Here is a 72089-nt window from a genome sequence, read left to right on the forward strand (position 1 = left end):
GCTTTTGTAACAAAGCGCCCTCTAAAGTGAAGCAAAAAAATAATGAGGAAATGGAGGGACAACAATAGAGGGCGCGTTTATGAAAGCGCCCTCTAAGGATACCCTTAGAGGGCGCTTCTAAGAAAACGCTCTCTAAGTCCATGTACAACAGCGCACTTTAGAGGGCGCTTTATTACAAAAGCGCCCTCTAAAGTGAAGCGAAAAAATAATGAGGAAATGGAGGGACAACAATAGAGGGCGCGTTTATGAAAGCGCCCTCTAAGGATACCCTTAGAGGGCGCTTCTAAGAAAGCGCTCTCTAAGTCCATGTACAACAGCGCACTTTAGAGGGCGCTTTATTACAAAAGCGCTGTCTAAAGTGAAGCGAAAAAATAAGGAGCAATAGACAGCGCACCTTAGAGGGCGCTTTTTTTCCACAAGCGCCCTCTAAGGTCCCCTTTAGTAAACATTAAAATTATAACATACTTCGCGTTTTGTTATTTCACTCTCTGTTATTTTCGTTCTTTTTCACGTTAGGGTTCTAAGGCGTTCTCCTTCCACCTCTGTTAGATCTACGACGTTTCCTCCTTCTGGCACCAAAGGTACGTTTGTTTCGTTTTAGCTTTGCCCTATTTCTTGCTTTGTTTTAGCTTTGCCCCATTTCAGTTTTATGTTATTGTTGTCTATGCTACGTTTGTTTCAACCTGTAAAGTTTCAATATTCATAGTCATTTTAAATTTGATAGTGCATGCGTTAAATTTCAAGCCCTACGTTTGTTTGGGTTTATTAGGCAATTGACGATTGGTTTTTAGTGACCATGATAGCGCATGCAATGGGACTACATTACCCAGTAGTTAGGGTTATACGACCTATGAATATCTGATTTTGTGTCAACACCAGTATCATTAGAAACCTAGGTCCGAATGTGTTTGAACTCTTCTGAAATTGTTTTTTGTTTATTCTAATTAGTAATGGATAATACATGGATGTCTTCCAATCGATTATCGAGAGAGTACGAGAATGGGGTATTAGAATTCGTTAAGTTTGCTGTTGCGCACGCCGAAGACCCCAGTAGAATGATATGTCCTTGCTTGGGTTGTTGTTATGGGAAACGGGTTGACGCAGTTCAGTTGACATCGCATCTAATGAGGCATGGAATTGATCGAAGTTATACATGTTGGAATTTGCATGGTGAGAAAAGTAACGAGAATGTTGAACCGGGGGATAGTACGACCTATGCCTCAAACTATAGTGGCGCAGATACATACGATTGTGATCGAGTTGAAGAGATTGCAGAAGCACTTGAAGGAGATCTTAAGGATTGTCCCGAAATGTTTGAGAGGTTGGTAAGTGATGCAGAGAAACCTTTGTATGATGGTTGCACTAAATTCACAAGATTGTCTGCGGTATTAAAGTTGTACAACTTAAAGGCAGGCAATGGGTGGTCGGATAAAAGTTTCACAGAGTTATTAACCCTTTTGAAAGATATGCTTCCTGAGGATAATGTTCTTCCCAATCGAACATATGAGACCAAAAAGATGTTGTGCTCTATTGGCATGAGCTATGATAAGATACATGCATGTCCAAACGATTGCGTTTTGTTTCGAAATGAGTATGCATCGTTAAATGAGTGTCCTAAATGCGGTGTCTCGCGATATAAGAACAAGTTGTCTCCAGCAAAGGTCTTGTGGTATTTTCCTGTTATTCCGAGATTTAGACGCATGTTTCGTAGTGAAACCGATTCAAGACACTTGACCTGGCATGGAGATGAAAGAATTATAGATGGAAAGTATCGACATCCGGCAGATTCACCACAGTGGTTGAAAATTGATAATGATTATCCTGAATTTGGAGAAGAATCAAGAAACCTTCGCTTGGCATTATCTACTGATGGAATGAACCCACACGGTATCCAGAGTATCTCACACAGTACATGGCCTGTGATTATTATGATTTATAACCTACCTCCATGGCTATGTATGAAGCGTAAGTACATGATGTTGTCTATGTTGATTTCTGGACCTAAACAACCAGGGAATGACATAGACGTGTACTTGAAGCCCTTAATCGAAGATTTAAAGATTTTGTGGGAGACCGGTGTGGAGGTTTATGATGGATATAGGAAAGAAAGTTTCAACTTGAGGGCGATGTTGTTTGGCACAATTAATGATTTTCCAGCATACGGAAATCTATCAGGGTATAGCATAAAAGGTCAATGTGCGTGTCCTATTTGTGAAGATAAAACAGATTGGAAGCGCTTGGAGTTTGGTCAGAAGAATGTCTTTCTCGGTCATCGGAGATTCTTAAATTCAAATCATCACTACCGTGGATGGAGAAAGGGGTTCAATGGAGAGACAGAACAAGGCAGAGCTCCACCTATATTGACGGGTGATCAAATTTTTGAAAAGGTGAAAGATTTGGATACTCAGTTTGGCAAGCCTTTTGCCCACACACTTGTCAAAAGTGGGTGGAAGAAGAGGTCAGTTTTTTTTGAATTGCCGTATTGGAAGTCCTTGTATGTGAGACATTTTCTTGATGTTATGCATATTGAAAAAAATGTATTTGAAAGTGTTATTGGCACGTTACTCAATATACAAGGAAAGTCTAAGGATGGCCTTAAGGCAAGAAAGGACTTGATAGCGATGGGAATAAGAACTGAATTAGGACCCTTGAAGAAAGGAAAACGAACATATCTACCGCCTGCTGCTTATACTCTATCTAGAAAGGAGAAAAAAACATTGTGTAAGTTTCTAAGTGAAGTTAAAGTTCCAGAAGGGTACTCTTCAGATATTAGAAGACTTGTGTCTATCAAAGACCTCAAGTTAAAGAGTTTAAAGACCCATGATTGCCATGTTATAATGGAACATTTTCTCCCAATAGGTATACGTTCTATTCTTCCAGAAAAAGTAAGAAGCTCTATAACTAAGTTGTGTTCTTTCTTCAAGTCAATTTGCAGTAAGGTGATCAATCCTGCGATCTTACCAATGTTGCAAAAAGAAATCGTTATTACTTTGTGTGAGCTTGAAATGTTTTTTCCTCCATCATTTTTTGACATAATGGTACATCTAGTTGTTCATCTTGTGAAAGTGACACAATTGTGTGGACCAGCTTATATGAGATGGATGTACCCTGTTGAATGTTATATGAAAATATTAAAAGGGTACGTGAAGAACCGAAGTCGACCAGAAGGTTGTATGGTTGAAACATACATTGTTGAAGAAGCGATTGAGTTTTGTACTGAATATTTGTCTAATGTTCAGTCAATCGGACTCCCCAAGTCTCAGCTTGTCGAAAAGAAAGAAGGAAAAAATCTAATTGGAAATAAAATCGTGGCAGTATCAAGGGTCGAACGGGATCAAGTGCCTTTGTATGTTCTGCACAATGAGAATGAGGTTGAGCCGTATGTTGAAATTCACAAGGATGTTCTCCGAGGTTTAAATCCCAATAGAAATGAAAATTGGATAGTACGAGAGCACAATCGATGTTTTATACCTTGGTTTAAGGATCATATTTATTCAAAGTATTATTCAGATCCCGCTTCAATAACAGAAAGGTTGAGATGCTTAGCATATGGTCCAAGTTTCCATGTTTTTTCTTATAGCGCATACGCGATTAATGGATACACATTTTATACCAAAGAACAAGATGATAAAAGTACTATGCAGAATAGTGGTGTCACCGTGGTAGCTGAAGCAATGCACATATCAAGTGTGAAGGACTTAAACCCCAAATTTGCAAATCTGTCGTATTTTGGTGTTATCGAGCGCATTTGGGTGTTTGATTATGAGAAGTTTCAGATTCCTATATTTGGTTGCAAGTGGGTTGAAAATAATAACGGCATTCGAATGGATAAGTCAGGATTTTTGCAAGTGGATCTTAATAGGGTGGGATACAAAGATGAGTCTTTTATTCTAGCCTCTCAAGCTAGACAAGTGTTCTATGTCAATGATCCGAAAAGTACGAAATGGTCTATAGTTCTTTTTTCCAACAAAGTAATTGATGAAAACACTGGAGATCAAGGTGATATTGATGTTGAGATTGAATCGTTTACCAGAAATGATCAAGATGAGAATAATATATCAAATGATTCATATATTAGAAATGATCATAATGAGGGTATTTGGATCAATCCAACCGTCCGTGTTGTTAAGAGACATGTAGAACATATTCCAACCAAGAAAAGAAAGAGAACTTAGTGAAAAAGGTACAGGTCAAATGATTTTAATTGTTTTCTTTATTACAGGTAAAATGACTTTTATGATTTTAATTGTTTTTACATTTGTCATCTGATTTTAATTGTTTTCTTTTTTACAGGTAAAATGGCTATTATGAAGTCAATCATTCGTGCAAGGGGCAAGGGATGCTTGAAAGTATAAATTGATATTTGTTTAGATGGAGATGCTCTATTATCGTCAAGCCTCATTCGCGTAGATGATGATGCTGGATATTTGAAAGTATCCCTCTACGACAATGGAACATGTCCATCTAAACATATATCAATTCTATCTTCAAAAGATAAGGGTTCAATGTTGGCAAGTTACATTGGTTTCCTTGTTCGACAACATATTCCGATTACATGTGATAATTGGAGAAGTCCGGACTTGAAGGTTGGCAAAGAAAAAATATGGTCGGAGATACAGGTACTTACCATATATTGTTATATGTTTTTTGTTGCATCAACTTTGCAGCCCTGTATTGTAGGCAGAATTTAGGACTTCTCAAAGTTGATTTCTTGTTACTTTGTCGTTCATAAAATACACCACTAAATTCTCTGCGTTTAATTTTTAATTTTTTTTCATCAGGCTTGTGTCTCAATAGAGGATGGGTATCTACCTAAAGTTACTTTTGTAGTGGTCCAAAAGAGACATCACACCCGTCTCTTTCCTGTCAACCCCAAAGAGACCGATAGAAGTGGAAAAATTATGCCAGGTTTTTTCAATAAATTTCTCAACGCAGCTGGTATATATTATCATTTGAATTTATCACTTTTTGCTGATTTTGTTGTTCTAAATTGTCAAAGGAACCGTGGTAGACACCGGCATTTGTCACCCTAGGGAATTTGATTTTTACCTTAACAGCCATGCAGGAATTCAGGTAATATTAGCTATGTCATTTAACTTTATGCCATTGTTTACTATTTGTTGCTCAATCGCCTTTTGACAGTTCTGTGTTATTTGCATTTGGACGTGTTCTTTTTGCAGGGGACTACTTATGCTGCCATCTGTTGTTTTGGTTGAGCCTTATTTTGTATGGATGTGCGATAGAACTACTAGATAGCTTTTGGATATACAGAACATGTTTGCCACCATGGGTGGATGGGCGTTTTTGTTTAGTATTGGTTAGAACTACTAGACAGCTTTTGGATACAGTGGTCACTGGGTGTTGGTTGCTATGTTTTATTCTCTTAATTGTAGTACTTTGAGAATATGTTGTTGTATATTGTTGATCAAAGAATCATATATTAATGTTGTATATATGGAGGATTAATGTTGTATATAAATGGATTCATGTTGTATATATCAATGGATTAATGGTGTATAACATTGGATTAAAGGATGAAATCAATATGAATTTTACACTTTTGCAGCATGCGAACAGGTTACCAATTAAATATATATCCACTGTTTTTCAAACAAATTTTTTAAAATAACTAACACTTTAGAGAGCGCTTTGTCCAGAAAGCGCCCTCTAAACACTTTACATTGACAACTTTAGAGGGCGCTTTTTCCTGAAAGCGCCCTCTAAACACTTTACATTGACAACTTTAGAGGGCGTTTTTTCCTGAAAGCGCCCTCTAAACACTTTACAATGACAACTTTAGAGGGCGCTTTTTCCTGAAAGCGCCCTCTAAACACTTTACACTGACAACTTTAGAGGGCGCTTTTTCCAGAAAGCGCCCTCTAAAGTGTCCCTGTATGGACCACTCCAGAGGGCGCTTTTTTCTTAAAGCGCACTATAATGTGGCCACTTTAGACAGCGCTTTCTCCAGGAGAACAAAGCGCTGTCTTTACCTATGCCAACGCCAGATTAGAGGGCGCTTAAAAGCGCTGTTATAGGCCAAAATAAGCGCCCTCTTTTCCCTTATTTGGCGTAGTGTTAGATGCAAAGAGAAATACATAGCACCCAACAAAGTAGGCACAGGATTCCCAATCAAGAAAAGTCTAATGGCGTTAACATCAATAAAACCGTCAATGTTAGGGAACAAAGCTAATCCATAGATGAGAAACACAAAGATAGCTTCAAAAGCATCCACACTAGCAGTTTGAGCAAAAGTGGTAGCTTCCTTGATGAGGAAAACAGATGGCAACCCAAATAAACCTCCTTTCTTCACCCAATGAGCCTCTATCTCAGACTTCTTCAAGTGAAGAGCTTCAACAATAATACTAGACCGAGGAATCTCCTCCAATCCACTAAAAGGCACTCTACTAGAAACAGGTATCCCCAAAAGATGAGAATACTCCTCCAAGGTTAGCAAAAGCTGAAAATCTGGGAAAGTGAAACAATGGTATAGAGGATCATAGAACTACACCAACACACTCAATAGTCCTTCAACCACACCAGCAGACAAGATGGACAGAAGCTTCCCATGACGTTGTTTGAAGTCCAAGGGATCTAATACAAAAGATGCTAGCTTCCTTAAATCTTTCAAGTCGGGACATCTGAAACTGTACTTCTTAGTGTTCCTTCGTCCACAATCCATGGTCTGAAAATATTTGCAAATGATACCTTAGTTCCTTGAAATTTTCGTGTGATGAATGTTATGATGCGCATGAATGCATGAATGCAACAATCACAAATAAGGGATCACACACAAGGCAGACAAAGGTCAAGGGATGAATCAAGTCATTGTCTAGATCAATCATCCATTTTGGTGGATTATGGTTTGCACCTTATCAACACCCAAGTTCCATTGATATTGACAAGACTTGATTGGATCAACCAAGAATCAAGGGTTTGTTGCAAGTCACGAGCATGGGGTCTGGGTAAGAACCATCCCAAAGGAGTGAACTAAGGATAAAAACCTGTAGATCATGTTCTAAAAACTTCCCTGAGTCTTAATCCCATCTATCGGATATTACGGGTTAAGATGATTGACTCATCGACCCATAATATTCTCAAGAGAAACTCGTCTGAGTGTAGTATCGTGTAACAACTGTGATCAAGTCTACACTTGAACAGTTCCCGCACTACGTCCTAAATAGGCCAAGATGGGTTAGGTGTTCTAAGGTCCTCAGCTTCTCAGACCCAATTAGAAATAGTAATGCCTAACCACAAATACTTGTGTGACATTTCCAAATCCAAAGGAGTCTCCAATGAGCAGATGGATCTCAAGCCAACTTGCTAAGGACTACTCCACACAAGTCGAACATGACTATACCATCCTCTTATCTTAATTGCACTCAAGTTCGAGTTAGAACTTATCTCACCACTCAGAGATCACCAAGCACAACAAGCAGATTATATCACACATACATATATACAAACATCACATATATACAAATATATTCACAGAAAAAATAGGCTAAACCCACTGGAGACTACTCCCCAGCAGAGTCGCCACTTAATTTCTGTAACGGGAAATTCATGATCATCAAGCTATTGACAATCTAGAGATCAATTAACAAGAGTCGCCACCGCACTTTTATTGTTTCCAAGGGAAAAGGGAAAAAGTACGAACAAAACCCAATAAATAAGAAGTTTTCAAATAAAAACTAATAAAAGTCAGAGATCACAGGTAAGGGGGTTGGTTACACAGAGGGAAGGTGTTAGCACCCAAAGTGTCCTAGATACTCCTAGGGAGCCCTTTTTGTATGCATATGTACTTGGTATAAAGTGATGTTTTCAAACAAATAGAATAGAGGGATGAGAAAAGAATTCATTAATTATATTTTTGTGTTTGACAAGACCTTTGCTCTTGTGCCTACGTACCAACATAAAAATGAGGGATCAAAACCTCGTAGTTTGTGCTATAAATCTCAAAATGAGTGTGTTGATTATAACAAAATTTTAAGTTTGAAAGGCACAAAGGCCTAAAGTGGTTTGAATGGGTTAGTTCTTTTTGGCTTTTTGAAAGTTTAAGTCAATTATAGTTAAGTTTATTTCCAAGTTTGATTTAAGAAAATAAGTTTGAAAATGCAATGGCATAAGGCCAAAGTTTCTATCTTTTTGCAAAAATGGTCAAAGTTTAGAACAAAAATAGTTCACACAAAGAAGATTTTTAAAAGTGGAGGGAGAGATTTTGAAATTAAAGAAATGGGGAGAAGATGAAGAGACTACCCTATGCACAAAAATTAAAAGTTTAGAGTTGAAAAGATCTGACCAAATGGGTAGCAATCCAATAGACAAGTATGTCAATAGAAACCCAAAATTCCCTTGGACTCTTAGAATTAAGAAACACATAAATACACAATTATATTCTTGAAGAGAAAGGCATCAAATAAGATGGCCTCAACCAAGCTTATCCACTTCATGATCTTCTTCAAAATAGCCCATGTAACAGATGAATTCCACAAGTCACATGTTCAAAATAACAGCTACACCATGATCATGTATCAGATGAATTTCAAATTGCAAGCACTTGGTTCTTCAACAAGTTGGCATTGGCCAAGTCCATTAGCAAAGGAATGTTGCCTAAGTTCTAAGTCCATTTGTCCAAGATCAAGCCAATAGTCCATTCAAAAGTTTTTTAGGGTTTTATGATTGTTAGATGCATTAATGGTCAAAGACCACACAAACAAGCAAAGTAATACAAACAAAATATATCACACAATATGGTCCAAATGGACAAAATTAAATTTACATTAACATAAACAATTAGAATGATATGTATAATGGCAAATGATATAAAGTGCTAAAAGTAAATTGCATTGAAGTAAAGACTTAAAGTTAAAAGTTAGTAGTTAGTAGGTTAGAAGTTAGTTTTCTTTTGCTTTTGATTTTAAGACATTCTTTGGAGAACACTCAACCCACTTATCACAAGCATGGATCCTTGAACCAAAACATCTTCCAAACGAAGGAAAGAAGGCCAAGTTTCCACACAATACCATGAAAGAGGGGAGACTTACAATCTCACTAACTAGAATGCTTATGCCTTTTATGTCACAAATTTAGCGCTATGTTAAGCAATCGTAATTTAACTTATGTAGAAGTCACAACTATTTGAGGTGGGGCAATAGACTTTTGGTGTTAATGCATGTTGGAGACATAGTATTATAAACTATACTCATGAAACATACCACACACAAAAAATATGCAAAAGGTGTGGATGAAGATGTCAATGACCAAATGAAAATGCTAATCTCATCCATACTCATGTTAATCTTTCAATCAACTAGCATTAGGACTTTGAGATGTCAATGACCAAATGAAAATGAATGGATGAAGAAAGGGAATTAGATGAAGTGGGAAGGGGATGAATGAGATCACAAATTGGTTAAAGGAGGACTTTTACCAAATTAATATCATTCATTCATTTTGGGAGATGGAATGTACATTCCATCAATCCCCTAAATCCAATGATATTAACTTAACAAAGTCAAGTCAACCTTGACCAAGGCCCAACAACAAACAAGCAAACTTAATTAAGTCAATACAAATGGTCAACAAAATTTAAATGGCATTTATTCAATTAAAAATAATAAAATAGTACATTAAATTCAAATATGTTTTGTCCAATTCCTAAAATCTCATCAAAACACCAAAGAAATGGCCATGAGATTAATCATAGGTCAAACGAGGTCAAAGGACCTTGGAGAAAAAAATTCATAATTTTTGGACATTTAAAAATATTTTTAAACAATTAAAAACAAATAAAAAATCAATTAATTCATGAAAAATATTAATAATGATCCAAAAAATAATTTTAATTCAGAATATGAAAGAGAAAAATATTTGAAATTTATTGGTAAAAGTCCCATATTTTTTGGATCAATATTGAATTTAATATGAATTATTGAAGAAAATGCAAATAAAACAAAAATTCTAAAATACGTGGACCATCAGATCTCCCTCATTAATTGAGGTGGCAAATCTGATGATCTAAAACACGCGCTCCACATGTTCTCTAGTCAACCGCATGGAAAATGAGGTAATCACAAGGAACGATCAAGATTAGAACATGATACAGGGATCCTATGGTTCAGAGGTTGGCCAAGTCATCGCCGGAGCCAAAGCTCCAGTCATCTTCTCCGGTGAACCTCACCAGACTGGTCAACATAAACCATCACCAAAAAAAGAAACGTGGACATGATCTTAAAGAGAAAATGACACTGAGCTCAAATCTGACCTCCAATTACTCCAATTCCAAATATATTAAGAGATATGTGGAATTGAAATCTGAGGTACATGAACTGAGTTGCTTCGATTTGACCTCAAAGCAACTCAATCTTCTTGCCTACATTGGTAGGACTTCAGACAACCAAAGAATCAATGGAATTGAGCAAGAATTTAAGAGAATCGAAGAGTTTAAAATTTCTGAAAATTACCTTCAATGGAGGTCTGAACACGATGGATCTTGATCTGGCTTATGCTTGGACTCACTCTACTTGTTTGTAGGAAGAGAATGGAAAGGTTTAGAAGCAATGGATTCTTGGAGAATTGAATTCCAAAACAATGGAGATTCAAGCTCAAATTCAAATGAATTTATCAGGTTTATCCTATGAGAATGAAGGGTTTTCAATGGGGGATCAAAGCTGGCGCAATGGTGTTGTGAATTCTGAGCAATTGAAGCTCTATTTATAGATGAACCATGTGATATTTGCACACTCACTCTCACTTTCTAAAATTGGCAAATGATGATGCAATGCTGCATGGGCGCGGATAGGCCCATGAAATGATAGCTTGAAGGTCCAAATTGAAGATCAGATATGTTGAAGTTGGCTTAGATTGCAAGGCACATGTGCATTGATGTTTGAAGTTGGATCCATGCCAAATGATATCAGCCTGTTTAAGCCATACGCATCCTATGCATTTCTCATCCAAAATGAATGAATTTTACCTCTTTGGAAAGGTGAGATCAAGAGGAACAAGTTTGATGTTGAACACTTTTTCAATTGGAGCTTGGAACTTGGAGAAATTTGAGGTGGAAGTTTGGAAAAATTTGACATATCAAAAATTTTCTAAGTGTCAAGCCATATGTCTCAATATTCCACCTTGCTTAACTTTTTATGGGAGCTTCAAATGAGAAACGTGTCTTCATCAAAGTTGTAGCTCTCTAAAAGTCCTTCAAAATGGTAACCATTTTCATGTCATTTGGATTTGAAATAATAGAGTTATGCATTTTTGAGGTTTGGAAAAATCACTTGATCAATGGTATGGGTCAAAAGTGACCTATAACGTAACCTTATATCACATGCTCAAAAAAGTTGACTTAGCTCCCACTCCAAACATAAAGGTTTAATTAGACATATTGAATTTGATTGTTCAACTTGGAAATCTTCCATATCATAAAAATTGAGAAAGTTATGGCCTTGGGAAGTTGACTTTCAAATTAGGGTTTAGACAAAATGACCTATAATGTTTCAACCTAGAAAATGATTTTCCAAGCAAAACTAGCTCTAGGTCTCAACACTAAAATTGTTTGTAATGTCATTTAGAGTAATTTTTCTCTTGGAATCATTTTAATATGATGAAAATTGTAGTAGATAGAGTCTAGGGAGACCCAGTCTTGATCAGATGAATTCATCTGGCCAACCACCATCAACCAACTTGCTAATCTTCAATTCTCTTGACTTTATTGGCTCATGGTAGATCATATATGCATAAGATGATGAAATTTGAAGTTTCACCTTGAAAAATTTGATCAATTGGTGAGGTAGCTTATTGGAGAAGTTACTCAAGATACCTAGTCAAACTAGGGTTTCCAAGGCAAATCACCCTCAAACTCTTGAAGCAAACTTGATCAATATAACATGTAGAGAACATTGGTACTCATATATGATGTTTGTAACCATTCTTGAATCAATTCTTGGTTGTACTCTTTGTTCATGAGGGTCTTAAACTCTAGATGTGATCTTGATGAATCAATGAGATCATGTCCTACCTACAAAAGAGTTAGGAAAATACAAAGACATATTTTTGGTATTTTGGTTAGTGAAATGATAAAATACAAGTATGATATAATCACATAGTGCTTGGTGATCTCTCCCAAACAAACCCAATGAAAGAGGGGGTAAGGAGGATGCCAAGGTATGATCTCAATGCTTATGCTTATGATGGAATTGCATGAGGGATCTTAGGGTCAAAATTGGGGTCTTACATACCCAGTAAAAAGGTAGTTGTAATTCCTATTGTGTTCCCCATAGAGTTAATCCTTGATATGTTTATCTTAACCGATGACTGGTTTTTTTCTCCTTGTGGTTTTCTACCCAGTAACCGGTAGTTGTAAATCCTACTTTGTCCCCTCGCAGAGTCTATCCTTGATATGTTCATCCTAACCGGTGACGGATTTTCTCTCTGATGGTTTTCTATCTAGCTTTCGATAGATGTAATTCCTACCCTTTTTGTTCAGTTGGTATATCCTTGATATGTTCATCCTAACCGATGACGGGTATTCTCCTTGGCATTTTTAGGCAAGTCTATCCTTGATATGTTCATCTTAACCGGTGACTGATTTTCTTCCCTGTTGAGTTTATCCTTCATATGTTCATCCTAACCGATGATGGATACTCTCACCCTTGGTCTTCTTCCCAGTAACTGGTAGTTGTAAATCCTATCTTTTCTGCAGTTTCCCCAGCAAGGTTATTCTTACCCAGTAGCCGGTAATGAATTTCCTCTCCTGGAATCCTCAGCGAGTCATCCTTGATATGTTCATCTTAACCGATGACGGATGTTCTCTCTATCAGATCTTTATTATCTCCTTACCCAATAACAGGTAGTAGATAATAGATTTTTGCTCCTCCTATGTTTAAGTTTATCTTCCCCAGTTGAGTTAAGTGTGCATTTCCTTAGTGAAATCGTTTTTCCCCTGCATGGTTCGTGAACCTCAGTTTTATCCTGACCTACTCATGTCTCCAACAGATGTTGTTATTTCCCTGGCTGAGTCTTTCCATGTTTGTATGGATGTCCTCGAGTCCCCCAACAATTTTTAAGTCGTAGCATGACCTACACGTAACTCCTTTTTACCCCCCCCCCCTAGAGTCTTTGTCTCCCCAGCGAGTTTTCCTTACAGAATGCATTGTGCTCCTGCGGATTTTCGGTCTCTCTAATTCCTTTTTTCCTTTGTGGCAATATTTCCCACAAAGAATTAACTTTTGCATTCATGTCATATGCATCATAAGGTCTCTTAGGGACCAAAATTTGTTTCTCTATGTTGTTATTTAAGCTCATTCTACTGAGTCGAGCCGAAGATTTTAACCTTCACCTCCTCAGTTAGAATGTCCTTAAATAGGGGCAGCTGTAAGACCCCAATTTTGACCGTAAGATCCCTCATGTAATTTCATCATAAGCATTAGCATTGGGATCATACCTTGGCATCCTCCTTACCCCTCTTTCATTGGGTTTATTCTGGGAGAGATCACCAAGCACTTTGTGATTGTATCATACTTGTATTTTATCATTTCACTAACCAAAATATCAAAATATGTCTTTGCATTTGCCTAACTCTTTTGTAGGAAGGGCATGATCTCCATTGATCTATCAAGTTCACATCTAGGGTTTGACACCCTCATGAACAAAGAGCACAACCAATAATTGATCCAAGAATGGTTATAAGCATCATATATAAGTCCCAATTTTCTCTACATGTTATATTGATCAAGTTTTCTTCAAGAGATTGAGGGTGATTTGCCTTGGAAACCCTAGTTTGACTGGGTATCTTGAGTAACTTCTCCAACAAGCTATCTCACCAATTGATCAAATTTATCAAGGGACACTTAAAATTTCATCATCTTATGCATATATGATCTACCATGAGCCAATAAAGCTAAGAGAATTGTAAGTTAGCAAGTTGGTTGATGGTGGTTGGCCAGATGGATTCATCTGATCAAAACTGGGTCTCCCTAGACCCTATCTCCTACAATTTTCACCATATGAAAATTCTTCCAAGAGAAACATTACTCTAAATGACATTAAAAACAACTTTCATGTTGAGACCTAGAGCTAGTTTTTCTTGGAAAATCATTTTCTATGTTTAAACATTATAGGTCATTTTGTCTAAACCCTAATTTAAAAGTCAACTTCCCAAGGCCATAACTTGCTCAATTTTTATGAGATGAAAGATATCCAAGTTGCACAATCAAATTCAATGTGTCTACTTCAACTTTTATGTTTGGAGTGGGAGCTGATTCAAATTTTTTGAGCATCTGATATGAGGTTACATTATAGGTCACTTTTGACCTATACCATTGATAAAGTGATTTTTCCAAACTTCAAAAATGCATAACTCTATCATTTCAAATCCAAATCACATGAAATTGGTGACCACTTTGAAGGTCTTTGAAATAGATAAAACTTTTATGAAAACACTTTCCTCATTTGAAGCTCATATAAAAAGTTAAGCAATGTGGAATATTGAGACATATGACTTGACACTTAGAAAAAAATTGATATGTCAAAAATTTCCAAACTTCCACCTCAAATTTCTTCTAGTTACAAACTCCAAATGGAAAAGTGTTTAACATGAAAGTTAATCCTCTTGATCTCACCTTTCCAAAGAGCTCAAATTCATTCATTTTGGATAAGGAATGCATAGGCTGCGTATGGCATGAACATGGTGTCATCACTTGGCAAGGATCAAACTTCAAATCAAAATGTACACTTGCCTTGCAATCCAAGCTGAATTCAGACTATCTCACACTCCTTTGTGGACTTATGGCAATGATTTTATGGGCCTATGCGCGCCCATGCACCCATGCATCATCAATGACCAAATTTGGAAAGTGAATTCAAGTGTGCAAAAAGCAATGGATTCAACTATAAATAGAGCCTCATATGCTTAGCATTTCACACACATCGGTGCCATCATTGATCCCCTAACTCTAACCCTCACATTGCAAAGGATAAACTTGAGAAATTCACTTGAATTTGAGTTTGAATTTCCACTGTTTTGAAATTCAAATCTCCAGGAATCCACAATCTTTTGAGCATTCAATCCTTCTTCTACAAGCATTTGGAGTGAGATCAAGCACGAGCAAGAGCAAGATCAGTTGAATCCAGACCTCCATTGAAGGTATTTTCCAGAAATTTTGATCTCTTCGATTCTCTCTAATTCTTGCTCAATTCTGTTGATTCTTTGGTTGTCTGAAGTCCTACCAATGTAGGCAAGAAGATTGAGTTTCTTAGAGGCCAAATCGAAGAAACTCAGTTCATGTACCTCAAATTTCAACTCCATGTATCTCTCAATATACTTGGAGTTAGAGTGAATTGAGAACAGATTCGAACTCAGTGCCATTTTTACTTTGAAATCATGTCCTTGTTTTTAATTTTGGTGATGGTTGAAGATGGACCAGTCCGGTGAGGTCCACCGGAGAAGAAGACAGGAGCTACAACTCCGACGATGTGTTGGCATCTCTCACAACCATATGATCCATCTAATTTGTTTTAATCATGAGCGTTCTTTCTGATTACCAAGGTTATGACGCGCTGACTAGAGTCCATCGTGGATAGCGCGTTTGTGACCACTTGATCTGTCACCTCAATTAATGAGGGAGATCAAGTGGTCCACGTTTTTTCTGATATTTTAATTGTATTATTTTCAATAATTAATATTAAATTCAATATTGATCCAAAAAATATGAGACTTGCACCAAAAAATTTCAAATATTTTTCTCTTTTTTTGGGTCATTATTATTATTTTTCATGAATTAATTGATTTTACATTTGTTTTTAATTGTTTAAAAATATTTTTAAATGTCCAAAAATTATGAAATTTTTTCTCCAATGTCCTTTGACCTTGTTTGACCTATGATAAATCTCATGACCATTTCTTTGGTGTTTTGATGAGATTTTAGGAATTGTACAAACCATATTTAATTTAAATGCATTATTTTAGTATTTTAATTTGAATAAATGCCAAATAAATTTGTTGACCAATTGTAATGACTTGTTTATGTTTGACTCTTGTTCTTGGGCCTTGGTCAAGGTTGATTTGACTTTGTCGAATTAATATCATTGGATTTAGGGGATTGATGAAATGTACATTCCATCTCCCAAAATGAATGAATGATATTAATTTGGTAAAAGTCCTCCTTTAACCAATTTGTGATTTGATCCATTCCCCTCCCACTTCATCTTATTCCCTTTCTTCATTCATTCATTCCATTTGGCCTATGATATCTCATAATCCTAAGGCTAGTTGATTGAAAAATTGACATGAGTATGGATGAGATTAGGCCACACCTTTTGCATATTCTTTTTGTGTGTGGTATGTTTCATGAGCATCGTCCATTATACTATGTCTCTAACATGCATTAACACCAAAATTTTATTGTCCGGTCTCAAATAGTTGTGACTTCTACATAAGTCCAATTACGATTGTTTAACATAACGCTAAATTTGTGACATAAAAGGCATAAGCATTCTAGTTAGTGAGATTGTAAGTCTCCCCTGTTTCATGGTATTGTGTGGAAATTTGGCATTTTTTCCTTCCTTTGAAAGATGTTTTAGTTCAAGGATCCATGTTTGTGATAAGTGGGTTGAGTGTTCTCCAAAGAATAACTTCAATTAAAAAGCAAAAGCAAAACAATACTAATTTCTAACCAATTAACTACTAACTTTTAATTTCAAGTCCTTTACTTTAATGTCATTTAATTTTTGTTTCTATTCATTTGCCATTATTCATATCATTCTAATTGTTTATGATAATGCAATTTTTACTTTGTCCATTTGGACCATATTGTGTGATATATTTTGTTTGTGTATACTTTGCTTGTTTGTGTGGTCTTTGACCATTAATGTACATAATAATAACAAAAAACCTAAAAGACTTTTGTGTGGATTGTTGGATTGATCTTGGAAAAATGGACTTAGAATCTAGGCAACCTTCCTATGCTAAAGGACTTGGCCAATGCCAACTTGTTGAGAAACCAAGTGCTTGCAATTTGAAATTCATCTGATACATCTTTGAAGACATTTCTAAGTTCATCTGCAACATGATCATTGTGAAGCTGTTATTTTGAACCTGTGACTTGTGGAATTCATCTGTTACATGGGCTATTTTGGAGAAGATTATGGAATGGGTAAGCTTGGATGTGGCCATATTTATTTGATGCCTTTATCTTCAAGATAATATAATTGTGCATTTGTGTGTTGCTTGATTCTAAAAGTCCAAGGGAATTCTGGGTTTCTATTGACATTCTTGTCTATTGGATAGCTACCGATTTGGTCAGATCTTTTCAACTCTAAACTTTTAATTTTGTACATAGGATAGTCTCTTCATCTTCTCCCCATTTCTTTAATTTCAAAATCTATCCCTCCATTTTTCAAAATCTTCTTTGTGTGAACTACTTTTGTTCTAAACTTTGACCACTTTGCAAAAAAGGATAGAAACTTTGGCCTTATGCCATTGCATTTTCAAACTTCATTTCTTAAATCAAGCTTGTAAATAAATTTAACTATACTTGATCTAAACTTTTAAAAAGCCAAAAAGAGTTAACTCATTCAAACCATTTTTAGGCCTTTGTGCCTTTCAAACTTAAATTTTGTTAAAAGTAATGCATCCACTTTGAAATTTGTATCACGAACTACGAGGTTTTGATCCCTTATTTTTATGTTGGTACGTAGGCACAAGACCGAAGGTCTTGTCAAACACAAAAATATAATTAATGAATTCTTTTCTCATTCCCCCATTCTATTTGTTTGTAAACATCACTTTATACCAAGTACATATGCACACAAAAAGGGCTCCCTAGGAGTACCTAAGACACTTTGGGTGCTAACACCTTCCCTCAATGTAATCAACCCCCTTAGCTGTAATCTCTGACATTTTATTAGTTTTTATTTGAAAACTTCTTACTTTTTAGGTTTTGTTCGTACTTTTTCCCTTTTCCCTTGGAAACAATAAAAGCGCGGTGACGACTCTTGTTATTTGATCTCTAACTTGTCAATAGCTTGATGATCATGAATTTACCGCTACTCACTTGAAACCCAATAATCTCTCCCACAAGTGGGAGTCACCCATATCACTAGCCTTGATCCATAATAGGATCCACTTTCGGCCCCCTTCTATTAAATCATCTAATAAAGTATGTTAAGAGTGGTGTGCGGAAAAGAAAACTAGGATATTATTCAAAGAAAACTAGGATATTATTCAAAGGTGATTCGCCAATGAAGTCAAAGTAGAAATTCAAAATAGTGTGTTATGATGTAAATGGTCCATTGAAGTAAATTCATTGGAAATAATAGTTATTTTCTGACCATTAGAATTGAATATATAGACATATATGGCTCTAACTAATTTAAAAGAAAAGTGACGTATTTACAATATTCAAGAAATTTAATCTGCTTCATGAAAAAAAAAAGTGATTATAATTTAAAGAAATTGAGAAGAAAATGGTGGAGGTGAATATAATCTAAAATTTTCACTTTTTTTTTTGTTGAGAAACAATGAATGAAGATGAAATCACTGCACCATATATATCACAACACAATGATATAGAAAAGAGAAAGAACATAAGCCTATTAATTATGGCCATTAGCATGATAAAAGAAAAGAAGGTGCCACATATGTTTAGGGGTGAGACAATTTAATCAACTGTGCACAATATGAATAGAATTCCAACAAGAAAAGTGATGAATAAGACACCATATGAAATTTGGACGACTCTAAAATATAGCGTTGGGGCTATTTCAATATTTTTGGCTCACTATGCTTTTCACATGTTCTACAGAAAAATAGAAGGCAGTTGGATGATATGAGTCAAGCAATGTTCTTTGATAGGATATCATTCTACAAGTTGGTGGAAATGGTTTGCTGATAACAAGTCAGTTGTTGATAACAAGTCAACAATGACCGTTTGCAACTTGAGTAGTGCATAACTAAGCCATTGAAGAAGGTAGTTAGTTATGGTAGTCATGTTAGTTGCATAACATATGAAACAAGTTATGAAGGTAGTTAGTTAGTTAAACCATTTTGTATATAACAAATGCTTCACTCATCAATAATGATCCATTCCCTTGCCTTGACAACAAAAGGGATTATATTCAACATGAAATGTTTTATATGCAATAATAGTCTTCTTATGAAAGGTTGTATATGTAAGTCTATATAACTAGCCACTCATATTGATAATTATAAATTTTATACATATTAAACATGATATGTTTTATAATGGAATAGTCTTCTAGTCATTTATAGGACGAAGCATCCATGGTGGAAGAAGGGCATTAGATTGAGTTTGGCTTCCTTCATTATCACCTCTATCTTGAGGGGAACATCTACAAAGTTAAGATGAATGAATATAGTTAAGACATTCTCATATGTGCTTGTGTGTGTTTACTCTTATATTCAGTGAGATTAGAATATACTCACCCAATATTCAATGTCTCCAATGGTTGAGGTACAAGTGCAGTAGAATCTAGATCCATATCATCATTGTGTAGCTCAAGTTGGGCTAATGCCTTCTCTTTCTCCTTTATCTAGTTTTCACTCAAACCATTTCAACTGAGATTTAAACCAAAATTTGCTATCTACGAATAATATATATGATTTTAAACTACCATCTAAAACCACAATTATTGTCACAATATTACTGATGAGGTCATCTCTGCAATTTCATCGAATTGCAATTGTAATTATTTAAAATTATTACTACAATCATAGGCAACTTTGCTCAAATCTGCTAAATTAAGTGTCAAAACCCTAAAATTTAATTTTCTACTCACCTAAAGAAAAATATTAACTTTAAGTGTCTCTTAACTATGTATTCGTGCACACCTAAATCAAAATTTATGTTACAACGTCGCATTACAACGTTCACAACCGCGACCGCAACATAAAACCATACTATTGAACCAAAAAAATAACATTAGTATACCTTTTTTGTGAGCAGATTGTTTTTTTCTTGAAGGGCCTTATCCTGCATTGAATACAAACAAATTGCTGATAGACATTAGCAAATTATATTATGGTGTTTGATTGATGATCTAGAGGAATTGATTTACAGTCATACTACATGTATGAATTATAACTTAAATGTATTTATAATTACGGTGAGAGCTACTAGAATTACCTTTTTTTGGAGCTCTGAAATGGATTCATACACAACTTGGTTCTACAAAAGTTACAAATTAAAAAGTCATAGTAATTAATTAGCATACATTACAAAATATATTGGCAAGAATTTGTTTAACATACCTTTCTTGATCTAATCTGTTTGAGAGCTGAATCAAGTTGATGCTCCAAATTCTGAAGCTCTTTCATACTTAAGCCATCAAGTTCTTCACCCATAAAATTCCTGCAAACAAAAGGATTAAGCAAAGTTATAAACTAATATTACATTAATTACATGCCACAATTAATCAATTGTTAATAACAAAACCTTTGATTTTTCTGTATGACTTCCAACCTTGCCTTCAACTTTGCATGTTCTATAATCCAATTTTCCTAAGAGGGTATAAAATTAAATTAATCTTCCAATTTGGGTACGGTTAATATGTAAGGTTTAAAGAAAGTGATGCTACTTTCCAGTTAACATCAATTAATAATAACAATTAGACTAATAATATGAGTGAAAGATTCATTGATATAGGAGTTTATGGCCTACATTTTGGGGCTGATCATTTGGAACATGTTGCCTCTCCGCATATGAATACCTTTCATATCGTTCTAGAATTCTTTCCATACTGTTCACGAAAGAAAGAAAAAGTTAACCGAGACATCTTGAACTTAGCGTACTTAAAGAATTGAAAAATATTTGAAAAATGTTTGAACATCAATCAGTATAGAAAATGAAAGATAAATGAGAAATGAATTTAAAAGATAATGAACATGATTGAATCTTTGTTAACAAGGTATTTATCTCTACGACTATAAATAAATTATAGTTCCTTTTTATTTCTATGATGAATTAGGGTTACAATGTTACAATATATATATATATATATATATATATATATATATATATATATATATATATATATATATATATATATATATATATATATATATATATATAATACTATAAAGTAGTTTACAATAACACACATGAACCGTACCGCAGGTGCTATTGCCTCCGCACCCCTAGTCACCTATCCACAAAACAGTTGAGTCTAAGGCACGTTTAAAGTTTCTATGATAAAATCTTAGATTCTTATTTTGTTCCTCTTTGTCTTTATATGAGACATACTCATCAATCTCCATCTTGAAGAATATCAAATTCCTATGAAGACTTCTTGTATGACGATCCCGCTCAACACATAAATATGTTACTAGTCCAATAAATGTTTGAATTTGTTATTCATTATTGACTTGGTCAACATATCATTTGTATTTTATTAAGTATGAACTTTTTCAAATAATATCTATCCAAATCGAAGTAACTATTTGATCTTGTGAAAACTCATATTAATATGTTTGGTCCTAACATGATACTACCTGCATATTGTTCACTGGCGGCGGATCAACATCCACATGAATCACGTGTTTGCTTGAAGTTTCTCCTTCAAATGTTGACACATATGGTGTAATTGACTGCTTCAACATTAAATTCTCATATAAAATAACATTTCTACTGATTATTGTCTTCTTTTTAATCGGATCCCATAACTTAAACACCTTCACACCTTTTGCATAACCAGCAAAGACACACTTCTTTGACTTTGGATCATGTTTGGATCAATCGTCACTGAATATATACACATGAGATGGACACCTAAAAATACTTAAATTGTCAATATCAATAGGATTGCATGTCCATGCCTTCTCTTCAACCATCCCCTCCAATGAAGTTCACTGTGACTTATTATATGATAGTCCACTAGGTTAACTTCCTCTGTCTAAAACACTTTTGATATTCCAACATTTAACAAGAGAGATCTTGTCCTTTCAGTCAGAGACCTACACATCCTCTCTAGAACACCATTTTTTGTGGTGTTTTACAAACTGAGAAATGCCTTTGAATAATGTGTTCTTCACAAAACCTCTTGAAATTAAAATCAATGTACTTTTTCTCATTACCTAACTGCAAATACTTAATTTTTCTACTTGTTTGATTATATACCTTTTCCTTTCATAACCTGAATTCGGTATAAACTTCATATTTCTACTTCAAAAAATACATTAAAACCTTATGATAAAAATGATATGTTAAAGTCACAAAATATATCCATCCATAAAAATCTCACTAGTAAGCCGCGAAACATATGAATGCACATAGTCTAAAACTCCCTCTATTTTGTGCTTTCAGGTTTTGAATCGAACATGACATTTACCAAGTCTACAATACTTGCACAAATCCATCTTACAACTACAAACACCCTTCAATAGAATTCTCTTATGAAGTTTCATCATCCCACGCTAATTGAGATGACCTAGATGCATATGTAAGAGTTTGGTTGTATCATTATCAAAATAAAATGATGCAACATCATCTACATCATTGTTCCCCAAAAGTTTATATATGTTATGTACAATTCTCCTTGCTCTCATCACAGTCAATGAACCTTTTCTATCCTAAATAAGGTCTCTATCTCCATCAGACTTATAGAAGAAACTATTTTCCTGCTGAGTAACTAAGGAGATCAAGTTCTTTCTTAATTTCTTACTTATCTAACATCATTTAATGTCCATATGCCACCATTGTCTAAGGAAATTTTAATTTGTCTCATTCCAATGATACCTGTTTTATCATTATCAATATAAACAAACCCAAAGTTAACTAACTTGAATCTAGTAAACCATTCTCGGTGTGGCATCATGTGGTAAGAATAGCCAGAGTCAAGAATCCACACATTTGCGCACTTGCTGGATGAAACACCCAATATATCTTTTTCACTTCCAGAATCATCAATTTGAACCACATTTGCAAAACTGGATGAGCCTTACTTTCCGTTTAGATATTCCTTATTTCAATGCTCTATTTGTTTGCGACTATAACATTTAGCTGATTTTTTATTCTAAGATTTAGACCACTTCATTTTAGAACCTGTTTCACCCTTGTTCCTCCCACGATCATGATAATGAATGTAAAATACAATGAACACAATCAATCTTTGTTAATGCAGTTCAGCTAATGATGCCTACCTATGCGACTATGGAACAATTATAGTTACTTCCCATTTATGTGATGAACTAGGGTTACAATGTTACAAGAAATATATATAATACTATGACTCAGTTTATAATAATAATACTCATGAATTGTATCGTGGGGGCTACAGTCGCTCACCCTTAGTTACCTACCCACATCAAACAGGTGAGAATAAGACATAGTTGAAGTTTCAACTTTAATTTCTTGTATTTGTATTATGTTCCTCTTTGTATTTATATGAGACAAACTAGACATAAGATATGCTAGAATGTGAAGAAATATGATTGAACCAAATAAGAATAGCATAATGGCCCATTTACATTTAAAGTATAAAATCACCGATAAATATTCAAATACTTAGTAAATATTCTTTCTAGTAAACTATTAAATCTCAATACCCATTTAAACTGTCAAATAGATCACACAAAACTATAATAATCCCTAGGTAAAGTCAGTCACTTAATCGATTATCCATCCTCTCAAATAATTATCTTTTGAAGACTTATCAACTAAGGTACTTAATCAATTAATCTAATTTCTTTAATCAAAGAACAATTAAACTCTAACATATACAAATTTCACATAATTCATAAACAATCATCACAAATAGTTTACAACATCAACAATAGATGAATTAAAAATTATCAATATCAATCATCATGATTATATTTCAAAGAACAAGATTATATAACACACAATAACATATGAGAGGAATGAGTCACATCTCCATCCAAAATCTTAAGGCGTGAAATATATATGTAATCTCTCTTATAAGACTAAAATTTCACTCATTTATAGACAATGTGAGACTTAACCACTCACCCTTACACTAAACACTTACAACAATATTGACACTTAGTTATGATCTGACATTTCTATCCAAATAAGGTATTGTTTAATATTTTAAAAAAATAGTATCTAACCACTACCATGAGAGAGCTTTTGCTTGAGGTGGAGCGTATAAGTTGATGGATTCACATTTGAGAGAAAGATTATTGAGACATAAGTATGAGTTAGAAGTCTCACATTTCTTTAAAAATGGAGGTTGAGCACTTTCTTAGTGAGAGAAACATATATACCTAATTATGTAAAGTTTTGGGTTCACATGTGATGTCTATCTAACTTATATGGTTTCTCTTTATAGAATGTGGATGTTCCCCCTCATGACCCATCAACGGTATCAAAGCCATGTTTAATCCTCAATCTCCATCCATGGCAAATGGAAGTATAACCTCTAATCAATTCCCAACCAATATATCAATATTCAAGGGAAAACACTATAATAGATTGTGTGCAGAGATGAAAGTTATATTAGAATTTTAATATGTGCTTGAAATTGTGAATGATGGTTTATTGACATTAGATGCAAATGCTATAGAGGTACAAAGAGCTACTCATTGTAAAATGGGCAAGAAAGATGGGAAAGGCTTATTCATGATCCATTAGTGTGGGGATTCAAATGTCATTGAGAAAATAAACGAGCAACCAAAGATGTGTGGCGATGCTCTCAAGAAATAAAATGGTGGGGATGAGAAATTAAAAAAAAGTCAAGTTAAAATCCTAGAGGAAAAAATATGAGAATTTGGAAATGAATGATGGTGAAGCAATTAACTAGTTCTTCTCAAGATTGGTGTTTTTGACCAATCAAATGAAGTCATTTGGAGAGAATATTTTTGAATTGCATAAAATGGAGAAGGTTCGAATAGTTGTTTATGTCATGTTTTATCGCATTTTTGTGGCCAATAAAGAGTCCAAAGATTTATGTGAAATAAAGCTTGAATAATTGCAAGTATCTCTTGAAGCTCATGGGTTGAGGACTAAATAGATAAATTCAAAGAAGGTGTCTGAACAAGTTTGAAGGCAAAAATTCTTCAAGAAAATGAAAGAAGACTCCTCAAAAAAAATGGAAGAAGAAGTGGAATGAAAGTAATGGTGTAGGAAATTACTCAAGAAGTTTGGATGAGACAAGCAAGAATGATGCCCCTCACAAACATAAATTAAAAAAAGGTGGAGATGAAGGAAGTTCAATGTTATTGTTTCCAAAAGATTGGACACTAGGCTAGGGGTTGTTAGTTCAAGAACGAATCAAATGGAAATGACAAATGTGTAGCAAAATCTTCTTATGTTGGAAGTAGTGGCTCGGAAGAAGACATTTTGATGGTTGATACAAAGTTGGCTTATGATAAAACCAATGTTTTGTATTTGGACACAGGGTGTATCAATCGTATGACTGGCAATAAAAACTAGTTCATTAAGCTTGACGAATCTGTGAGGAGGTCCATTATGTTTGCAGACAATAGCATGGTCACATTATACGGAATGGGAAACATTCTTGTGAAGAAAAGGGATGGAAAAAAGCCACCATATGTGATATTTTATATGCCTCTTCTATGGAAAGAAACTTGATCAACTTGGGTCAATTGTTTCATAAAGAGCTAAAGGTGTTTGATATAATTTACAAGTTAATAGTGAAGGCAACTTTGTCAACTAACATGACATTAAAGATTATAATCAACAAATTAGACAGTCAATGTCAACCACAATTGGAGATCAAAATTGGACTTGGCCATAGAGATTTAACCATCTCAATTTTAGGAATCTCAAGTTGATGCACATGAAGAGGATGGTATATGGAATTCCCATTATTATAACGTCAAAGCAATTATGTGAGGAGTGCTCATTTCCAAACAAGCTAGAAATTCATTGAACCATGACTTTCCAATGAAGTCACAACAGAACTTGGAGGTTGTGCACTTAGATGTGTGTGGCCTCTTTGAAGTAAAGTCACTATGAGGTAATTGTTACTTCTTAACATTTATATATGAATTCACTAGGTACATGTAGATTTACTTGTTGGAGAAGAAAAGTAAGGTGTTTGCCAATTTCAAGATATGGAAGCTGCTAGATGAAAAGGAGGTTGAATGTGACATTAAAAGGTTGAGAACTGATAGTGGTGGTGAGTACACCTAAAATGAATTTTATCATTTTTATGAAGGATCTGGAATAAATCATGAATTCATAGCACCTTACACACCTCAACATAATGGAATCGTTGAGCAAAAGGATAAAAATATCCCAAACGTGGCTATAAGCATGCACAAATCAAAATAAATGCCAAATAATTTTTAGGTTGAGGCTACTTCGACTACTATCTACATCATCGATAGAAGTCCAACAAAGAAATTGCACAAAGAGACTCCTTATGAATCTTGGTTAAGCCTGAAACCAAGTATTAAACACTTCAAGATTTTGTGCCCTTTATGTTAAAGGCATGCACTTGAGAAACTCAGAAGGAAACTTGATGATAAAGGCCAAACCATGACCTTGGTTGGCTATGATTCCATAGGTTCCTACAAGTTGTTCTCACCAAATGTGAACAAGGTGGTGATTAGTAAGGATGTAGAATATGGTGAAAGCAAAGTATGGAATTAGCTCAACTAAATGCAAGAGAGTGAAGGTTCAAGTCACATTAGAACCACTCTTTAAGGTGATGAATAAGAAGTATAGAATGAGACTGAACATGTACAACCTCAAGAGATGAGAAGATTAAGAGCCAAAACTCAATCAGTCAGATTGAATGATTATAAGAGGTTTTTGGATCAAGCCATAAGTGAAAATGGTGACCTAATTGAAGAACATGTAATGGTTGGGTTTGATAAAATATATCATATTCAAGCCATGAGAGATAATAATTGGCAAGGTGAAATAAAACAAGAGATCAAGGCCATTGAAAATAATAAAACCTAGTAACTGGTTAATTATTTAAGTAAGACGACAATAGATAAGTTGAGATTACAATCTGAAGTTGAATCCAAATGGTGAAATTTCCAAGAATAAGGAAATATTGGTGGCAAAAGGAATGTAGAGGCTTGAAGATGCACTAACTTGATGTACAGTTAGCATTCCTCAATTGACCTCTAGAAGAAGTTTATGTGAAGCAGACACCAAATTTTAAGGTGAAGGGGAAAGAGTGGATAATGTATTAGTTTAGAAAAGCATTGTATATATTGAATCAAACACATAAGGCATAAAACAAGAGGATTTATAGCTTCTTGATCAAACTAGGTTTCAACAAGTACACATCAGAACACTAAGTGTTTGTGAAAGGCTCAAGTGAACAAGATCAAGTCATCATATGTCTTTTTGTAAATGACCTACTAGTCACATCTTCTTATGAAGAATAATTTGAAAAGTTCAAGGAAAGTATGGATAATGATTTTGAAATGTCATACTTAGGAAATTTGACATGCTTCTTGTGAATGGAAATGGTAAACACAAAGCATATAGTTTTCTTGCATCAAAAGAAATATGCATAAGACATCTTAAAGAATTTCAAGATGAGCAATTGTAATCATGTAATCACACTTATAAAGACCTACATAAAATTGAAGAAGGAGTCACAAGATAAAATGGTGGATAACATACTATACAAACAAATCATTGGCTCTCTAAGGTATTTTTGCAACCCAAGACCAAACATTTGTGATAGTGTGGGATTGGTTAGAGGATTTATGGAGGAACCAAGGCTATGTCAACTACTTGTAAAAATAGGATCCTAAGGCACATTATAGGTACAATTGACCATGGAGTTCTCATGCCAAATAAACAAAACAAAACAAAAGAATGGAAGCCAAGGTGTATGGTTATTCTGATTCATATTGGACCGGTGATGAAAATGATAGAAAGATAACATTTGGTTACTTGTTCATGCTTGTATTAGGACCAATATCATGGAGTTTAAAGAAGCATACATTATGGTTTTGTCTTCATGTGAGACAGAGCATGTTGCAACCTCATACGTTGCATGTCAAGCACTTTTATTAGAGATGTTACTTGAAGATTTGGATATGAACAACTGTGTGCAAATCAAGTTGGTAGTGGATAATCAATCAGCAAGTGATTTGGAAAACACTTCTATGAGCCATGTTAGGATCAAGCATCTAGAAAGAAGGTACAATTTCCTTAGGAACCAAGTTGGTAAAGAGCGGTTAAGAAATGAATATTACAAAATTGAACTGCAATTGGTAGATATCTTAACAAAACCCTTGAAACATGCAAGGTTTGAATGCCTTAAAGGGTTAATGGAAATGAGGAAGAGAATCAGAATTAGGAAGGGTAATAAATGTAATTATATATATTATTTTTAGTGAAAGTTTGAAAGTGTTGCAATTTGCACAAGCAAAATGTCACACCTTTGTAGTTTTAGTTAGTTAGTTTATTGTGAGTCTTCTAACTACTATAAATAGCTCATTCCATTGCAATTGTATGATATCCATTCGTTAATAAATCTCTCTCCATGAATTGCCTTTAATTCTCTATAATTTCCTCAACATTATCACAACTTAATTGAGTAAGGTTAGAATCTAATTTGGAGATGGGGTGTGAGAATAGATATTTTTGTTTTTCCTACTTGATAGTTTAAGTGTTATTGTCACAAATGTGAATAGCTCATCAATATATACTAAGTTGAACACTTATGGTGTTTGTGATTTGATTCTCAATGAAGATATTTGACGAAGAGAGATTAGTATCTCTCCATCCTTTTTAATATTGCATACATATTCAAGAGGAAGAAATTCAACCAAAAAATTGATGCAGTAAATCATAGGTCAAGTGGTACAATATTAGAAATTATCATTTTCCTATAACTCAACAACTATTTGTGTTGGATTTAGGAAATGATAGGACAATTCAAAAATCAATGAATAAGGCTAAGCGAGAATTATGTCTTTAAAAGAAAACTTTATTTGAGAATTATATCTTTAAATTTTTCTATAAGGTTTAACTTGGTAATGATAAATCTTGTGAGTCTGTGGATAAAGGTGAAGTGAATATTAAGTTGAATGCTTCTTAATAGGAATTGAAATAAGCCAAACATATTCCAAAAATAACAAAAAGCTTAATCTTAATATGTTATTTGGCTAGTGACACATACGCAAAATATTTCTATGGTTATGATTGTAAGATTTAAAAGGGTACAATGGCGAATTGTTGCACTAAATGGAGTGGCCTTTTGTAAGACAACATGAGAATATAATTTGGTTGATATTACGACAAATGAAAATATCAACATATAACACCAAATACTAGACCTTGTGAATGATAAAGGGATGGCCATAATGAACTAAAAATAAAAAAAATAACCCAGTCTTTGGTCAATTGAACTCAACATATGTTAGGATTTTATACTTTGAATGTGGAAAATAGTTCATTTTTAGACAAGTAGAAAAAACTTAAAAAACAAAAATTGAGCTTGTTTGCTTTGATGTTTATGGTCTAAAAAATGTATCATGCATGAAGGAGCTGAACATTATTTTATGACTTTGATTAATGATCAATCTAGGAAGATCTCTCTCTCTCTCTCTCTCTCTCTCTCTCTCTCTCTCTCAAAAACAAAACAAAAAAATAAAAAAAAATAAACCATCAATCCTTGTTCATGCTTTTGGAGCTTGTTTAAGTCCATACAATGCCTCATGCAACTCGTACACTTTTTTCTCTTGGCCTTCTTTCTCAAAACCAAATGGTTGTGAAACATACGCTTCTTCATCTAAAAGAACATTTTGAAATGCACACTTTACATCCATATGACACATGGACTAGTTATTGATATTGGCTAAGGAAATAACCAATCTAATCATCTCAATCCTGACAACTAGTGCAAAGACTTCCCTCAAAACCAATACCTTCCCTTTAAAGAAACCCTTTTCCCACAAGTATTTATTTGTGTGTGATCACTTCACCCTTAGGACCTAGCTTCACTTTATATACCCACTTCACATCAATTGCCTTATTTCCAAGTTGTATATCAATAGGTGACCATGTTTTGTTGGCTTCTATAGAATATAGCTCCTCTATTATATCACTCTCACATTAAGGATCCTTCAATGCATCAATCACATTAACTAGTTCATTGTATCCACAAAATGCATAGTGTGCCAATTCACCTTCATCATTGACCACATCATCTAGTGTGACTACACAATTTTGCAGTCTGGCTAGCATGTTTCTCAAAGTACTTGAAATATATCTCTATATTGACAAGTCCAAAGGCAAAGTATTGTACTCACAAAGGTTATTACATATATTTTGGGTTCCACATTTAGGTCCCTGATAATTTAAATTGAGTTTGACTAAGAGGTATATAAAAAAAATCTGACTAAATATTGTTATAACAAGGATTATAACTAAATTTCTCTTAAACTTTTAGTTCTTAATTGAAATTTTTGACAGATATATTACCAATCTTCATGGTCATAGATCCATGAAATTTACCTTCAATTTCATCAAACGATTTCACAAACCAAATAGATTAACAAGCACAAGGTGAAAGTGTAATGTACTCTGCTTCACATGACGATAAATTCACTGTAGTTTCCTTTCTTGAGCTCCAAGCTACTGGTCCACCACCTAGCATAAACACATAACCTGATGTTGATTTTCTATCAATAGAATCACCATACCAACTATAATTAGTGTATATAACAAGCTTGCACTCCCTTCCTTCATATGTTGTTGGAATTATTTTTCCATAATCCAATGTGCCTCTAAGATACGTTAGTATCCTCTCTGAGGCGACTTTGTGTGACAGTTTTTGGCTTTTGCATAACCTACTCACCATACCTGCATATGTGTAAAACCATGCCTTTTATGAAAAATTTACCTCAATGATCCAATGAGCCTTCTATACTAAGTCTGATTAATGTCACACTCATTTGAGTTCATTATCAATTATAGTCTTGGTTCAGCTGGTGTTGATGTAGTATTGCAAAGCTCCATCTCAATCTCTTGAGTATCTCACTAGCATATCTTCTTTGATGCATCAACAATCATCTTAAATTTCTTTCTTGCAACTACATGTGATCAACAAGTCATCTACATAAAGGCATAAAATTATCAACTCATTATTGTTGCTCTTTTTTAGATACACACCATGCTCAATCACACACTTCATGAATCTCGTCTCTCTTAGGATACCACCAATCTTCTTATTCCAAGCTCTTGGAGCTTGTTTAAGTCCATACAATGCTTCATGTAGTTTGTACATTTTTTCTCTTGGCTTTCTTTCTCAAAACCAACTAGTTTTGACACATACACTTCTTCATCTAAAGGAATATTTTAAAATGCACACTTTACGTCCATATGTCACATGGATCAGTTATTGATATTGGCTAAAGCAATAACCAATCTAATTATCTATATCCTAGAAGTTGGTGCAAAGACTTCATTAAAACCAATACCTTTCGTTTGAAGAAACTCTTTGGCTTTCTTTATGTCTGATCACTTCACCCTTAGGATTGAACTTCACTTTATATACCCATTTCACATCAATTGCCTTATTTTCATGTGGTACATCAATAAGTGACCAAGTTTTGTTGACTTCTATAGAATGTATCTCCTCTATTATACCAATTGCCCATTAAGGATCCTTCAATGCATCAATCACATTCACTGGCTCAATGCCTGCATATAATGCATAGTGTATCAGCTCACCTTCAACATTGACCACATCATCTGGTGTGACTACACAATCTTGTAATCTGGCTAGCATGTTTCTAGTTCTTAAAGTTTGGTTGGTACTTGCTTGAGTTTGCATTTCAACTTCACTACTTGGTTCTTCATACATGATCCTCACTAAATTCTTCTTAGCATTCTTGCTCTAATACCATTCTTTTATCTCATTTATTACCACATCTCTACTGGTTACTATTTGGTTATTAATATTACCAACAACTTGTAACCAACAGTTTAGTAGTAACCAATTAAGATCATTTGGCTTGATTTATCATCAATATTCCTCTTCAATTGGCCAAGCATGTGTATATATGCAATAGACTCAAATAAGTTTAAGTGACTCGAGCTTTGTTTGACGCTAAACCAACATTATTTTATGGGTGATCCTCTCTAGCCTCTTAGTAGGGCATCTGTTCAAGATGTATGTTATAGTGGACACACCATCACCCCTTAGTTCACTAGGTAAATTCTCACCCTTTAACATACTTTTTACCATGTTCGTGATGGTCATGTTCTTTCTATCTGAAGTCCATTTTGTTAAGGTGTATATGGTGGTGCAACCTCATGGTCAATTCCCTCTCTTTCACATAGTGCATCAAAATCACTTGACATATTCTCTCCTCTACCATCAATTACTTATACCTTGATTTTGTGACCCCATTGCCTTTCCACCATGGACTTGAATTTCGAAAACACATCATTCACTTCACTTTTATTCTTAATCCAACATGTCCATAATTTTTTGCTGAAATCATCTATAAATGTAACAAAGTACTTGTTACCTCCAATTAGGTCTACTTGTATAGGGACACACACATTAGAGTATATGAGTTCAAGAGAGGCTCTAGACTTGCTTCCTATATCCTTGTTGAAATTATTTTTTATGTTGCTTGTCTTGTACATATTCTTCATACATTTCACTAGGAATCGGAATTTTAAGTAACCTTGAAACCATATTTTTCTTCTTCAGATTACCAATGTCTCTAAAGTAGAGATGGTCAAGCCTATAGTGCCATAACCACCCATCCCTTATAGCTAGGGGTGGAAAGCGGGCATGACTGCCCCGTTTAGCCCACCCAGCAAAATACTTCATAAAAACAAGACATGGCATGCATTACGTAGGGTGTGGGCTTAAAACCTTGGGTTGCCCCGAAAAAACTGAGGACGGGGTAGGACGGGTCCGCGGTCACTGCACCTTTTTAGCCTAAAATTTTAAATAACTTATGGTAATACTCACGCCCACAAAAGCCCACATTAAAGTGAGGCGGGATGGGGAAAGCATATTAAAAGGTGCATGCCTAAAACTTTTGCCTGTCCCACAAAAAATGCATGAAAAATGGGCATGTCCAACGGGTCGAGCCTATTTTGCCACCCTACTTCTAGTTGTAGTTTCTATGCACTCATGATCCAACACATCAAGTTAAATCTTTTAGGTCCTATTTTGAGACATAAATGACTTTAATATCAATCTTCCACTTAAGTCATTTACTCTCATGATATTGTCCTATATCAACATTTTATAGTTCTTTTCAATAAATTGGCCAATGCTAAGTAGGTTACTCTTCATTCCTGTAATGTATAGATCATTTAAATTAATGATTGTTTTCCATATTTCCTCATGACCAAGACATCACCAATTCCTTCAGATACCAAAGTACAATCATTTGCAAAATTCACTTTGTTCTTCATGGATTGACTGATGTTGACAAACCAGTCTTTTCTACCAATCATGTGTAATGAGCACCCTGAGGCTAAATACCATTGGTCTTTATGCTTCTATTCTTCCTTTTTTGTTACCATCAACAAAACATCCTCATCATCTTGCTTTGCAAGCTTTGTATCATCTTCTTGATTATTCTTGTTTGCAAAGTATTCATCAACAAAGTGGCCATATTTTTGGCAGTTGTAACATTGGATGTTATTATTGTCAAACTTCTTTCTTCCTCCCCTACCTCTATTTGTAACACAACCTCTATGACCACCTTGATTTTCACCTTGTTTATGATTTGATGAACTTCATTCTTGGTGATAATTTCTACCATTCAAGTTGTTGTAGCCATCTATACCTTTGTTTCTATTACACTTTTCTTTTCCTTTCTTGTGTTTTCCTGAGTGTGTCTGCAATGCCACCTCTGATTTTGTCTTGTTTGCATACCTTTATATCATTCTTTTTTCATGAGATTGAAGATTCCCTTGTAGTTCTTCTTTTGTCAAACTTAATTTTTCTATGGCCACCACAATATGGTCGGATTTTAGGGACAAAAATCTCAAGATCTTTTCAAGTATATTCTTGGTTGACATCACCTCATCATACATTTTGATTTAGTTCACCCGCCTAGTCATCCCTGTAAAGAAGTTGCCTATGCTTTCATGTTTTCTCATCTAAAGTAATCCATACAGGCTCTTGTGAGTTTATAACATCACTTCCTTCACCTTCTCAGCACCAACACAAGATTTTTCAAATTTATCCCATGCTTCTTTCGATGCATCAACAACATCTTCAACCTTCTCAAACTTATTTGGATCAATACATTGATGAATTATAAAGAGAGTTTTATAATTATTTTTCTTCAATTCTTTATGCGCATTCTTCTTATCATCAGTGGCACAATCACTAATTATTTTAACTCCATTGTTCACAAGATCCCACGCAACTTGGTAGCAAAATAACTACCTTCATCTGTTTGCACTAATTATCATAATTCTTTCCATTTAGAAATGGAAGATTTGTAGGAAAATGACAATTTGAATGAGAAGTCATTGGTTAAGATCTTCCAATAATCATAACTGAAACTCTAGATATCATATGTTCGAACAAAACACTCAAGCAAGAACGCTTTATCACTCACTTCACTTTGAATGATGAACTTGGATTGCTCAAGATTTTGTTCTCCCACTCACATATTTTGCACATTAAGATTTGAAAGACGAAGATCAGAAGAAAGAGAAAAGATATATTGCATTACTCTTGAAAGTTTACAACGCTAGAGTATTTAAATGAGGTTATTTGCACACCAAACAACTTAACAAACTCTAATTAATTTTTATAGCCTAACTAACAAAATAAATTCTATTAAAACACAATTCTCTTCACTAAGAAACTTTTACTTGAGCATCAAGTAAGATACTAACATACTAACACAATGATTATACTTAACACTCACTTCATCACTAGTTAAGAAAACCGTATAAAAGAAAGTAAACATATCTAAAATCTAGAAGAAAAATCTTACCAATCAGCCCTTGGTGAAAGAAAAAAAAACAACCCTTAAACATAATGCGTGAAAAACATAGACAACTACTACTTAAAGAGACCTAAAGAACTAAAGTACTTAAAGACAACAAACCCCAAACTTTTATTTGTCACATGTAATTTAGCTTCGACTATGTGGTATATGATCTTAAGTGGTTGGTCGGACAGATTGTTCTTCCAAGTAACCCTAGATTTTATTGAATTTATTCTCTCCTTATATGGTAAGGTGAAGATTATGAGTGACTTTTCTCTGATTTGATATTTAGTTGTCTAATCTATTTAGATAGTTTGAAATGACACCATTTTTTTAGTTTTCCGTTAAACTTGAAAGAAGTGGAGGAAAAAGTATTTTTCTAGTTTAGAAATGGTTTCTAACTAGATAGATATGAGATGAACTCAAGTAGTTTCTCTAAATTTTTAAAGAATTTTATCATCTACCTTAACTTACTGTCAATAGAGAGATTTTGTCTTCATTCTAGGATTGACTAATTATTATGGTACCTTCCTTTAGAGTCTCTGTTTTGTTAATGATGGCACTGGTTTTTAGTTGTTTGAGTTTGCTCTTTCGTTTGTTTTATTTTGGTTTTTCAAGTTATGTTGGTGCAGTTATTGTTTCTTTTGTTGTCTTATTGTAGTTAAGTGCACCTTGTGCTTTCTATTCTTGTTCTTATTATATTTTACTTGATTAATATTTTCAGGTCATTTAATATATTATTTTCTTATAAAAAAAACCACCTCTCACCCTATACCTAATATATAAAATAAAAACTTAAATATCTCAAATAAACAATCTATCTATCTTTCTCAAGAAGTAGAATAACATTTGGAAGTAGAAAACACATTTTTTATTTTTGACTAGTAACAATCTAGCACTAACAACATGTCTGTTAGGTTTCTGGTGTTTGTAAATTGAATTGGAATCGTATGATATTTGCATGACACTAACATTGCGACAGTGATCAGTCATTACTTTTTCTGTTATTTTCTCATATTTATGTCTGAAGCAAAATACGTCAGATCATTGTGCTGCTCTCAAATAGCGAATCAACAATGCTTTATTTGGCCATGCAACGGCCCCTACACCAATAACCACTTTATCTCTTATCATGCTTAGTAAATATTTCACATCAACTGCAGATAATATATAAGTTATGCCGAACGAAAAATAATAATAATAAAACAAAACGCTGGTTTCTAGGGTTGAATTTATAAATTGTGTCAAACTATAATGATATATATTTCACTCTATGAATCTCAGACACCTCAAAAATCACAGCATTCCATGACATGATGCGATAATAATGAGAAAATTAATTAACTAATTAATTAATTATCAGTGTTGATTTCCGACACAGATAATGATACTATTTTTTAAGAGATGCCGGAGCATAGTTGAAATTCTGACTCAATTGATTAATATAATTGTTTTGAAACACTAATTGATTAATATAATTGTTTTGAAACACTAATTAGGTTCCTATTCTACTTAAAAGATGATATCACATGTAACACATCCCTGTCATTAAGGATTTTCCCACAAACTATATATATGTAGCTATGAGAAGATTGAATTATTCCATTACCATATCAATCATAATCATCAATAGTAATTAGGATTGAGTCAAAAGTCTTTTTTTTTTCATTGAATATTGAATATATAAAATACTATAACTATGTATATAATAATTAAATTGACTACTTGACCTAATTAACTAATAAAATTAATTTCTTAGGTATTATTTCAAGATTTTTTTAAAACCTTATCAACACATATACACTTTTAAATCCTACCATCATGTAAAAAGCAATAAAATATAATAATAGTTATAAATAAAAAATTGAATAAATTATACTAAAAGTTTCCTCTCCCAGAATCATAAAATATGGATCATCAAAAAGATGATCAAGAAAACCTAATTTTAGTAGATCCATGAGATGAATCATATATATATATATATATATATATATATATATATATATATTAAAAATTAGAAAGAAGTAAAGAAAGGCTAGAGAAAGTAAATCTAGGTATAGTACGTAAGAAATGGTAATAATAATATGTAATTAAATATTATAAATACCAGGGATCGCTTGAATATTCATAGAGTTTTCCTTTGTTGGAGAAGACAATAAGAGCAACTTCAGCATCACAGAGCACAGAGATCTCATGAGCTTTCTTCAACAGACCACATCTTCTCTTTGAAAATGTCACTTGCCTATTGATCTTGTTCTCAATCCTCTTCAATTGCACCCTTCCTCTCCCCATATCTCAATACCAACAAAGATGCACCTTTCAATTGTTATATATCTATATGTTTTTGTGTGTATAATTATAGGTTATGTACGTGAAGTAGAGGAGGAGTAGAAGAAGAAGGTTGGTAATAAGTGGAAAAAACTTAGAAAGAAAACAAAGGAGGGAATTATTTGGTTGGCATTATCATATTCGACGAAAATAAAAGGAAAAAGTGAAAGTTGAAAAATGAATGGAGAAAGGTGGTTTTGTGAAACTAAAGTGGTTTTGTGATAGTTTGCTGTCGAGTTGGGATTGGACAGAGGTGCTATTAAGATAATCCGTGGTTGTCTTGTCCTCCTATTTAATTTCTCGTACGATATGTCGTTTCACGTTTAAGTCTTGGAATTTTTCAACGAACTAATATCTGTTTTAGTTTCTGATTTTGAGTATATTAAATTTGTAAAGACACTTGAGTACTTAACTTTTGTTAATTATTTAGATCATTAAATTTTACTTTTGCCGGTTAGTTTAATTGTCAAATATGTCTTACGTTAGTTAATTTGGTTCATATAAAAATGTGAAAATAGAAAATATACATGGACAACATTGACATTCAGTGAGTGACCAATATTCTACCAAATCATAAATATTTTAAAAGTAATTATATAATATTCTACCAAATTATAAATATTTTAAAAGTGATTATATATGAATGACATAATGATGATTTTTTATTAAACAATAATGTAAAATTATTTTATCATGTCAATGATTGTCCATTAAATTTTATCATATTATGAAACAAATATACACAAAAATCTAAATTTCAATACATTTATGGTATTTGAATATATTTGGAGAATAATTGATTTATTGTAAGGAGTTTTCAGACTTCAAATACCGATATGATCTTGTTATGGATGTTATATTTGATATATTTCAGTGGATCGGTGTATCTTTAAAGAAAGAGACACTTGTGTCTGCTCCACATGAGGGGAGATCGACACTTAAACTGACAGATATTTTGGTGTATGGATGGGTAGGCAGAAAACATGCTTTTGTGAATTTAATTGGAGTTTCTCCACTGGTGGATTTATTGTGGGAAGAACAACTCTCAAAGTTGTCTCAAATAAAGTGGTAAAACATGAAAAAGTGTGTTCCTGAAATCAACATGTTTTCATAATATTTTCTTTTGATATTCTTTATTTTCTAGCACCAGAAGTAGTTGATCTTTTATAGAGAGTCCAAAGGCATATGAATAGCAATGTTGTATCCCTTAGGTCTATGAATGTAATTTTTAAAAAGATTGATTTTGTCATACAAAAAGGAATGGCGATGCAACTTGTTGCTCGATTACCTTTTATTTGTGTATAAACTTTATTAACACATTTTAATATTTTTCTATTTCAATAGATTTATATATTATAGTGGTAACTCTTCACATGTTTGAAGACCAAAAATTGATTGTTTATACATTTTCAATTGTTATTCTTATTATAATTTTTTTAGCAACTTATCTATTTTGAAATCAGTTTATCATCTAATATTTGCTTAAATGTACAAACAATGACACTTTCAGAAATAAAAATTAGGTGTTAAGCCTTCATTATTGGGGTGGTAAAATGGACCCAGTTTATCTGGTATGCCTTTTATGTCCGTAAGTTTTGGTGGATCAAGTTAGAGTTTTAAGTCTGCTCTATTTTTTTGGTGGGTTTTGGCGTACACAACATTAAATGGGGCGAGTGTGAGTTTTTTCTACTATTAAGTTTTAAGGGTGCAAGGTCCTCATGGCCACCTCGCCCCGTTTTTGAGCGAGTCTAGCCAAGGTTTTTGGCTCGTTCCTTCTACCATGCCCGCCCTGCTCCTTTTTTTATGAGCGTTTCCAGGGCAAGTATGATCATTTTCCTCTACTTCATTAATAGAAATAAAATGGTCAATGTTTATTATATGTTGACATTAAAGTAAAGAGAATTTTGTGTTTATCAATATCATTGATAAGTTTTATTTTTATCATTTTTAACAGTTTAATTCGATCGCTTTATCTAAGACTTTTGTTATGTTTTGTTTCATTTTACTTTCTTTTCCTTGTTATCTATATGTTCCAGGAATTCTATGAGAGTTAGAAGCTTAAAGTCGTGCACTATTGGAAATGAGCCAAACCAGAAAGATACAAGAAGATACCTGAAAGCTTAAACAAGAAAGAAGTGAATTTGGCACTAAACATGGGGCACTACGTTCAGGCTGAAATGGACATTACGTTTGTAATGACATTGAAAGTGATTTCAGTCTTTCCTGATAGTAAGTATTGGATGAAAGCCCTAAACACATACCATATTCGTATTTCCTTATTTTTTTACGAGTTAAAGGACGATATTTGCTTAGGGATATAGGTTAATGGAGATGATAAACTTCGTTAGGGTTCTGAATATGTTATTTGAGGCAAGTGAAACTGAAGAAAGTTAAGTTATTTTACTTAACCTTAGTTGGAATTCAACACCGAGGTAAAGTGTCAAACATTTCCCGCGGTGAAACTTGCTTATTTTTTATTTAAAAAATTAAAATATGAAGGAAGACGACACTGTAAAATGAAATAAACCATTAAAAAGAAATAAAAATATAAATTGAAGTTTCTAAGATTTGAGTCGTGTCACTAGGTTAGTTTTCCACTATGTTGTATTATACAACCAAGGAAATAGATTGTATTATTGTAACAAAAATTAAAACATGGCACATCAGGAATTAGACACCGATTATTTATTGGTTGAGGTGAAAGCTTTGTCATAAAATATATTATTTATAATAGTGATATTCCGTATTGTCACTTGATGATATTGATTCACTTATCATCTCTTTACACATTCTCGCCAAACCTCTAAAATGTTTATGTGTTTATTTGCTCAAAATTCATAATATGCAATATTATACCATAAGTTTGAATAAATTCTAATCAGATAAACATATGCAATGATACACACACTTTTTGAGGTCTTTTAGATTGTAATGGGGTTGGAACTCGGGAAGAATATATTGTGATATATTTCTTTCAACTGAGTTCTTTTCAGCTTCGTTGAATTTTCCAACTTTTTGACTTCATCATTATTTTCTCTTTTTTAGTTGATTTTTTTTTTCAAATTTTATTAAAGTAAACTTATAGCAGTAAATTCATGACCATCAAGCTATGGATACGCTTAACGTCAATAAATTAGAGTCGCCACCGTGCTTTTATTGTTTCCAAAGGAAAAGGGAAAAGTACGAACAAAATCCAAAGATAAGAAGTTTTTAAATCAAAACTAATAAAATGCCAGAGATTACAAGTAAGAGGGTTGGTTACACAGAGGGAAGGTGTTAGCACCCAAAGTGTCTTAGGTACTCCTAGGGAGCCCTTTTTATGTGTGCATATGTTTTTGGTATAAATGATATTTGATAAAAAATAGAGTGTGGGGATGAGAAAAGAATTCATTGATTATATTTTTGTGTTTGACAAGATCTTTGGTCTCATTCCTACGTACCAACATAAAAATTTGGGATCAAAACCTCGTAGTTCGTGGTAAAATTTTCAAATGAGTTGGTGAATTGATTTTAACAAAAGTTTAACAAGAAAAGGCACAAAGGGCCAAAAAATTTGAATAGGACTATTAGTTTTTTTGGTCTTTTGAAATTTAAGTCAATATGATTAAATTTATTTACAAGTTTGATTTAAGAAAAAAATAAAAGTTAAGGGTTGAAGAGATCTGACCAATGGGATGCAATCCAACAGACAAGAATGTCATATAGAAACTCATTTTCCTTTGGACTTTAATTAAACAATAATCAATAAGCAATGAGCAATATCCAGACATTATGAAGATCAATGCATCAAATAAAGATGGCCATATCCAAGCAAGCACTTCAGTAGCTAACAGTCTTCATTGTCTTCCCATGTATCAGATGGAATATTCCTTGATCAACTTAGAACAAAACATCAGACACAAGATCAAAATAACAATTAAGCACAAAGACAAAGTAGCAGATGAACCCAAGAGATTCTCAAGTCTTGCATCATATGAAAGCACAGTTTAAAGTAGTTCAGTCTCAAGATGTCGACATTGGCCAAGTCCATTTAGCACATGGAATGTTGCCTAATCCTAAGTCCAAAAGTTCAAATCAAGTTCAACAGTCCACCAAATGTTTGTTAGGGTTTTTGTTGATATTAGGTATGTTAAGGTCCTAGGACCATAAACAAAATCAAAACACACAAAGAATATATATACAATCACAAGATATGGCTCAAATGAGCAAAGTGAAAAGGACATAAATATAAACAAGTTATATGAAATGTAAATGGCAATGAATGATAAATGACTGAAATTTAAATTGCATATTAGAAAATAACTTGAAAGTAAAGCGATTTTAACAAGAGTTAGTTAAGTGTAAGTCAAAAGTTAGTGGTGATTTTTCATTGATTAAGTCATTCTTTGGAGAAAACTCAACCATTCATTCACAAGTATGAATCTTTAAACCAAGACATCTTCCATGAGAAGGGCTCCAACTTGGATAACTCAACAAGTATGCCACTACCTCTCATGAAAGGAAAAAGGTCAAGTCTCCACACAATGCCATGAAGAATGGGAGACTTACAATCTCACTTACTAGAATACTATGCCATGAGGGTCAAATTTATCTCTATGTTAAGCAATCATAATTAGACTTATATAGAAGTCACAACTATCTGAGCCCGGGCAATAAAAATATAGGTGTTAATGCATGTTAGAGATTTGGTGTGAAGAACGAAACTTATAAAACATACCACACACTAAAAGAAAAAATCAAAAGGGAGGGACCTATCTCAGTCATACTTGTATTGATTCATCTGACGCAAGGTCATTGATGAATCAATTAGCCTTTGGACATTAGGGATTTCATTGGTCAAATGAGGGAATGAGAAAGAATAGGGATGAAGATGAAGAGGGAGGGGAAGATATAAACACAAATTGATCATGAGAGGAATTTCATCAAATCAAAACCATCCATTCATTTTGGGAGATGAAATGTACATTTCATCAATCCCCCAAATCCAATGGTTTTAATCCAACAAAAGTCAAACCAACCATGACCAAGCCCTAAACAGAAAGTCAAACATCACAAGACCATAAACATGACTCAACAATATTTTTAAACATTTAATCAATTAAAAATCAATTTAAAAATGAATTAAAATGCCTTTTAAAGTGGTCAAAACCTAAAATCCCTTTAAAATACCAAATAAATAGCCAAGGGATTTATTCTAGGTCAAAGGACCTTAAACAAAAAATTTCACTATTTTTAAGAAGTCAAAAGTATTTTTAAACAATTAAAAATATACAAAAAAACATTTAATTCATGAAAAATACCAAAGTTAATCCAAAAAATAATTTTAATTCAAAATATCGAATAAAGAAATATTTAAATATTTTTAGTGAAAGTCACATATTTTTTGGATTAAAAATAAAATTAATATGAATTAAACAAAATAAAGGGATTAAATGAAAAATCAGAAAATAAAATGAAATGAAAAAAAAGGCCATCAGATCTCCCTCATTAATTGAGGTGGCAGATCTGATGGCCAAACGTGTGCTTCCATCAAACACCTCAGTCAACGCGTGTACACGCGTGGTATTCAAAATCAAGGGCCAGGATTAGAACTTGGGTTCATGATCAGATGGTATGGGCAATGCCAACACACCACCGGAGTCCTAGCTACGGTTATCTTCTCTGGTGGACCTCACCGGACTGGTCCACCATAAACCACCACCAAAATAAAAAGTAAGGACATGATTTTAAAGGAAAAATGCTCATGAGCACGAATCTGACCTCCATTTCTTCCAATTCCAAGTATATTGAAAGATACATGGATTTGAAATTTGAGGTTCGTGATCTGAGTTACTTCGATTTGACCTCAAAGAAACTCTATATTGTTGCCTACATTGGTAGGACTTCAGCCAACCAAAAATCAAAGAGAATGGTGAAGAATTGAGAGAGAATCTAAGAGAGAAAGTTTGACAAATTTCACCTTCTGTTTGCAGTGATGAAGCTTGATCTGGATCTCAATTAGCCAGGGCTTGCTTCCACTTGATTGCAGGAGGTGAATTGAGAGCTCAAATGACTTGGATTCTTGAAGTTTCAACTTCAAAACAGAAGTGAAATTGAAACTCGATTTTCAATTGAAGACCTTCAAGATTATCCTCTAATGGTGGTAGGAAGGTTGCAGGAGAAAAGCTTGGGTAAGGTGTCCCCAATTCTGAGCAGAAAGTGTTGTATTTATAGGTTTGGCATTTGATTTCCACACACTTCCATCATTTGTCCAAAAATAGCAATTCTCATGTGCATGCTTGCATGGGCGTGTGATAGACCCATGAAATGATGTAATAAGACCCAAAAATGATCACGAGTGATGCTGGAAGTGTAACATGAAGCCATGCATTTGAAATTGAGAAGTGACCATGAGATTCATCCAAATGGAACCATGAAGATTAATCATAGCAAGTCATTCAAACCTTGTCCAAATGAAGTGATTTTGGACTTTTTAGAAATGTGAGATCAAGGGGAACAACTTTCATGTTGAACATGTTTCCATTTGATGCTTGGATCATGATGAATTTTAAGGTGGAAGTTTGGGAAATCAAACATAATTAAAACTTTTCTAAGTATCAAGTCAAATGTTCACTTCTTCCACCTTGAATAACTTTTGGTATGATCTTCAAATGGAAAAATTTCCTTCATCAAATTTGTAGCTATTTCAAACCTATTCAATTTGGTCATAAATTTGACCTCATTTGGATTTGGCATGAAGGATTTATGCATTTTAGAAGTTGAGAAGAAAATGCTTGTTCAATGGTAATGGCTTAAAATTACCTATAATTTTCCCTCTTGGCACATTCCATTGCAAGTTGAATTTGAAGTTTATTAAATAATAAAACTTAGAGAGTACATATTTAAATTGATCATGAAACTTGTATGGCCTTCATCTCATACAAAATAAGCAAGTTATGGTCCTTAGAAGTTGACCTCCTAACTAGGACGTAGACAAAATGACCTATAATCTTTCACCATAAAAATGACTTTCCAAGCAAAACTAGATCTTGAACTCAACATTAAAGTTGTTTTTAATGTCATAAGGATTACAGTTTATCTTGGAATCATTTTCATATGAAAAAAATTGTAGCAGATAGGGTCTAGGGAAACCCAGTTTTGACCAGTTGACTTTCTCTAGTAAACCTCTTTGAACCATCTTGCAAACTTGAAGTTCTATTGATATTTGGGACTCATGGAGGATCATATATGCATAAGGTGATGTAATATGAAGTATCCCTTGAAATATTTTATCAATTGTTGAAGAAACTTACTGAAGAAGTCACACAAGATACCTAGATGAATTAGGGCTTCCAAGGCAAACAAGCTTCAAACTCTTGATGAATTCTTGATCAAAATGATAAATGAAGATCATGGGGATCCATAAATGATGTATAGAAACAATGTGAACCATCTCTTGATTAATCTACTTGCACTGAGGGTCTCAAACCCTAATTGTGAGCTTGATGAGGCATTGGTGGATGCACACACTACCTACAAAAGAAATAAAGCTATACATAGACATATTTTTGGCATTTTGGTTAGTAAATAATGAAAAACAAAGTATGGTACAATCAAATGTGCTTGGTGGTCTATCCAAATGCAAACCCAATAAAAGACGGGTAAGGAGGATGCCAAGGTGTGATCCCAAATCCAATGTATATGATGAGATAGCATGAGAGATCTTAGGGTCAAAATTGGGGTCTTACAGCTGCCCCTATTTAAGGACATTCTAACTGAGGATGTGAAGGTTTAAATCTTCGTATCATCTCAGTAGAATCGACATAAATAACAACATCTAGAAACAAATTTTGGTCCCTAAGAGACCTCATGATGCATATGATATGAATGTTAAAATAATCATTGTGTGGAATACACTGCCACAAAGGAAAAGAATCCGGAAGAAACTGAAGGTCCACAGGAGTAAAACATATTCCGTAAGGAAAACATCACTGGGTAAACAGAGATTCTAGGGGATGAAAGGCTATGCGTAGGCCAGACTAAGACTTAAAATTGTTGGAGACACAAGCGGAATTCCCATGAAAGTAAATTAATGGAAAGACTCGGTTGGGGAACCAGGGAAATCTGCAGGGGAAACAGGTAGATCATAACAAAACTGAAATACTCGAACCAAATAGGAAAAGTCGATTCCATTAAGGAAATACACACTCAAACTCAACTGGGGAAGACTGCACTTCAATACAGGAGTACAAGAGATATATTATCTATTACCAGTTACTGGGTAGAAAGATAATACACTATGGCAGAGGGACATCCGTTACCAGTTCGGGTAAACATATCAAGGATGACTCGCTGAGAAAAAGAGGTATATTCGTTAATGATTACTGGGTAAGAATAACCTATTGGGGAGAGAAATCAAATAGGATTTACAACTACCAGCTACTGGGCAGAAGACCATTGAGAGAGTATATGTCACTTGATTAAAGTGAACATATCAAGGATAAACTCAAAGGAAGAATATTCGTCATCAGTTAGGATGAACATATCAAGGATAGACCACCTGGGAAAGAGGAAGAATATCTATTATCGGTTAGGGTAAACATATCAAGGATAGACTGCCAGGGAGAAATATGAATTATATCTACCAGTTACTAGATAGAATACCAAAACGGTAAGAGAAATTGTCACCGACCAAAGTGAACATATCAAGGATAGACTCAGCAGGGGAAAGTAGGAATTACAACTACCAGTTACTGGGTAGAACACCAAAGAGAAGAGAAAATATGTCACTGATCAAAGTGGACATATCAAGGATAGACACTTTGGGGAATAAAATAGGGATTACAACTACCCTTTTTACCAGGAAGAAAACCAAAAAGGAAGAATATCTATCACCGGTTAGGGTGAACATATTAAGGATAAACTCATTGAGGAAACGTGAAATCGAATCCACTGGGGAAAACAAAAGAAGTAGATTACTTTTTACCGGGTATTAGGCAAAAGTAATGTACTCAACCATTGAGAAGAATATTACCAATTATTGGGTAATAGACTCTTACGGGACCAAAATATCTATCTAGGTAATAACTAGAAAGAAATGATCAAATAGAGACTCAACCCAATGAGGATATAACTCAAAGGGAATGAGAAAGGTTAAACTCTTTCTACTTAAGAGGCTGACACTCTCTAATTGAAGGAGGACATACAGCAAATCAGATGGCCAGGAGCAAGCATTCCACAAATACCTTAGTCAAACGCGCTGCAGGCATGGTAATCAGATTGGACGCGTGAGATTAAAATATTTCAAACAGATTAGATGGCCTGGATAGATCCAGTGCACCACCGGAGCCCTAGCTCAGGTCATCTTCTCCGGTGAGGGCCACCGGACTGGTCCAACAAAAATATTATGAAAAATGAAAAGTGAATACACTAATTTGAAGGTAAAATGCTCAGGAACATGAATCTGGTCTCAATTTTCTCCAATTCCAAGTATATAAAAAGATACAGGGATTTGAATTTTTAAGGATCATGAACTGAGTTGCTTCGATTTAACCTCAAAGAAACTCAATCTTCTTGCTTATATTGATAGGACTTCAGACAACCAAAAATCACAAACAATGGTGAAGAATTGAGAGAGAGTCGAAGAGATGAAGTTTATGAAAATTCACCTTCAATGAAGCTTCAAACTTGCTCGATCTTGATTCCAATTATGCTTGGCCTTGCTTCAAATGCTTATTGGAAGTGATTAGGATCAAGAAAAGCTCTAGACTCTTGGAGTTTCAATCTCAAAACAGATAGAGATTTGAAACTCGATTTACAAAGAAAATCTTCAAGGTTATCCTTCAATGATGAAGGTTTGGAATTGCAGATTCAAAGCTTTGGCATGAGGTCCTTAATTCTAAGAAATGAGGGTCTTATTTATAGCCAGATAGATTCATCTCCACACACTTCCAAATTTGGCAAAAAATGAAAAATATATTTGCATGCTTGCATGGGCGTATGATAGGCCCATCAAGTGATGTAATTAAGTCCAAAAATAAATGAGAACCATGCTGAAATCATGTTACAAAGCCATGCAATCGTGTATGAAAAGTGAAAGTGGAAATCATCCAAATGGTTCTTCATATTGCACCCATGCGCAAGTCCTTCATCCCTTGGTTTTTTCAGAAAGGTGAGATCAAGGGGAAAAACTTTCATGTTGAACACTTTTTAATTTGAAATCTTGGATAATGATGAAGTTTGAGGTGGAAGTTTGGAAAATCAAAAATATTTGAATTTTTTTAAGTCCCAAGTCATATGCTCACTTCTTCCACCTTGAATAACTTTTTTATGGACTTCAAATGAGAAAAGTTCCTTCATCAAAGTTGTATCTCTTTCAAACCTATTCAATTTGGTAACAAATTTGACCTCATTTGGATTTGTCATAAAGGAGTTATGCATTTTAGAAGTTGAGGAAAATCACTTGTTCAATGGTATTGGTCCAAAATGACCTATAATGTTTCCTTTTGGCACATGCATTTGCATGTTGAATTTGAACTTCCCTTAAACATAAAAGTTGAAGTATACATCTTGAATGTGATCATGGAATTTGAATGTACTTAATCTCATGAAAAATGAGCAAGTTATGGTCTTGGGAAGTTGACCTCCAAACTAGGGTTTAGACAAAATGACCTATAATCTTTCACCATAAAAATTGACTTTCCAAGCAAAACTAGCTCTTGACTTCAACATGAAAGTTTTTTGGAATGTTATTTTAAGTAACGTTTCTCTTGGAATCATTTTCATATGACGAATATTGTAGGAGATAGGGTCTAGGAACCCCATTTTGGACCAATTGACTTTCTCTAGTCAACCACCATGAACCATCTTGCTAGCTTGACATTCTCTTGACTTTTGGGACTCATGGAGGATCATATATGTGTAGGATTATGTAATATGAAGTATCTCTTGAAATATTTGATCACATGTGGGAGAAGCTTGTTGGAGAAGTCATATAAGATACCTAGATGAACTAGGGTTTTCAAGGCAAACACATCCCAAACTCTTGATGATTTCTTGATCAAAATGATATGAAAAGATCATGGGGATCCATATATGATGCTTAGATCCAATGTGAACCATTTCTTGATTGAGCTCCTTGCATTGAGGGTCTCAAACCCTAGATATTAGCTTGATGGAGCATAGGTGAGCATACACACTACCTACAAAAGAGTTAAACTATACATTGACATATTTTTGGTATTTTGGTTAGTGAATAATGGAAAAAAAATTATGATACAATCAAAATGTGCTTGGTAATCTCTCCCAATGCAAACCCAATGGATAAAGGGTAAGGAGGATGCCAAGGTGTGATCCCAATGCAAATGCACGTGATGAGATAGCATGAGGGATCTTATGGTCAAAATCGGGGTCTTATAGCTGCCCCTATTTAAGGACATTCTAACTGAGGAGATGAAGGTTAAAATCTTCATATCGACTTAGTAGAATGGACTTAAATAACAACATATAGAAACAAATTTTGGTCCCTAAGAGACCTCATGATGCATATAATATGAATGTTTAAAATAATCTTTATGGGGAAAATGTTGCCACAAAGGAAAAGAATACGGAGAGACTGAAATTCCACACGAGCATAATGCATTCCATAAGGAAAACTCACTGGGGAGACAGAGACTCTGGGGGATAAAAAGTTGTGCGCAGGTCAGACTACGTCTAAAACTGCTGGGGAACACGAGGGTAATTCAATGGAAATAAATCAATAGAAAGACTCATCCAGGGATAAAGGGAGAATCGACAGGGGAAGTGAGTAAATTAGAACAATACTAAAATACCCGAACCAAATAGGGGAATGGCGATTTCACTGAGGAAATGTGCACTCAAACTCAACTGGGGAAGCATAAACTTCAATACAGGAGTACCAGAAGTATATTATCCATTAACAGCTAATGGGTAGGAAGGTAACATTATCTGACAGAGAGACATCACCGGGTAGGAAGTGTATTCGTTACCAGTTACTGGGTAAGAACAACCTGCTGAAGAATAAGAGGTGTATTCGTTACTAGTTACTAGGTAAGAACAACCTGCTAGTAAAATAATATCAAATAGGATTTACAACTACCGGTTACTGGGCAGAAGGTCTAAGAAAGAGAATATTTGTCATTAGTTAAAGTGAACATATCAAGGATAGACTCAAAGGGAAGAATATTCGTCACGGGTTAAGGTGAACATATCAAGGATATACTTCCAGGGAAAAGTAGGAATTATATCTATCAGTTACTGGATAGAATACCAAAAAGAGAATATCAATCACCAGTTAGGATGAACATATCAAGGATAGACTCATGGAGAAAAAAGTAGGACTTACAACTATCAATTACTGGGAAGAAGACCACAAAGAGGAGAAAACTAGTTATCGGCTAGGATGAACATATCAAGGATTAACTCTCTCGGACAAATAGGAATTACAACTACCTTTTTACTTGGTAGAAAGCCAAAGAAGAGAATATCTGTCACTGGTTAAGGTGAACATATCAATGATAGACTCAAAGGGAAGAATGTCCGTCATCGGTTAAGATGAACATATCGAGGACAAACTGCATGGGAAACCGTAAAATGAATCCGTTGGGGATAACAAAAGAAGTAGATTACTCTTACCGGGTATTGGGCAATAGTAAAGTACTCAACAATTGAGAGGAATATTACCAATTATTGGGTAATAGACTCTCAAGGGACCGAAAGCATCTTGTAAGACCCCAATTTTGGCCCTAAGAATCCTCATGCTATCTCATCATATGCATTGGGATCACACCTTGGCATCCTCCTTACCCCTCATTCATTGGGTTTGCATTGGGAGAGGTCACCAAGCACTTTAGATTGTATCATACTTTTTTTTTCATTATTCACTAACCAAAATACCAAAAAAATATGTCATTGTATAGTTTAACTCTTTTGTAGGTAGTGCACATGCTCACCTATGCTCTATCAAGTTCATATCTGGGGTTTAAGACCCTCATTGCAAGGAGCTCAATAAAGAATTGTTTTACTATGGCTCTAAGTATCATATATGAATCTCCATGATATTCACATGTTATTTTGATCAAGAAATCATCAAGAGTTTGGAATTGGTTTGCCTTGGAAACCCTAATTCATCTAGGTATCTTATGTAACTTCTTCAACAGGTTTCTTCACCAATTAATCAAATATTTCAAGCTATACTTCACATTTCATCCTATTATGCATATATGATGCTCCATCAGTCCCAAAAGACAAGAGAATGTCAAGCTATCAAGTTGGTTCATGGTGGTTGACTAGAGGAATTCAACTGATCAAAATTGGAGTTCCCTAGACTCTATCTCCTACAATGTTTGTCATATGAAAACAATTCCTAGAGAAACGTTACTCTAAATGACATTCCAAACAACTTTCATGTTGAAGTCTAGAGCTAGTTTTGCTTAGAAATTCATTTCTTATGGTGAAAGATTATATGTCATTTTGTCTAAACCCTAATTTGGAGGTCAACTTCCCAAGACAATAACTTGCTCAATTTTTTTGAGATGAAAGCTATTCAAATTGCATGATAAAATTCAAGATGTCTAATTCAACTTTGATGTTTAGAGGAATAACAAATTCAACTTTTAAATGTATGTGATATGAGGAAACATTATAGGTCATTTTGGGCCAATACCATTGAACAAGTGATTTTCCTCAACTTCTAAAATGCATAACTCCTTCATGCCAAATCCAAGTGAGGTCAAATTTGTAACTAATTTGAAGGACTTTGAAATATCTACAACTTTAATGAAGGAACCTTTCTCATTTGAAGTCCATAGAAAAAGTTACTCAAGCTGGAAGAAGTGAACATATGGCTTGGTACTTCGATTTTTTTTATATGTTTGTTTGTCCAAACTTCCACCTCAAAATTTATCATGATACATGCTTCAAATGAAAAAGTGTTCAACATGAAAGTTATTCCTATTGATCTGATCCTTCCAAAAAGTCCAAATTCATCCCATTTGGACAAATTATGGGTGCCTTGTGCATGGCTTAAAGTTGGATGACCATTTGGCATATTTGAACTTCCACTTTCCACACACGAATGCATGGCTTATTAACATGACTTCAGCATTGTTTGCACGTGATTTTGGACCTGATTCCATCATTACATGGGCTTGTCACAGGCACATGCATCCATGCAAGGAATTTTGCTATTTTTGAAATTTTGAAAGAAGTGTGCAAATATCAAAGGCTTTGGCTATAAATACAAGTGTCTATGATAAGAATTGAGGACCCTTGCGTGCCATCTTTGAATCTCCAACCATAAATGTAACACCCCAATAAAATAAGATAATTATTTAATTTAAGTTAATAATATATTTATTAATTTAATTAAATAATTGGAATATTATTATTGGAATTATTATTATTGGATTATTATTTTATTGGAATAAAAGTTGGAATTAGAAAAGGTCCCAGTTGGTAAAAGAGAGTTTTCACGTGAATACAGAAAAACGACTCTAAAGTGGAAAAGGGCAAAGAGCCAGAGAACAAGGGTTGAAGAGAGGAAGAGCTCGAAGCTAAAGGATTGCCGGATTAACTCAGGTAAGGGGGGTTTATCGTCGGTTAATGGGTATTATGGGTTAACATGTAATGGGTAGTGATAAACCATTGAATCGACTCTGATTAGAATGATGTATGCTGAAATTTGTGAAATATTGGATGAACGAAATATGGGTTATAATTGGAGAAATTCGTAAGAATTAGATGGAATAATGTTAGAAATTGTGAAATTGAATAGGGTATGATTCGTGTTAGATGATATGAATGAATTCTGTGTAAAATTGGATTGTGGGAGGTTGGATTTGGGAGATCTCGTAGCAGAGAAAACCATAGCAGATCTGGAAAATTGGTTTCTAGTCATACGCGTATGGCACTAGGCAATACGCGTATGAGATGGTCTGATACGCGTATGGCACTAGGCAATACGCGTATGGATGAGGAAGATGATGTTTTGAACGTGGTTTGGTCTCTGTTGGTACGCGTATGAGGAAGTGGTACGCGTAGCATACGCGTATGAGACAGGTGATACGCGTATGAGATTGGCTGAGAAATGGGCCATACGCGTATGGGACTAGGCAATACGCGTATGGGCAGAATTGTGATTTTTCTGAGCTGTTGTTGTGCAGTTTTTGGTCGTTTCAGCTGAGTGATGTAACTTAGCTGATGTATGATAGAGTAGGGTTCATTTCCCGTTGTTTTGAGCAGTATAGGTATTAGTAGAGTGTGCTAATACTGTGATTGATTATGTGGCCTGATATGATTATGTGATAAATATGTTGATGATGTATGATTGTATGCATAATGCTGTGGATGTATCTATTATGTATGCAATTGTGAATGGACTGTTTAGGGCTTAGAGTGTGAGCATATGTCCATTGTGGATGATTGTTGATGTTTGCATGACTAAGTGATTTAGCTTGCATATTGTGGCCTTTATGGTGGTAGCTAATTCCCATGGTGAGGAATTAGTGAGTGAGTATTGTGGATTGTTGTTGATGTTTGCATGCTAGGTGATTAGCGTTCATATCATAGCCCTTGGGGTGGTAGCTAATTCCCATGGTGAGGAATTAGTGAGTGAGTCACTAGGTCTCAAATGAGTGGGACTAGTGAGCTTGGTAGCCGTATCTGGATTTGATCGGTGAGGTTGAACTATATGTTCACGAATAGTCGGTACCGCATGCATGGAGTCTCATTGCATAATGTATGTATGTATGGCATATAATATGAATGGATGTATTCCAATATTATACGTGTTGTTTTGGTGATTGTGTTGAGTATGATTTTGGAGTTGATAGTGCCGTTACTGATGGTGTGATCTGATTAGGGTGATTGAATGTGTTAACTTACTTAACATTACATGATAATTTATAATGCTTATTATATCGATTGAGGAACTCACCCTTACAACTATTTTTCAGGTAACGAGCAGTGATTGAGTAGGAGCTAGTACTTGGAGTCTAGTGTAGTTCCTTAGTGGGTCATGCTCTGGTAGATGTAACATCGGGAAGGGATGTTTTAATTGTTTTATTGTTGGTTGTTGAACTAGTTTACATGTAATGTGTTACATGTTTTGCATGATTGATTTGATTTCTATCCGCTGCGAATTATGCAATGTTTATTTTGATTAAATAAAGAGCATGACAGTTATTTTGGTGAATGGTGTGAAGTGATTGTGTGACACCCTTAATTGCATATCTACTCTGATATATATTTGTTATTTTAAATTAAATATTTGGGGTATTTTAGAAGGGTGTTACATTAGTGGTATCAGAGCATAGTCGGTCGAGTCGAGTCGTAATTATTCTGTTTCCCCTGTACGTGATAGGTGTTGTGTAACCCTATTAGTACTTATTGTTTTATCTTGTTGGGTTCTCAGAATAGAGATGGCTGGAAGAGGTAGAGACGATGCTGCGATTGCTGAGGCTCTGGGTATGCTAGCTGGAGTACTTGGAGGGAATCCGAATGTTGTGGGAATGGGAGCTGCTCGTCAACTGAGTGAGTTCCAGAAGAACAATCCTCCAATGTTCAAGGGAGCATACGATCCAGATGGTGCTCAGAAGTGGTTGAAGGAAATCGAGAGGATCTTCCGAGTGACTGAGTGTGCCGATAACCAGAAGGTCAGGTTCGGTACGCATATGCTGTCAGAGGAAGCAGATGATTGGTGGGTTGCTACCCGCTCTGAGTTGGAAGCTTCTGGGGATGCTGAGATCAGTTGGGCTGTGTTCAGAGAGAGATTCCTGAGGAAGTACTTTCCAGAAGATGTCAGAGGAAAGAAAGAGATAGAGTTCTTAGAATTGAAGCAGGGTAACAGGTCTGTTACTGAGTATGCTGCTAAGTTCACAGAGCTGTCGAAATATTACACTCCCTATGATGAGGCTACTGGGGAATTTTCGAAATGTGTGAAGTTTGAGAACGGGTTACGTCCCGAGATCAAGTAGGCTATTGGGTATCAGCGGATCAGAGTGTTCTCTGACTTGGTTGACTATTGCAGGATTTTCGAACAGGATACCAAGGCCAGAGCGGAGAGCTATCAGCAGAGGGTTGATAGGAAAGGCAAGAATCAGAATGATCGTGGAAAACCGTATGCAGCTGGCAAAGGTTTCCAGAGGCAGAGTGGAATGAAGAGGCCTAGTGGGGGAGACTCCAGTGCTCCTGCTAAGTGTTACAGGTGTGGTCAGGCTGGACATCGTATCCATGAGTGTACCAGTACTAAGAAGAAGTGTTTCAAGTGTGGAAAAGGTGGTCACTTGGCTGCAGAGTGCCGGTTGAAGACTGTGACTTGTTTCAACTGTGGAGAGGTGGGTCATATCAGTCCACAGTGTCCTAAGCCGAAGAGAGAGAACCAGTCGGGAGGCAAGGTCTTTGCTTTATCGGGTTCTGAGACTTCTGCAGATGATCGTTTGATCCGAGGTACGTGTTATATTAATGGCTTTCCTCTTGTAGCTATTATTGACACCTGTGCGACTCATTCCTTTATATCTTTGGATTGTGCTGTGAAACTTAAATTAGAGATATCTGAGATGCATGGAAGTATGGTGATTGATACTCCTGCGAAGGGTTCAGTGACTACTACTTCAGTTTGTTTGAATTGTCCTTTGAGTATTTTTGGTAGAGACTTTGGGATGGACCTTGTGTGTCTTCCACTAGCGCAGATTGATGTTATCCTGGGTATGAACTGGTTGGTGTTTAACCGAGTTTATATCAACTGTTTTGATAAGACTGTGATCTTTCCTGAGATTGAGGAAGGAAAAAGTTTGTTTCTATCAGCAAGGCAGGTGAATGAGGCAGTAGCAGATGGGGCAGAGTTGTTTATGCTGTTAGCGACTTTGGAGGCTAAAGATAAACTGGTGATTTGCGATCTAGCCGTGGTGTGTGATTTTCCTGATGTGTTTCCTGAAGAAGTGAATGAATTGCCGCCAGAGCGTGAAGTTGAGTTCTCGATTGATTTGGTACCTGGTACTAGGCCGATATCGATGGCTCCGTACCGTATGTCTGCTGTTGAGTTAACTGAATTGAAGAGTCAGCTGGAAGATCTGTTGGATAAGAAATTTATTCGTCCGAGTGTGTCACCGTGGGGTGCACCAGTGTTGTTGGTTAAGAAGAAAGAAGGTACTATGAGGTTGTGTGTGGACTACAGGCAACTGAATAAAGTGACGATCAAGAATCGGTATTCTTTGCCGAGGATTGATGATTTGATGGATCAATTGGTTGGTGCGAGTGTGTTCAGCAAAATAGATTTGAGATCGGGGTATCATCAGATACGTGTGAAAACTGAGGATATTCAGAAGACTGCTTTCAGAACAAGGTATGGACATTATGAGTATTCTGTAATGCCTTTTGGTGTGACTAATGCGCCTGGGGTATTTATGGAGTATATGAATAGGATTTTTCATCCGTACCTAGACAAGTTTGTTGTGGTGTTTATTGACGATATTTTGGTGTATTCGAAATCTGAAGAAGAGCATGCTGAACATTTGAGAGTGGTTTTAGGAGTTCTACGAGAAAAGAAGTTATTTGCTAAACTGTCTAAGTGTGAATTTTGGTTAGAAGAGGTTAGTTTTCTTGGTCATGTGATTTCAAGAGGTGGAGTTGCTGTTGATCCTTCTAAGATAGAAGCGGTATCTAAGTGGGAAGCTCCGAAGTCAGTTTCTGAGATAAGGAGTTTTCTTGGACTTGCAGGTTATTATAGGAAATTTATTGAGGGATTTTCTAAGTTGGCGTTACCGTTGACGATGTTGACTAGAAAGGGGAAAGCGTTTGTTTGGGACTCAAAATGTGAAGAAGGTTTCCAAGAGTTAAAGAGAAGGTTAACTACTGCTCCTATTCTGATATTACCAAGTCCGTCGGAACCATTTGAGGTTTACTGTGATGCTTCATTGTTGGGTTTGGGTGGTGTTTTGATGCAAAATAAGCAGGTTGTAGCTTATGCTTCGAGACAACTGAAGGTTCATGAGAGGAACTATCCGACACACGAGTTAGAGTTGGCAGCTGTGGTGTTTGTTCTGAAGTTATGGAGGCATTACTTGTACGGGTCAAGATTTGAGGTTTTCAGTGACCATAAAAGTTTAAAGTATTTGTTTGATCAGAAAGAGCTGAATATGAGATAGAGGAGATGGCTAGAGTTTCTGAAGGATTATGACTTTGGGTTGAATTACCATCCGGGTAAAGCAAACGTAGTGGCTGATGCATCGAGTCGGAAATCATTGCATATGTCTATGTTAATGATTAAGGAATTGGATTTAATTGAGCAGTTTAGAGACTTGAGTTTGGTGTGTGAGAGTACTCACAATAGTGTTAAATTGGGAATGTTGAAGTTAACGAGTGGTATTCTGGATGAGATTAGAGAGGGGCAGAAATCCGATGTGCTTTTGGTTGATAAGTTGACTCTAGTGAATCAAGGTCAAGGTGGTGAATTCAGAGTTGATGAGAATGGTGTTTTGAAATTTGGTAATCGGGTGTGTATTCCGGATGTTACCGAACTTAAGAAGAGTATTCTTGAGGAAGGACATCGTAGTGGCCTGAGTATTCATCCTGGAGCTACGAAAATGTATCACGATTTGAAAAAGTTATTTTGGTGGCCGGGAATGAAAAGAGAAATTGCAAGTTTTGTTTATTCTTGTTTGACTTGTCAGAAGTCAAAGATTGAGCATCAGAAGCCGTCTGGGCTAATGCAACCGTTGGCTATTCCAGAGTGGAAGTGGGATAGTATCAGTATGGATTTTATTTCTGGTTTACCGAGGACAATTAAGAATTTTGAAGCCATTTGGGTGATTGTTGACAGATTGACAAAATCGGCTCATTTCATTCCGATCAGAATGGATTATCCGTTAGAGAGATTAGCTGAGTTGTATATTGAGAAAATTGTAAGTTTGCATGGTATTCCATCGAGTATTGTTTCGGACAGAGATCCTAGATTTACATCGAAGTTCTGGGAAGGTTTGCAGAGGGCTTTGGGAACTAAGCTGAGATTGAGTTCTGCATATCATCCGCAGACTGATGGTCAGACTGAGAGGACGATTCAGTCACTAGAGGATCTTTTGAGGGCTTGTGTTTTGGAAAAAGGAGGTGCTTGGGATTGTTATTTACCTTTGATTGAGGTTACCTACAACAATAGTTTTCATTCGAGCATTGGTATGGCACCGTTTAAAGCTTTGTATGGTAGGAGATGTCGGACACCTTTATGTTGGTATGAGTCCGGTGAGAGTGCTGTGGTTGGACCGGAGATTGTGCAACAAACTACGGAAAAGATTAAGATGATTCAGGAGAAGATGAGGATTGCTCAGAGTCGTCAGAAGAGTTATCACGACAAGAGGAGGAAGTCACTTGAGTTTCAAGAGGGAGATCATGTGTTTCTTCGTGTTACTCCGATAACTGGGGTTGGTCGAGCTTTGAAGTCGAAGAAGTTGACACCTCGATTTATTGGTCCTTATCAGATTTTGGAGAGGATAGGAGAGGTAGCCTATCGTATCGCTTTACCGCCGTCACTTGCGAATTTGCATGAGGTTTTTCATGTGTCTCAGTTGAGGAGGTACATTCCTGATCCGTCGCATGTGGTCCAAGTAGATGATGTCCAGGTGAGAGATAACCTGACTGTTGAAACATCACCTATGAGGATTGAGGATCGAGAGTTGAAGCAGTTGCGGGGTAAAGAGATTGCTTTGGTAAAGGTAGCTTGGGGAGGACCAGCAGGTGGCAATGTGACGTGGGAACTTGAGAGTCAGATGAAGGAGTCTTATCCAGAGTTATTCGCTTGAGGTATGTTTTCGAGGACGAAAACTCTTTTAGTGGGGAGAGTTGTAACACCCCGATAAAATAAGATAATTATTTAATTTAAGTTAATAATATATTTATTAATTTAATTAAATAATTGGAATATTATTATTGGAATTATTATTATTGGATTATTATTTTATTGGAATAAAAGTTGGAATTAGAAAAGATCCCAGTTGGTAAAAGAGAGTTTTCACGTGAATACAGAAAAACGACTCTAAAGTGGAAAAGGGCAAAGAGCCAGAGAACAAGGGTTGAAGAGAGGAAGAGCTCGAAGCTAAAGGATTGCCGGATTAACTCAGGTAAGGGGGGTTTATCGTCGGTTAATGGGTATTATGGGTTAACATGTAATGGGTAGTGATAAACCATTGAATCGACTCTGATTAGAATGATGTATGCTGAAATTTGTGAAATATTGGATGAACGAAATATGGGTTATAATGGAGAAATTCGTAAGAATTAGATGGAATAATGTTAGAAATTGTGAAATTGAATAGGGTATGATTCGTGTTAGATGATATGAATGAATTCTGTGTAAAATTGGAATGTGGGAGGTTGGATTTGGGAGATCTCGTAGCAGAGAAAACCATAGCAGATCTGGAAAATTGGTTTCTGGTCATACGCGTATGGCACTAGGCAATACGCGTATGAGATGGTCTGATACGCGTATGGCACTAGGCAATACGCGTATGGATGAGGAAGATGATGTTTTGAACGTGGTTTGGTCTCTGTTGGTACGCGTATGAGGAAGTGGTACGCGTAGCATACGCGTATGAGACAGGTGATACGCGTATGAGATTGGCTGAGAAATGGGCCATACGCGTATGGGACTAGGCAATACGCGTATGGGCAGAATTGTGATTTTTCTGAGCTGTTGTTGTGCAGTTTTTGGTCGTTTCAGCTGAGTGATGTAACTTAGCTGATGTATGATAGAGTAGGGTTCATTTCCCGTTGTTTTGAGCAGTATAGGTATTAGTAGAGTGTGCTAATACTGTGATTGATTATGTGGCCTGATATGATTATGTGATAAATATGTTGATGATGTATGATTGTATGCATAATGCTGTGGATGTATCTATTATGTATGCAATTGTGAATGGACTGTTTATGGCTTAGAGTGTGAGCATATGTCCATTGTGGATGATTGTTGATGTTTGCATGACTAAGTGATTTAGCTTGCATATTGTGGCCTTTATGGTGGTAGCTAATTCCCATGGTGAGGAATTAGTGAGTGAGTATTGTGGATTGTTGTTGATATTTGCATGCTAGGTGATTAGCGTGCATATCATAGCCCTTGGGGTGGTAGCTAATTCCCATGGTGAGGAATTAGTGAGTGAGTCACTAGGTCTCAAATGAGTGGGACTAGTGAGCTTGGTAGCCGTATCTGGATTTGATCGGTGAGGTTGAACTATATGTTCACGAATAGTCGGTACCGCATGCATGGAGTCTCATTGCATAATGTATGTATGTATGGCGTATAATATGAATGGATGTATTCCAATATTATACGTGTTGTTTTGGTGATTGTGTTGAGTATGATTTTGGAGTTGATAGTGCCGTTACTGATGGTGTGATCTGATTAGGGTGATTGAATGTGTTAACTTACTTAACATTACATGATAATTTATAATGCTTATTATATCGATTGAGGAACTCACCCTTACAACTATTTTTCAGGTAATGAGCAGTGATTGAGTAGGAGCTAGTACTTGGAGTCTAGTGTAGTTCCTTAGTGGGTCATGCTCTGGTAGATGTAACATCGGGAAGGGATGTTTTAATTGTTTTATTGTTGGTTGTTGAACCAGTTTACATGTAATGTGTTACATGTTTTGCATGATTGATTTGATTTCTATCCGCTGCGAATTATGCAATGTTTATTTTGATTAAATAAAGAGCATGACAGTTATTTTGGTGAATGGTGTGAAGTGATTGTGTGACACTCTTAATTGCATATCTACTCTGATATATATTTGTTGTTTTAAATTAAATATTTGGGGTATTTTAGAAGGGTGTTACAATAAACCCTCACATTCAAAGGATAACCTTGAGGATATTCATTGAAAATCGAATTTGAACTCCATTATTTTGAGATTAAAATCTCCAAGAGTCCTGCTTCTTTCTTGATCCATTTCCACTCTATCAAGCATCCAGAACAAGGCCAAGCATAATTGAGAGCAAGATCGTGTCCATCTTAACCTGCAGTGAAAGTGAATTTCTGAATTTTTCATCTCTTTGATTCTAACTCAATTCTCCATAATTTTTGTTGTTTTTTGGTTGTCAGAAGTCCTACCAATGTAGGCAACAAGATTTAGTTGCTTTGAGGTCAAATCGAAGCAACCCAGATCATGATCCTCAAAATTCAACTCCATATATCTTTTAATATACTTGGAGTTAGGTAAAATTGAGGTCAGATTCGAGCTCCTGAGCATTTTTACTTTAAATTCATGTCCTCCTTTTTCATCTTGGTGATGGTTGAGGGTGGACCAGTTCAGTGAGGTCCACCAGAGAAGAAGACCGGAGCTCTGGCTCCGGCGATGCGTTGGCACGTCTCTAGACCACATGATCCTCTTATTTTGTTTTAATCATGAGCGTCCAAATTGATTATCATGCGTGTGGCACATTGACTAGGGAACATCCTAGAACACGCGCTCTGGTCCACTTGATCTGTCACCTCAATTAATGAGGGAGATCAAGTGGTCCACGTATTTTTGCATTTTCTGATTTTCATTTTAATTAACTTATTTTCTTTAATTCATATTAATTTTAATATTGATCCAAAAAATATGGGACTTTCACCAAAATTTCTCAAATATTTTTCTCTTTCATTTTCTGAATTAAAATTATTTTTTGGATCAATATTAATATTTTTCATGATTTAATTGTTTTTGTACATATTTTTAATTTTTTAAAAATACTTTTAAGTTTCCAAAAATAATGAAATTTTTCCTCCAAGGTCCTTTGACCTGGTTTGACCTTTGATAAATCCCATGGCCATTTATTTGGTGTTTTGATGAGGTTTTAGGATTTTGACCCACCATAATTTAATTTAATGCATTTTTTAATTGATTTTTAATGGTTTAATTGCAAATAATTTGTGTTGAGCTATTTGTGTTGACTTATTGAGTTAGACTTTTGTTGTTGGGCCTTGGTCAAGGTTGATTTGACTTTGTTGGATTAAAATCCTTAAATTTAGGGGATTGATGAAATATACATTTTATCTTCCAAAATGAATGAGTGATTTTAATTTGATAAAAGTCCTCTTTTGACAAATTTGTGTTGATCTCATTCCCCCTCCCTCTTCATCTTAATCCCATTCTATCCCTATCCATTTCATTGACCTATGATATCTCTATATCCTAAGGCTAGTTGATTGCAAAATCATCATAAGTATGGATGAGATTAGGTTCACCGCTTTTGTCATTTTCTTTTAAGTGTGGTATGTTTTAGGAGTATGGTTCATAATACCATGTCTCTAACATGCATTAACACTAAAATTTCTATTGCCCGACCTCAAATAGTTGTGACTTCTACATAAGTCCAATCACGATTGCTTAACATAACGCTAAATTTTGACTCAAAAAAGCATAGCATTCTAGTAAGTGAGATTATAAGTCTCCCCCCTTTCATGGTATTGTGTGGAAACTTGTGTAAGATCCCAATTTTGACCCTAAGATCCCTCATGCAATTTCATCATAAGCATTAGCATTGGGATCATGTCTTGGCATCCTCCTTACCCTTTTCTTCATTGGGTTTGTTTTGGGAGAGATTACCAAGCATTTTGTGATTATATCATACTTGTATATTATCATTTCTACTAACCAAAATATCAAAAATATGTCTTTGCATCTATCTAACTCTTTTGTAGGTAGGACATGATCTCATTTGATTCATCAAGTTCACATCTAGGGTTTGAGACCCTCATGAACAAAGTGCACAACCAAGAATTGATTCAAGAATGGTTATGAATATAATATATGAGTCCCAATTATCTCTACATGATATATTGATCAATTTTTTTTCAAGAGTTTGAGAGTGATTTGCCTTGGAAACCCTAGTTTGACTGGGTATCTTAAGTAACTTCTCCAACAAGCTATCTCACCAATTGATCAACTTTCTCAAGGGAAACTTCAAAATTCATCATATTATGAATATAATATCTACCATGATCCAAGAAAGTTAAGAGATTTGGAAGTTAACAAGTTGGTTGATGGTGGTTGGCCAGATGAATTCATCTGATCAAAACTGGGTCTCCCTAGACCCTATCTCCTACAATTTTCACCATATTAAAATGATTAAAAGAGAAAACTTACTCTAAATGACATTACAAACAACTTTAATGTTGAGACCTAGAGCTAGTTTTGCTTGGAAAATCAGTTTCTATGTTGAAACATTATAGGTCATTTTGTCTAAACCCTAATTTGAAAGCCAACTTACCAAGGCCATAACTTGCTCAATTTTTATGAGATGAAAGATTTGCAAGTTTCAAAATCAAATTCAATGAGTCTACTTAAAATTTTATGTTTGGAGTGGGAGCTAATTCAACTTTTTTGAGCATGGGATATGAGGCTACATTATAGGTCACTTTTGACATTTACCATTGATCAAGTGATTTTTCCAAACTTCAAAAATGCATAACTCTATCATTTCAAATCCAAATGACATGAAATTGGTAACCATTTTTAATGTCTTTGAGAGATCTACAACTTTTATGAAGACACTTTTCTCATTTGAAGCTCCCATAAAAAGATAAGTAAGGTGGAATATTGAGACATATGGCTTGACACTTAGAAAAATTTTGATATGCCAAATTTTTTCAAACTTCCACCTCAAAAGTCTCCAAGTTCAAAGCTCCAAATGAAAAAGTGTTCAAAATCAAAGTTGTTCCTCTTGATCTCACCTTTCCTAAGAGCTCAAATTCATTCATTTTGGATGAGAAATTCATAGGCTACGCATGGCTTAAAGAGACTGATGTCATTTGGCATGGATCCAACTTCAAGCATCAATGTTCAATTGCCTTGCATTCCAAGCTTGCTTCAACACATCTTATCATTCATTTTGGACTTCAAGCTATCATTTCATGGGCCTATGCGTGCCTATGCACCATGCTATCATCATTTGCCAAATTTGTAAGGTTGAAAAGAGTGTGAAAATATCACATGGATTTGGCTATAAATACAACTGCATTTGCTCAGAAATCACACACACATTGCGCCAGCTTTGAATCTCCATTGAAAACCCTTCACTCTCATAGGATAACCCTGATAATTTCATTTGAATTTGAACTTGAATCTCCACTGTTTTGGAATTCAATTCTCCAGGAGTCCATTGCTTCTAAACCTTTCCATTCCTTTCCTGCAAGTAATTGAAGTGAAGCCAAGCACAATTTAGATCAAGATCCATCAAGTTTAGACCTCCATTGAAGGTAATTTGCAGAAATTTTAAACTCTTCGATTCTCTCAATTTATTGCTCAATTCCATTGATTCTTGAGTTGTCTGAAGTCCTACCAATGTAAGCAAGAAGATTGAGTTTCTTTGAGACCAAATCGAAGCAACTCAGATCATGCATCTTATTTTTCAATTCCATATATCTCTTAATATATTTGAAATTGGAGGAATTGGAGGTCATATTCGTTCTCAATGATGTTTTTCCTTTAAGATCATGTCCCTGTTTGTTATTTTGGTGATGGTTTATCTCGACCAGTCTGGTGGAACTCACCGGAGAAGACAACCGAAGCTCTGGCTCCGGTGTTGATGTGTCTGGAGTCTGAGCCACATGATCCATGTCTCACGTTTTAATCTTAATCGTTCCTTGTGATTACTCCATTTGCCACGCAGTTGACTTAGGTGTACATGGAACGCGTGTTTTGGATCATCAGATCTGCCACCTCAATTAATGGGAGATCTGATGGTCCACGTATTTTTGGATATTTTTGAATTTTATTTTAATTGCCTTTTGTTCAATAATTCATATTAAATTCAATATTGATCCAGAAAATATGGGACTTTCACCAAAAATTTCCAAATATTTTTCTCTTTCATATTCTGAATTAAAATTATTTTTTGGATCATTATTAATATTTTTCATGAATTAATTGATTTTGCATTTGTTTTTAATTGTTTAAAAATATTTTGAAGTGTCCAAAAATTATGAATTTTTTTCTCTAAGGTCCTTTGACATTGTTTGGCCTATGATAAATCTCATGGCCATTTATTTGGTGTTTTAATGAGATTCTAGGATTTGGACAAAACATATTTGAATTTAATACACTATTTTAATATTTTTAATTGAATAAATGTCATTTTAATTGTGTTGACCATTTGTATTGACTTAATTGAGTTTAATTGTTTGTTTTGGGCCTTGGTCAAGGTTGATTTGACTTTGTCAAGTTAATATCATTGGATTTAGGGGATTGATGGAATGTACATTCCATCTCCCAAAATGAATGAATGATATTAATTTGGTAAAAGTCCTCCTTTGACCAATTTGTGATCTCATTCATCCCTTTCCCTCTTCTAATAATTCCCCTTCTTCGTCCATTCATTTTCATTTGGCCAATGACATCTCAAAGTCCTAATGCTAGTTAATTGAAAGATTAACATGAGTATGGATGAGATTAGGCCACACCTTTTGCATATTTTTTGTGTGTGGTATGTCTAATGAGCATAGTTCATAATACTATGTCTCCAACATGCATTAACACCAAAAGTCTATTGCCCGACCTCAAATAGTTATGACTTCTACATAAGTCCAATTATGATTACTTAACATAGCGCTAAATTTGTGACACAAAAGGCATAAGCATTCTAGTTAGTGAGATTGTAAGTATCCCCTCTTCCATGGTATTGTGTGGAAATTTGGCCTTCTTTCCTTCCTTTGGAAGATGTTTTGGTTCAAGGATCCATGCTTGTGGCAAGTGGGTTGAGTGTTCTCCAAAGAGTGTATTGAAATCAAAAGAAAAACAAAACTGACTACTAACTTACTAACCTTTAACTTTTAACTTCAAGTCTTTACTTTTAATTCAATTTACTTTTAGCACTCTATTATCATTTTCCATTATACATATCATTCTAATTGTTTATGTTAATGTAATTTTCACTTTGTCCATTTGGACCATATTGTGTGATATTATTTTGCTTGTGTTGCCTTGTTTGTTTGTGTGGTCCTTGACCATTAATGTACATAATAACAACAAAAACCCTAAAAAGACTTTTGAGTGGACTATTGGTTTGATCTTGCCCAATTGGACTTAGAACTTAGGCAACATTCCTTTGCTAATGAACTTGGCCAATGCCAATTTGTTAAAGAACCAAGTGCTTGCAATTCGAAGTTCGTCTGATACATCATTCAAGATCTCTCCAGTTCATCTACAACATTGATCATTGTTAAGCTGTTATATTGAACCTGTGACTTGTGGAAGTCATCTGCTACATGGGCTATTTAAAAGAAGATCATGAAGTGGGTAAGCTTTGATGAGGCCATATTTATTTGATGCCTTTTTCTCTTCAAGATTTATATAATTGTGCATTTGTGTGTTTCTTGATTCTAAAAGTCCAAGGGAATTCTAGGTTTCTATTGACATACTTGTCTATTGAATTGCTACCCATTTGGTCAGATCTTTTCAACTTTAAACTTTTAATTTTGTGCATAGGGTAGTCTCTTCATCTTCTCCCCCATTTCTTAAATTTCAAAATCTCTCCCTCTATTTTCAAAAACTTCTTTGTGTGAACTCTTTTTGTTCTAAACTTTGACCACTTTCAAAATAGATAGAAACTTTGGCCTTATGCCATTGCATTTTCAAACTTATCTTCTTAAATCAAACTTGTAAATGAACTTAATTATACTTGACTTAAACTTTCAAAAATCCAAAAAAGAACTAACTCATTCAAACCCTTTTAGGCCTTTGTGCCTTTCAAGCTTAATTTTTGTTAAAACCAACATACTCACTTTGAAATTTGTAGCACGAACTACAAGGTTTTGATCCCTCATTTTTATGTTGGTACGTAGGCACAAGACCGAAGGTCTTGCCAAACACAAAAATATAATTAATGAATTCTTTTCTCATCCCCCCATTCTATTTATTTGTAAACATCACTTTGTACAAAATACATATGCACACAAAAAGGGCTCCCTAAGAGTACCTAGGACACTTTGGGTGCTAACACCTTCCCTCTATGTAACCAACCCCCTTACCTATGATATCTGACTTTTATTAGTTTTTATTTAAAAACATCTTACTTATTGGGTTTTGTTTGTACTTTTCCCCTTTTCCCTTGGAAATAATAAAAGCGTCATGGCGACTCTTGTTAATTGACCTCTAGCTTGTCCATAGCTTGGTCATCATGAATTTCCCGCTATAACTTGGCCTTTTTTCCTTCCTTTGGAAGATGTCTTGGTTCAAGGATCCATGCTTGTGAATAGAGGGTTGAGTGTTCTCTAGATAATGACTTAAAAAATTGAAAAGCAAAAGCAATACTAACTTCTAATCAACTAACATTTAACTAACTTTTAATTTCAAGTAATTTACCTTTTGCACTTTAAATTCAAGTCTTTATTCATTTGTCATTATTCATACCATTTAACTTGTTTACTTTAATGCCATTTTTCACTTTGCTCACTTGAGCCATATCTTGTGATTATATTGTGATTGTATCTACCTGTTTGTATATTTTGTTTGTGTTTATGGTCTTTTGACCTTAATGTACATAATAACAACAAAAACTCTAAAAAAAGGATTTGTGTGGATTGTGGGATTTGATCTGAGACATTGGACTTAGGATTAGGCAACACTCCCTATGCAAAAGGACTTGGCCAATGCCAACTTTTCTGAAGCCAGTAATTGGGAATTGAACTTTCATCTGATGCAAGTATTGAGATCCCTTTTGAGTTCATCTGCTACATGGTCTTGATGAAGTTGTTACTTTGAATCTATGTCTAATGCCTATCTCTGGGCCATTCAAGGAGTATGTCATCTGATACATGGGAGTTTATGAAAAAGATCATGGAGTTGCTAAGCTTGGATGTGGCTATATTTATTTGATGCCTTGTTCTTCACCTTTCTATTGTGTGTATTGATATTTCTTGATTCTAAAGTCCAAGGGAAACTGGGTTTCTATATGACATTCTTGTCTATTGGATTGCATCCCATTGGTCATATCTTTTCAACTCTTAACTTTTATTTTTTGCTTAGGATTAGTCTCTTCATCTCCTCCCACTTCTTTAATTTAAAATCTCTCCCAACTTTTAAAAAATCTTCTTTGCTTGTGTTTTTCTAAACTATGACTTGGTTACAAAATTAGAAACTTTGGCCTTATGCCATTGTACTTTCAAACTCTTTTCTTAATCCAATTTGTAAATAAACTTAATTATACATGACTTAAAATTTCAAAAGACAAAAATAACTAACACTCATTCAAACCTTTTTAGGCCTTTTGTGCCTTTGTTAAACTTCAACTTTTGTTAAAAACAACTCATTCACTTTGAAATTGTTACCACGAACTACGAGGTTTTGATCCCTCATTTTATGTTGGTACGTAGGCACAAGTCTGAAGGTCTTGTCAAACATAAAAATATAATTAATAGATTCTTTTCTCATCCCCACATTTTATTTATTGTAAACATCATTTTATACCAAAACACACGTACACACAAAAAAGGGCTCCCTAGGAGTACCTAGGACATTTTGGATGCTAACACCTTCCCTCTGTATAACCAACCGCCTTACCTGTAATCTCTGGAATTTTATTAGTTTTGATTTGAAAACTTCTTATCTTTGGGTTTTTTTTTCGTACTTTTCCCTTTTCCCTTGGAAACAATAAAAGCGCGGTGGCGGCCCTGGTTTAATTGACGTTAAGTTTATCCATAGCTTAATGATCATGAATTTACCGCTACATAAATTAAGCGGCGACTCTGCTGGGGAGTAGTCTCCAGTGGGTTTAGCCTACTTTTTTGTGTGTATATAATTGTATATTTGATGTATGTATATTTTTTTGTATGATATAATGTGCTTGTTATGCTTGGTGATCTCTGAGTGGTGAGATAAGTTCTAACCCGAACTTGAGTGCAATTAAGATATGGTGATGATATAGTCATGTTCGACTTGTGTGGAGTAGTCCTTGACAAGTTGGCTTGAGACCCATCTACTCAGTGGAGATCTATTTGGAGTTATTAATTTCACACAAGTTATTTGTGGTTAGGCATTACTTTCTCTGATTTGGGTCCGAGAAGCTGAGGACCGTAGAACATTTAACCCATCTTGGCCTATTTAGGACGTAGTGCAAAGACTGTTCAGGTGAAGACTTGATAACAGTTGTTACACGATACTACACTCAGACGAGTTCCTCTTGAGAATATTATGGGTTGATGAGTCAGTCATCCTAACCTATAATATCTGATAGATGTGATTAAGACTCTGGGAACTTTTTAGAACATGATCTACGGGTTTTTATCCTTAGTACACTCATTTGGGATGGTTCTTAACCTGACTCCATGCTCATGACTCACAACAAACCCTTTGATTCTCGGTTGGTCCGATCAAGTCTTGTCAATATCAATGGAACTTGGATGTTGATAAGGTGAAAACCATACTCCACCAAAATGGATGATTGATCTTGACAATGACTTGATTCATCCTTTGACCTTTGTTTGTTTTCCTTGTGTGTGATCCCTTATTTGTGATCGTTGCATTCATGCATTCATGCATTCATGCACATCATGACATTCATCACACGAAAAAATAACTTCAAGGAACTGAGGTTTTATTTGCAAATATTTTTAGACCATGGATTGTGGACAAAGGAACACTAAGAAGTACAATTTCATATGTCCTGATTTGAAAGAGCTAAGGAAGCTATCATCCTTTGTATTAGATCCCTTGGATTTCAAACAACGTCATGGGAAGCTTCTATCTGTGTTATCGACTGATGTGATTGAAGGACTCTTGAGTGTGTTGGTTTAGTTTTATGACCCTCCCTACCATTTCTTCACTTTCCCTGATTATTAGCTTGTGCCTACGTTGGAGGAGTATGCCCATCTCTTGGGAATACCCGTCCCTAGCAAAGTGTCTTTTAGTGGATTGGAAGAGATTCCCAGATATCATCTTATAGCTGAAGCTCTTCATCTGAAGAATTTTGAGATTGAGGCTCATTGGGTTAAGAAAGGAGGAGTGTTCGGGTTAACTTTTGAGTTCCTCATTAAGGAAGCTATTGCCTTTGCCCAAGCCGGTAGTGTGGATGCTTTTGAAGCTATCTTTGTGTTGCTCATCTATGGGTTGGCTTTGTTCCCTAGAATTGATAGTTTCGTTGATGTTAACGCCATTAGAATCTTCTTGATTGGGAATCCTGTAGCGGTAAATTCATGATCATCAAGCTATGGATAAGCTAGAGATCAAATAACAAGAGTCGCCACTGCGCTTTTATTGTTTCCAAGGGAAAAGGGAAAAAGTACGAACAAAACCCAAAAGTAAGAAGTTTTCAAATCAAAACTAATAAAATGTCAGAGATTACAAGTAAGGGGGTTGGTTACACAGAGGGAAGGTGTTAGCACCCAAAGTGTCTTAGGTACTCCTAGGGAGCCCTTTTTGTGTGCATATGTATTTGGTACAAAAATGATGTTTACAAACAAATAGAATGGAGGGATGAGAAAAGAATTCAATTAATTATATTTTTGTGTTTGACAAGACCTTCGGACTTGTGCCTACGTACCAACATAAAAATGAGGGATCAAAACCTCGTAGTTCGTGATACAAATTTCAAAGTGGATGCATTGCTTTTAACAAAAATTAAGTTTGAAAGGCACAAAGGCCTGAAAATGGTTTGAATGAGTTTGTTCTTGTTGGCTTTTCTGAAAGTTTAAGTCAAGTATAGTTAAGTTTATTTACAAATTTGATTCAAGAAAAGAAGTTTAAAAATGCAATGGCATAAGGCCAAGGTTTCTATCTTTTTGCAAAGTGGTCAAAGTTTAGAACAAAATAAGTTCAATCAAAGAAGATTTTGAAAAGGGAGGGAGAGATTTTGAAATTAAAGAAATGGGGGGAAGATGAAGAGACTAATCCTATGTACAAAATTAAAAGTTAAGAGTTGAAAAGATCTGACCAACGGGTAGCAATCCAATAAGCAAGAATGTCAATAGAAACCCAGAATTCCCTTGGACATTTAGAATCAAGCAACACACAAATGCATAATTATATTATCTTGAAGAGCAAAGGCATCAAATAAAGATAGCCACATCCAAGCTTTAGCCACTCCATGATCTTCTTCAGATTAGCCCATGTAACAGATGAATTCCACAAGTCACAGGTTCAAAATAATAGCTTCACAATGATCATGTTACAGATGAACTCAGAGGGATCTTGAATGATGTATCAGATGAAGTTTCAAATTGCAGGCACTTGGTTCCATAGAAAGTTGGCATTGGCCAAGTCCTTTAGCATAGGAATGTTACCTAAGTTCTAAGTCCATTTGTCCAAGATCAAGCCAACAGTCCACACAATGGTTTTTTTTAAGGTTTTTGTTGTTATTATGTACATTAATGGTCAAAGACCACACAAACAAGATACATCATACAATATGGTCCAAATGAACAAAGTAAAAATTGCATTAACATAAACAATTAGAATGGTATGAATAATGGCAAATGAATAAAGACTAAAATTAAATGATATTAAAGTAAGTGGCTTGAAATTAAAAGTTAGTTGTTACTGAGATAGACGTTAGTATTGTTTTTCTTTTGCTTTTCATTTTAAGACATTCTTTGGAGAATACTCAACCCACTTATCACAAGCATGGATCCTTGAGCCAAGACATCTTCCAAAGGAAGGAAAAAAGGCCAAGTTTCCACACAATACCATGAAAGAGGGGAGACTTACAATCTCATTAACTAGAATGCTATGCCTTTTATGTCATAAATTTAGCGCTATGATAAGCAAACGTAATTGGACTTATGTAGAAGTCACAACTATTTGAGGTCGGGCAATAGAATTTTGGTGTTAATGCATGTTAGGGACATAGTATAATGGACTACGCTCATGAAACATACCACACACAAAAAGAATATGCAAAACAGGTGGCCTAATCTCATCCATACTTATGTTGATTTTTCAATCAACTAGCCTTAGGACTTTGAGACATCATAAGCCAAATGAAATAGATGCATAAAGAAGGGGAATGAAATGAAGAGGGAGGGGAATGGATCAAAACTCAAATTGGTTAAAGGAGGACTTTTACCAAATTAATATCATTCATTCATTTGGGAGATGGAATGTACATTCCATCAATCCCCTAAATCCAATGATATTAACTTGACAAGGTCAAATCAACCTTGACCAAGGCCCAACAACACAAGTTAAACTCAAACAAATCATTACAATTGGTCAACAAAATTATTTGGCATTTATTCAAATTAAAAAGACTAAAATAACATATTCAAATTAAATATGCTTTGTCAAATTCCTAAAACCTCATCAAAACACCAAAGAAATGGCCATGAGATTTATCATAGGTCAAACAAGGTCAAAGGACCTTGGAAAAAAATTTCAGAATTTTTAAAGACTTAAAAGTATTTTTAAACAATTAAAAATAATCACAAAATCAATTAAATCATGAAAAATATTAATAATGATCCAAAAAATAATTTTAATTCAGAATATGAAAGAAGAAATTATTTGAATTTTTTTGGTGAAACTCTCATATTTTTTGGATCAATATTAAAATTAATATGAATTAATGAAAATAAAAGGAATAAAACAAAAATCAGAAAATGTGAAAAAACGTGAGCCACTTGATCTCCCTCATTAATTGAGGTGGCAGACCAAGTGACCTAAAACGCACGTTCCACCAAACACACGAGTCAGCGTGATGCAGAGATGGTAATCACAATGTACACCACCGGCGCTGGACCTACGGTCACCTTCTTAGGCGAGGCTCACCGGACTGGTTCATTCATCACCATCATATAAATAAAAAAGGAGGACATGATTTGAAAGAAAAAATGGCGTAAAGCACGAATCTGACCTCAATTTTAACTAACTCCACATATATAGAAAGATATGAGGAGTTGAAT

The 72089-nt window shown here is 34.9% G+C and overlaps 1 protein-coding gene across 1 annotated transcript; it reads right to left on the bottom strand.

Annotated features, from left to right (window-relative positions):
* Window positions 1-19031: 19031 nt before the first annotated feature.
* LOC127134038 (truncated transcription factor CAULIFLOWER A) lies at window positions 19032-37557 on the bottom strand. The gene is made up of 8 exons (XM_051061777.1): window positions 37008-37557; window positions 20679-20757; window positions 20454-20518; window positions 20270-20369; window positions 20145-20186; window positions 19950-19991; window positions 19445-19551; window positions 19032-19350 (listed from the first exon to the last, which is right to left on the bottom strand). The coding sequence occupies exons 1-8, from the start codon at window positions 37190-37192 to the stop codon at window positions 19257-19259; spliced, it is 714 nt and encodes a 237-aa protein (XP_050917734.1). The 5' UTR covers window positions 37193-37557; the 3' UTR covers window positions 19032-19256.
* Between the last annotated feature and the right edge of the window lie 34532 nt (window positions 37558-72089).

Source organism: Lathyrus oleraceus, chromosome 1 (genome assembly GCF_024323335.1).
Source record: "Lathyrus oleraceus cultivar Zhongwan6 chromosome 1, CAAS_Psat_ZW6_1.0, whole genome shotgun sequence".
NCBI lineage: Eukaryota > Viridiplantae > Streptophyta > Magnoliopsida > Fabales > Fabaceae > Lathyrus > Lathyrus oleraceus.

What these genes read in the sequence shown, in the direction of transcription:
- LOC127134038 (XM_051061777.1), bottom strand. Translation starts at nt 37,192, where the DNA reads ATGGGGAGAGGAAGGGTGCAATTGAAGAGGATTGAGAACAAGATCAAT. An exon ending in GTCATACAGAAAAATCAAAG is followed by an intron (nt 20,370 to 20,453) that starts GTTTTGTTATTA and finishes TTTTGTTTGCAG; the next exon opens with GAATTTTATGGGTGAAGAAC. An exon ending in AACAGATTAGATCAAGAAAG is followed by an intron (nt 20,187 to 20,269) that starts GTATGTTAAACA and finishes TAACTTTTGTAG; the next exon opens with AACCAAGTTGTGTATGAATC.